Genomic DNA, 71,435 nt, shown 5'->3' with positions numbered 1-71,435 from the left:
CTGTCGATGGTGGGTGTTTGTTGACCATACTTCACCTCGATGGTGAGTGCAGGTTGGTGAAGAAGTGAGGAATTGGGTGGCGGGGAGTGTGTGAACGAGGACTGGTTCTGTGATATCAAAACGCCACTCGTGTTAGCTGTGGTCCATATCGCCCCCCTCCCCCCATCACTTCGCCACCGCTCCACTGCACATTGTCTTTACTCAACACTATTATCATGCGATGAGGGATTTCCCCCTTTGTTTTCTGGCAACAAAACTGACACCTTTTGCAAGGCATCATGTTTACATTAGCCACAATACTTGCAGTCAAATGCAAACAAAACAAAAATACTCTGATAGTTCTTTCGGTAAAGTCACGTAGAATGAGAATAAAATAAGACGATAAAATTCTCACGACGTTTCGGCCACAACACAAGTAGCCTTCTTCAGGTGAAAGAACAGAACTTCAAGCTCTGTCGTCCCGACAGTTCTGTTCTTTCACCTGAAGAAGGCTACTTGTGTTGTGGCCGAAACGTCGTGAGAATTTTATTGTCTCATTTTATTATTATATTCTCATTCTACGTGACTTTACCGAAAGAACCAAAGAAGATGAATCCTTGCAGTCACGAAAGCTTTAAATCGAAATACTCTGATAATATATGCATTGTCCTTGACACTGATTGGTCCACACCAGAGACAGCTTTCTTTAGAGCCTAGTCTCAATTTGTGCTAGACCAGATGACGCCCAAAGGCGTACACAGCTCAAAGACAATGCACTATCAAAGTAATGAGGGCTCGGGGTGAGCATCTACATAATTGGACCTCCTTTGCCAGTACCAAAATATAACAATAGGGTGTTTCCCCTTTTTTTCTGAAAATACTCTGATAATTCATGCGTTGTCCTTGATGCTGATTGGTCCACACCAGAGACAGCTTTTCTTCGAGCCTAGTCTAATGCGGTGTTCGACCAGATGACGCCAAAAGGCGCACAGTTCAAAGACATCTCACTCTCAATAGTCCAAATTATCAGAGTATTGTTTTATTGTTTGCATTTGACTGCAAGTATTGTGGTTAATGATTACTTGCAAAAGGTGTCAGTTTTGTTGCCAGAAAAAAACAGATGGGAAATCCCTATGAGTATATTTTGGTAGTGGCAAAGGAGGCCTCGTGATATTATCATACGATTGCAGTCGTGTCATTATTATTTGTGCGGGTTTCCACACAGTGGCATTACACTCCTGTTATAGTACAGTCGCCATATTAGTAACGGCGAATTTAAATACGTTAATAGGGTACAGTACCATTGTTTTACAAATCACCATATTGATGGGAGAACTGTAAACGCCACATCAATAATAAACGGCATTCGTCAATCCACTGAGGGATGAAGGTCTCCCTTTAATTCGCCATTGTTAACGTAACCTAATTTAACGATTGTCATGATCGTCGAACAATATTAAAATCGCTTATTAATGGCGTGCCTACACGTTAAGCGCAGCGCACACATTAACACGCCCAAAGCTAATGCAGCTATTGTTGAAAACACTTTATAACCATCGGTTAACCCTGTTAGCATCAACGCTTTTGTTATGCATTTATTTTCTTTAAAAGTTGTAATCCAGAAACCCCGTAGACCCGGGAACCTTTAGGGGTGGTGGGTGGTTGGTGGTGGTGGGGGGGGGGTCCCTCGCACCGAGGCTTTCGCGGGAATCCGAGCTCCGGCGCCCGTAGAAGAATCCAGGCAAGGCGGCAGGCTTCACCCCGCGCCTCCGGTCCGATGGTGATGAGGTTGGCGCGCCACGGCGGCACGGAGAGGACGTGAGACCAGCACCACCTTCTCTTCGCCCGCGATCGACGCACTTGAAACGCGGTCGACGAGGAGGACTCAGAGGGACATCGTTTTTACGTCGAAGGGGACCTACGCGCGACACGGCCTGACCCGCGCCGGCCAGGACCCCTAGGGCTGCCCTGCGCAGCAGCCCGAGTGCCCGATTAATATAATTTTATATTATATATTTTAAATGTCTCATATAAAAAAATGTGAATAATGTAGGAGAGGATGTTTAACACAGGGGATGGAGCAATTAAATCAGCTTCGCGTCCATTTGCTGCTGAGTGGATGGTTAACATTGCGAGCGGAAGCAGCCTCATCCAGCAGTGGATTGAACATTCTAGATTTGAAGTTTTCGTGACTGCAAGTATCCATACTCTTTGGTTCCTTCGATAAAGTCACGTAGGTGGGAAAAAATTATAGTAAATAAAATAAATTAAATCACGACGTTTCAATTGCAACACAAGCAATCATCATCAGGTGTGAACACCAAAGCAATACAATTTGAAAAAAGTGGTTTTCACACCTGATAATGATTGCTTGTGTTGCAATCGAAACGTCGTGATTTAATTTATTTTATTTATTATTATTTTTTCCCACCTACGTGACATTACCGAAAGAACCAAAGAATATGGATTGAGCATGGCTGAGGATGTTAATATTTTTTATTGCCGCTTGCAACTGCTGCAATTTTGATTTAGAACGGGTAATTTGTCACTGTGGCGTCTCGTGAAACTGAGCCAGGTTATTTATTACTTAACTAAACTTTTAAAAATAACATTTTTACCACGCAAGGCCCCACTGAGCTAATTGTTTCTCTTTTTCAGAAGCGGCCTGGCCACAAACGGATACCTCTACGAAGGGGTTTGTCATCTTCATGAGGGCATTTATAGCTGCCGAAACTCTGGGATTTTTGCACACAGCGTTGGTGTACGGTGCTTTTTCTGCAATATTTTGCTGTCTTTTCTTGGATTTTCTGTTTTGCACAAAGTCACATAGTTACTTTAAGATGTTTTCTTGTTTATGTTTTTTTTTGTTTGTTGCGGTTGCACCCGATTCAAGAGCCGAGTTGCTCACATGGCTATACCAAATAAATGAAACTTAAAACTGAAACTGAACGCGCGATGTCGATTCTGAATGTGGAGGGAAAAACCGTAGGACCCGGAGAAAAATCCACGCGACCACGGGCAGAGAGACACGCAAACTCCAAATATCCAGCAGGCGTCAGGATTGGGATCGAACCCACGACTTCCTGCATTCCAGGCGAGGTAGTTAACATCTCCTGGCCACCGTGATGATGATGATGAGAGAGAGACACCGCAAATTCCAAATATACAGCAGGCGTCAGGGTCAGGATCGAGCCCACGACCTCCTGTAGACCACACGAGGTATTTAACATCTCCTAGCCACCATGATGATGATGATGAGAGAGAGACAGGCACGCAAATTCCAAATATACATCGGGCGTCAGGGTCAGGATCGAACCCACGACCTCCTGTAGACCAGGCGAGATAGTTAACATCTCCTAGCTACCGTGATGATGATGAGAGAGACGCAAACTCCAATTATCCAGCAGGCGTCAGGGTCAGGATCGAACCCACGACCTCCTGTAGAGCAGGCGAGGTAGTTAACATCTCCTAGCCACCGTGATGATGATGAGAGAGACGCAAACTCCAAATATCCAGCAGGCGTCAGGGTTAGGATCGAACCCACGACCTCCTGTATACCAGGCGAGATAGTTAACATCTCCTCGCCACCGTGATGATGATGAGAGAGAAACACGCAAACTCAAAATATACAGCAGCAGGCGTCAGGATCGAACCCACGACCTCCTGTATACCAGGCGAGGTAGTTAACATCTCCTCGCCACCGTGGCGCTATACTTTGGAGATCTTTTTTGTGATCCCCGCAATGTAGGGTAAAGTGATGGTTTTGAAAGACTCCTCAAGAGGGCCCTTCTTCATGGTTTGAGTGATAGCTTTGCGGATTGTATAGTCGGAGTAACCATTAGCCTTAAGAGCTTGGTGTACGTGCTTGAGTTCACTGCCTATGTGTTCCTGGTCGAATATGCATTGGGCTCTATGATACAGAGTCTTGATGAGAGAATTCTTCAAAATCTTGAATAAACACAAGATCCAGGTCCGTTTCAACACATTACATAAAATACGTGATCTGGTTCCGTCTGTAAAAGATGTGATTCCGGACATACAGTACCCTGGTGTCTACAAACTAAGTTGCCTCTTTGGTAGTAGTTACATTGGAGAAAACAAACGCTATGTCTCGGACCGCATTCGTGAACACAAAGCAGACCTTAAACACGGTAGGACCAACACCTCTGCCGTGGCAGATCATTGTTATAATTCAGTAGGCTCACATGACATTGACTTTTCCAAGACAGAGGTTCTTTGTAAGCCATCTGGCTACCATGAGAGATTCGTTCATGAGGCTATCCTCAATATACAAGCAAAGAGACAATTTCAACCGAGAAGATGGATTCTGGCTTAGCAATCATTGGAAAGATTTGATAAACCATTTCAGGTCTTATTTGATTGTTCACGCTTACAGTGGCTTTCAGACAGCATACATGAATTTTTCGTCTCCCCCTCCTCTTTTCAGAACATAGATGGACTCGTCCTTCTAAATAAACTGCCAAATCGCTGCGCGTGGCGCTGACTTTTTTTATAAATAAATACACCGTTTAAAAATAAATAAATTTATGCAAACCGACACACCTGATGACGACCGTTTGTGTTATGGTCGAAACGTCGTGAGAATTTTTATTGTTTTATATATATTTTATTATTTTATTGTTTCCCTTCAATGTGACTTTACCGAAAGAGCTAAGAATATGAATTACTGCAGTCACGAAAGCTTTAAATCAAAATTTGTATTTTTGTTTTAAACAAAGTATTTTAACGACTTGATTCAGCTTCTTATACTTAAAACACGTACCCATCAGAAACCGCACAATTTAAAGATTGCATTATTTTTATAAGAAAGAAAAAATTATGAACTTGATACGTTATGATTGGAAACTTCTATCTTTTACCGTTTTCAAATTATTTAGATTTGAACATAAAATGCTTATTTTTTTCGTTCAAAACCGATTTCATCCGAAATATCTAAAAAAATAAACAATGGTTCTCACTTTAATTGTATTTTCTTTTTAACGCTCTATCAAAGTAAAAAACACAATTATATTTTGAGCGGTTTCTTAATGACACGCACAAACATGTTTATGGGACACTTAATATCGAGATTTGGGGGCCTTAAATGAAAAATCTCGTATTTTCTAATTGTTCTTGTTGTTTGTGTTCTAAAAGCTACATATGTACCAAATGTCAGCTTTTCACATTGCCGGGAAGAACTTTCGAGGGTTTTGAGACATGCATACGGTATCTACATACCGATTAAGGTATTGATGTAGATTCCACGGTTCACAGAGTATACAAAACAACGGTATTGATATTTGTACGTAAAGGGCCGTCCATAAATGACATCACGCGATTTTTGACGATTTTTGACCCCCCCCCCCTACCTCGTCACACGGCGTTACAAAAAGTCAGACCCCCCCCTCAAATATGACGTCACAAAGCTCTGCCCCCCCCCCCAAAAAAAACCATGCTTCAAATCGCTTTAAACTATTGTCATTGTAGTGCGTATTTAATGTGGCGCTGCACTCTGATGTAGGAGAAAACATTTATTAAAAAGTCTAATTAAGTAGAACGTGTTGTCTATATTTATTTAAAGTTGCGCATTTTGATGTGACGTCACATTTCTCAACCCCTTCCTCCCTCGTCACGCATCGTCACAAATGTCTGACCCCTCCCCCCCTCACTAGGTGCGTGACGTCATTTATGGACGGCCCGTAACATTTTATAGTAGTTTGTTGATATAGTAGATAAGAGTGCTGTGTTAAATCGCTACGTCAAAACGTCCTTTTTATACGTATGTACCACACTTAGAAACCAATGTTATGCTAATGTACGATTTTATCACAGCCGCGATTCAGTGCATTCCGTTGTTGCTACTTCATCTTTAAATTGACTCTGCGAGTGTCAGATTTCGTATTAAATTTCATTTAGTGCATGCAAGCGGTCCGCATGAAGAACCATGTGGACATTCGAGGCTAACCTAATTCCTGGAAGCATATCAATTAAGAAACGAAAAAAAGTCGTCACACTTTTTTAAATATTTTGTCGACAGAGCATGGCACGCCACTGTAAATTCAAACAACGACAACCACAAAAAGTTAAATGTGAGCAGCACATCAAATGGTGCAACGCCCCCTCCCCCACTACCCCAGATAAATATAACAACAGCCATATGCAGGTGTAAAGTGAGAACGTCACTCACGCCTGTGGCTCTACGCAGTCGTGACACACAAACACACACACACAGAGGCCAAGTCTGCACAGCACATCATCTGCTTCACTGAACTTCAGCCGTGAGGCCAGCACAGAAGCTTTAGCTGGCCCACAGTCTTGGTGAGGGTAGAGATCGGCCTGGGCTGGATCCCTCACCTGTATTATGATGCACTCTGTAGCATTTGGGATTCCTAAAAGACAAATTTGCATAGCTACGGGTAGCCAGGTGCATTATTAGTATTTAAGATCAGGCAAATGGTGATCATATATATTAAAGGCAAAGTTGTGAATATGTGTGTCTGTTCAAAATGTTTAGCGTACTTCCCGACATGCAACAAACTTGAAATTTGCCATGTGGGTACTTTCCAGACTGTACACCATGCAGAAATTATAAAAATACACTTTTGTGGGTTTTTTTTGGGGGGGGGGGCTCAATAATGCATTTATTTTTTGCACGGCAAGTGAGCTGTGACGTCAAATCTGTCACGTGATCCGCGCACGTGGAAGCGTAACGCATTGTAGTGTAGCGGTTAGCCGCTCACGACCACCACCGGTGACGATTATTTTTACCGGTCCTGGGCCTCCCCAAGGTCGACTCAGCATAAAACGAGTAACTGGTGAGGTGTGTGAACATCGCCACTGGGGAGACAAAGGCGGCGGGAGTGGTGAATCCAAGTCCCGGGCGAAGCCGGCTAGTACAGCTAGCCTGTAATAAGTAGGGCACTGATAAGGGGTTTACAGTTACGGTAGTAGATGTCGTAGTAGTAGTACTGTAGTAGTAGTACTGTAGTAGATGTAGTAGTACTAATGTAGATGTAGTATTACTATAGTAGTAGTAGATTTCGTAGTACTGTAGTAAATTTAGTAGTACTGTAGTAGATGTAGTAGTACTGAATTGGTTTGTAATAAGTAAGGCGCTGATAAGGGGTTGACAGGTTTGGTAGTAGATGTAGTAGTTAGTAGTAGTACTGTAGTAGTATTGTAGTAGTAGTAGTAGATGTAGTAGATGTAGTAGTACTATAGTACATGTAGTAGTAGATTTCGTAGTACTGTAGTAAATGTAGTAGTACTGAATTGGTTTGTAATAAGGAAGGCACTGATAAGGGCTTGACAGGTATGGTAGTAGATGTCGTAGTAGTAGTTCTGTAGTAGTAGTAGTAGATGTAGTAGTACTATAGTACATGTAGTAGTGTAGTAGTTGTAGATTTCGTAGTACTGTGGTAGATGTAGTAGTACTGAATTGGTCTGTAAAAAGGAAGGCACTGATAAGGGGTTGACAAGTATGGTAGTAGATGTAGTAGAAGTACTGTAGTAGTTAGTAGTAGTGCTGTAGTAGTTAATAGTAGTAGATGTAGTAGTACTGGAGTAGTCGATGGAGTAGTTAGTGATAGTAGTACTGCAGTAGTTTGTAGTAGTAGATGTAGTAGTACTGAATTGGTCTGTAATAAGGAAGGCACTGATAAGGGGTTGACAGGTATGTGAAGAGCACTTTCAAATTATTTCGGTAAAGTCACGTCGATAGGTTCAAATAAAATAACAAAAATCTACGACGTTTCGATCGCAACACAAGCGGTCGTCATCATCTGATGTGTTGCGATCGAGACGTCGTCGTTTTTTGTTATTTTCTTTGAACCTACCTACGTGACTTTACCGAAAGACACCAAAAAAAAGAATTCCTGCAGTCACGAAAGCTTCAAGTCAAGATTTAGGACTTTTGAAATCAAGTATTTTTTTCCCCATTGTTTTTTTCTCGGTAAAGTAACCTACACACGTGACTTTACCGAAAAAAAACCCAATGAGTAATTTTATGCAGTGACGAAAGCTTTAATTCTTTATTGACACACCTCTACGGGGAAGTTACCTTTGCAATTCTGTCCTAAACGTGGTGTGCCCCTCTGCTCCTCCCCCCGCTTCTGCTGCTGTGCCCCCTTTCTCTCTGGCCCCTCCCCCCACCTTCACTTCTTATTTAAGACTTCTGTTCATCCGACTCTTTTTTTCCTTACTTTCCCTGTCCTTCCTTGCCTCATGGTGTCTCTGTATATGTATTTCTGATTTGTACCTCGTATTTGTTCACTCTGTCTATGCTGGTATGTTCAATCCAGAGGTTGAACACGAAATTTAACACTCTTCTGAAATTCGTGGTCCGCTCGCTTGCTGCTCGTGCCCGCTGTTCTGCTGATGCAATTGCTGCTCGTGCCCGTGACAGACAGACAATGATAAGGGGCCGTCCATAAATGACGTCACGCGATTTTTGACGATTTTTGACCCCCCCCCCCTACCTCGTCACACGGCGTTACAAAAAGTCAGACCCCCCCTCAAATATGACGTCATAAAGCTCTGCCCCCCCCCCCCAAAAAAAAAACCATGCTTCAAATCGTTTTAAACTATTGTCATTGTAGTGCGTATTTAATGTGGCGCTGCACTCTGATGTTGTAGGAGAAAATATTTATTAAAAGGTATATTGAATTAAGTAGAACGTGTTGTCTATATTTATTTAAAGTTGCGCATTTTGATGCGACGTCACATTTCTCAACCCCGCCCCCCCTCGTCACACATCGTCACGAATGTCTGACCCCCCCTCCCCCCCTAGGTGCGTGACGTCATTTATGGACGGCCCCTAAACTGATAATTTCTCTGCCGTGCTCTTTGCGAAAAAAAATCTTCCCATGTCTTCCAGCTAGCCCAGCCTGTTGAATGAAACTCGCGCATAAACAAGAAGCAGGCGCCTACACAGAGGTTTCCAACAATACAACTCGCATCACATTTCTCACTCGACGTAGCTGGAGGCATTCATCCAGCAGTGGAGTGAACGTTGGAGTTAGACAGCACGATGATGGGAGGTGTTTTCGCTATTTGTGTACTGCGAGGGGGGCCCACACTGAAGGCCGCCAAGGGGACCCGCGGGATTTGCAAGGAGGACATCGGTGTAGGGGATAAATGTGGGGGTTACTGCAACGTGACTATTCCCCGCATCTCGAGCGAGTGGTATCCTTGATGTGGGATGCCGGGTTGCGGGATAGATAAAGATCTTCCGAGTTGTCGACGCGGCTGAAGTTCAACTTTGGGTGTTACGACGGTTTGATGAATCGATCAATACCGACAACAATAATAATGATGATGATGAATCATCGTTGCAGCTTGTCACGTGCCTCGTCTCGCAGAGTGTCCCGCTCCTCGCTCTAAGACAGACAGACAGAGTGGGGGACGACGTCTCGGAGGGACGAGAAGGAACCATACACTGCCACGTGACGGTGGTCATGATGACGCTAAGCCATGCGCTTTGGTTCTTTCGGTAAAGTCACGTAGGTAGAAAATAAAATAAATCACTTTTTTTTATAAAATAAAAATAAATAGTTTACTTGTAAATAGTTGTATTGGTTTCCACTTGAGATGAGTACTTGCGCCCCTACCCACCACCCCCGATCGGTGCGTGTTTAAGTGCCCCCCATGGAACTGCTGTCCCTACCCACGTGCCCTCGCCTCTGATTTTGAAACGCGCGTTCTAGATTATTTAGATTGTCAATGTTCTTGCTGCTCTAAGTGTGCACGCGATACGCCGCTTCGTCAAGCTGTCATCTGTGATAGGCAGGTCGCTTCTGAAGAAAGAAGAATGGCTCAGTGTGCCTTAGCTGGTAAAATAAAACATCGTTTCGTCTGATTCTTGGTTCTTTCGGTAAAGTCACGTAGACGGGAAGCAATAAAATAATAAAAATATAAAACAATAACATGTTATTGTTTTTTTTATTGTCACGTAGAAGGGAAACAATAAAATAATAAAAATATAAAACAATAAAATGTTATTGTTTTTTATTGTTTTATATTTTTTTTATTATTTTATTGTTTCCCTTCTACGTGACTTTACCGAAAGAACCAAGAATATGAATCCCTGCAGTCACGAAAGCTTTAAATCAAAATTTATCGTTTCGTCTTATTTGTATTTATGTTTTAATTGATTTGCTTAACTCTCCTATGCTTTGCACCAAGGCCGTAATTATAATATATTGTGGGGGACCCATCCCCCCCAATATTCAAATATGCTCAAAATGCCCCCCCCCCCAAATATATTGCTATAAAATAGATTTCTGTTTATATGATTGTGGTTATGGTTGCACTTTATTCATCCCTAATCTCTGTCATTACATACAATGAAACAAGAAAAGGTAAGGAAAAAAACAGAGCAATGTAATACAATAACACTATTAGACATTATTGTAAAAAAAAAAATCCATCCTGTGTTAGTGAATTTTTAAAATATTTTAGGCAGGAAATTCGTTTCAAATTTAGATTTTTTTCTGGGGGGGGGGGACCCCCACACCCCCTGGAAGATTTGGTCCCCCCCAATGTTGACTTCGTGACTACAGCCTTGCTTTGCACACGTGTCGTGTTTTCGTATTACTGGTTGTTAACAATCTGGCCGTCCCCTACTGAACATCTGTGAAAAAGGCTAATAGGATTACTCCAGTATTAACAAATATTCTGATTTAATTCCCCCCCCCCAAGCTCTGCGGTCCTCTCTCTATATATAGTCAGGTATCGCAATCCGTGCTTGCGAGGGGGCGGAGGGGGGGCAGCGCTGTACCCTACACAGATGGAACAGGTGGAGAGCCAGGGGGTTACGGCTCCTCTTCGACGCCCCACGTGTGCCGTGATCCAGCAACCCATCGCTGCTGATGCTGCTGCTGCTGCCTTCACAGCGTTGGACTATAGACAGCCGCCTGCGGAGTAGCCACCCGCCACGTGCGGCGTAGCCACCTGCCACGTGCGGAGTAGCCACCCGCCACGTGCGGAGTACCCACCCGCCACGTGCGGAGTAGCCACCCGCCACGTGCGGAGTAGCCACCTGCCACGTGCGGCGTAGCCACCCGCCACGTGCGGCGTAGCCACCCGCCACGTGCGGAGTAGCCACCCGCCACGTGCGGAGTAGCCACCTGCCACGTGCGGCGTAGCCACCTGCCACGTGCGGCGTAGCCACCTGCCACGTGCGGAGTAGCCACCGAGGCCCCGGCGATGCACGCATTGTTCATCGCGTGCGTGAGACCCACTCCACCCTCCCTACCGAGCAGACCGTGCCCTTCTTGCACGAGACAAAGATCCCCCGTGTAGCCTTACCAGACTGTTGGGGCAAGTGCTGTTAAGCGAGCAGCACCTATGAAGGCAAGAACGGCATACGAAGGGGGTGGGTTTCCAACACCACGCCCGACCGTCTTTGTCTCCCCAGTGGCGATGTTTACACATCGCACTGTGTACTCATTTGAGGCTGAGTCGACCTAGGGGAGGCCCAGGACCGGTTCAGATCATCGTCACTGGTGTTGGCCGTGAGCGGGAATCAAACCCGGGTCGCCGGGTTCGTAGCGCAGCGCGCTAACCGCTACACCACCGCTCCCCAATCCCAACACAACCGTCATTAACCACGAAGTGATGGTGACATCACCACGGCGACTGTGCCAGGCTAAGTGCACTTTGAGGCTACCACGTGAAGTGTCGAAGGATCGCTGACAGGAGGTCACGGGACAGACCCTGCAGGTGCCATGGGTTGGCTGACTGAGATCACTGTGGCTTATGTACCACCACGTGTGCCCCCTACTGTGCCAGGCTAGGTGCAGGAGGAGGTCACGGGACAGACCCTGCAGGTGCCATGGGTTGGCTGACTGAGATCACTGTGGCTTACGCACCACCACGTGTGCCCCCGACTGTGCCAGGCTAGGTGCAGGAGGAGGTCACGGGACAGACCCTGCAGGTGCCATGGGTTGGCTGACTGAGATCACTGTGGCTTATGCACCACCACCTGTGCCCCCTACTGTGCCAACTTGCTGTGCGTTAGCCCCCCGCCGCTCGTTGTTTGTGAGCGTCGTCCCTCTGCACCAAAACATATAAATATCCCCCGTATAGCCTCAACAGACTGTTGGGGCAAGTGCTGTTAGCGAGCACCTATGAAGGTCAGCACGGCAGACGAGAGGGTGGGTGGCCAGCACAACCCCCGGCCGCCTTTGTCTCCCCAGTGGCGATGTTTACACCCCGCACCAGGTACTCATTTGAGGCTGAGTCAACCTAGAGGAGGCTCAGATAATCGTCACCGGCGTTGGCCGTGAGCGGGAATCGAACCCGGGTGGCTGGGTTCGTAGCGCAGTGCGCTAACCGCTACACCGCCGCTCCCCACACAAAGATAGACAAAGATCCCCCATATTGCCTTAACCAACTGTAGGGGCAAGTGCTGTTAGGCCGGCACGGCACACGAGGGGGTGGGTGGCCAACACAATGCCCGGCCGTCTTTGTCTCCCCAGTGGCGATGTTTGCACACCGCACCAGGTACTAATTTGAGGCCGAGTCGCCCTAGGGGAGGCTCATGACCGGTTTAGACAATCGTCACCGGTTGTTTGCCGTGAGCGGGAATCGAACCCGGTTCGCCAGGTTCGTAGTGCAGCGCGCTAACTGCTACACTACCGCTCCCCACACTCACACACACATACACACATACACACACTCACACACACATCATCGAGAGACGAGCAAGCACGTGAACGACGCAGCACACACCGTTTGCACTGTGTATTTCGGTTTGTTTTTTTATTTAGTTCAACGACTGTTTCAACACAAGTAACACACACGTAAAAGGGGGGCGGTGGGGGGCAAGACTGTATTCTAAACAAAACAACCCTCGGCTTACGAGGCTTGGGAGAGTGTTCAGTTGTAGCCGGGACATGATGGAGAGAGTCGGGGGGGGGGGGGGGGGTGGTGATGGTGAGGTGCATTGGGGCGACACGATTTTAGGTACCGCTTGCAAAAAAAAGTGGGGTTATTATATATAAAAAATTGATGATTGTCCCTAAATTTGAGTAATTTACAGCCAAATACTACTCACTGCAGTGTGTTTTCCTTTTAATCATGTGTCTTGGTTTTTGTTGTTGTTGATGTACCTTTTGAATTTGACAAAGATAAAATTCGATCTGGATCCATCATCCATCTGCCTACATTTTGCATCTTTGGAGGGGCGGGCCACGTGAATCTTGATGGCGGCGGTGGGGGGGTGTGGGGCGATGAGAGGGATTTATACGAATATCTCCACGGGGAGGTTACTCGCAGAAACATCCCACCGTGGTTCGAGAAAAAAAAGTGCCAATAAATGTTTAAAATGCTCTCTTTGTCGACTACCGAAAAAACGTTTGATGATATATAGCACCATGAGGAAAAGCGTCAATATTTTCAGCACCCGGAGTGCCTTTTCACCCCTGCATTGACGTGTTCACGCGTGTGTGTTTGTGTCGGGGGGCCTGAGGTAGCTCCTACCGGAGATCCTTTGGTCTAACAAAAAAAAAACCTACTACCAACTTCTTACGTCGAAACTGACATCAACACAGCGGGCGACATCGCGTTGATACGAGGGCGCCGCGGATAGGCTCCCGCGTGAGAAGGAGCCGAACTCTTTCCCGTCGGGGGCCTTAACCGAACGCACCTCTTTGGGACGTCCCCGCTCGTGACAAATCAAAGACACGACTCCGTTAAGGGATCAGGGTGGAAAGGGTAGCAAACTCTTTGACCGCGTTGTTTCATTGCCTTGCCTTTTCAAAAGATAAGCAGGTGGATGATTTAAGTACACATTTTTTTCAAACTTTTCAGTGCAGCAGTCCAAGAGTTAGGGGGGGAAAAAAAGACTGGAGGTGGTGTCCATTTAGAAGAAGCAGACGGGGCCAATATCAATGCCAAACTCCTGCTCAGGCCCTCCAATGTCCATTGGCGCAATATCCAGTATGGGCAGACGAGAAGTCTTCTGTGACTTGTACTCAATTTCGGCTTTTCCCCATTGACCCGTATGGCTCTGTAAAAGACAAAACAGTAACCATCGTCGTCATCGTCATCATCGTCGTCGCCGTCGTCGCCATCGTCAAGATCCCAGAGAGATCCTTCCACCCCCCCCGGGGATGGCTGGCTGAGAATTTTTATTTTATATTTTATTTTTATTATTATTTTATCCCCATTCTCCGTGACTTTACCGAAAGAACCAAGAAGCTGTATATTTGTCTCTATAATCATCGCGTTGGCGAGATGTTAACTACCTCGCCTGGTATACGGAAGGTCGTGGGTTCAATGCTGACCCTGAAGCCTGCTGCTGTATATTTGGATTTTTCTCCGGCTCCTCCGGTTTTTCCCATCCACATTTAGAATCAACGTGGATTCACAGTATTTGGCTGCTACTATTAATTTCCACGTGACGATAAGCCACCCTTGTTGACCTTTCATTTGCGATAGCCAGGCCGCTTCTGAAAAAGAGTTACGTAGCTGAGTGGGCCTTTCCTGGTCAAATAAACAACATATCTTTTAAAACTAGTTTTGAGATAGTTCAATCTCGCCGGCCACGAGCACCGACGGTCAAGGGCCGCGGCCGAGTCGGTTGGCTGGCGGGAGGGGGGGGGGGGCGGAGCGGGTGGAGGCGGGGGGGGGGGGTGGTAGTGGCACCAGCTCACCTTGCAGCCGTCCTGCAGGACGCTGTAGGTGAAGCGAGAGTTCCCTTGGGCACGGATCTCCACCTCGCTGGAGCCCTGCAGCAGCAGGGCCTTGCCGAAGTCGCCCCGCTCGTCGGACACGGCCACGCTGTTGCGGCAGTGGTAGGTGAGCTTCTGCGACGCCTCGCGGGACAGCAGGCGCAGGAAGGTGATCTGCACGGCCGCCGTGTTGGCTGGGAGGGAGTCGTCGCCGTAGGTGAACTGGACGGGGGGCGCCGGTACGCGGTGGTGGTTAAGGGGGGGGGTGTGGTGGGCAGGGTTGGGGGGGGAGAGAGAGGCTCTGTTAGCGGCGGCGTCGTTCGGCCGGGCGGCGACGGTCCCGGGATCCTTGCGCGACGGAACCACCGGACCGGCAGCACTTTGGCGATTTCAAACACCGACCCTCACCCTCCTCCCGCCCTGCCCCCCCCCCCACCCCCTCCCCACCCCAACGAAGGTTGGCACGTTTTTGCCCAAAAATCTGATAAAAACTTAACATTTTGCCAGCGTGGGAACGGGGCAGCCTTTGTCTTCAATGCCAAACGGCCGAGTGTCCGTTGGCAATAAACGACGGCTGATTAATGGCGACGGAGATAACGACGGACGACGCAAACGATCGCGACGACGCTCAGGCAAATGGCGACGGCGACGGCCAACGTTGTCCCGACGTGAGTGCGCTCGCTCTGTCGTCACCTTGAAGCCGCCCTGGACGTTCTCCCCGAACCAGATGTGCTTCTGCTCCTTGCCCTGGGCGCTGTGCCAGCCCTTGCGGGCGGCCGACTTGGGGTTGGCCGCCACGCAGGTGTGTCCCCTCTCCATGTTGCACCACACCTCCATGGCGTCGATGGGGCTGCCCTTGTTCGGGTCCACCCAGTAGTTGCCTGCGCGCGCAAGCAAGCAGGAAAAGACGAAGATGCACCCCTCGCCCAGCCCCCGTGTAGCCTCAACAGACTGTTGGGGCAAGTGCTGTCGGCGAGCAGCAACCGGTGAAGTGCTACCGGCACTGTGGCACACGAGGGGGTGGGTGGCCAGCACCACGCCCGGCCGCCTTTGTCTCCCGAGCGGCGATGTTTACACGTCGCACCAGCTACACATTTTGAGGCTGAGTCGACCTAGGGGAAGCCCAGGACGGGTTCAGATAATCGTCGCTGGTGTTGGCCATGAGCGGGAATCGAACTCGGGTGGCTGGGAAAGATGTTAATTCCTTCGCCTGCTAGGCAGGAGGTCGTGGGTTCAAACCCGACGCTGACACCTGTATATCCGGTTGTTCCCTCCACGTTGAGAATGAACATCACGCGTTTAGAGATGGTGACGAGCCACTTCGTTGGGCCATCAATTTGTGATAGCCAGGTCGCTTCTGAACAAAGAGCTACACGTCGCTCAGCGAGGCCCTTCCTTACCTTACCTGCTACAAAAAAAAAGAGAGATAATTCTAACAATTCGAGCGTTAAAAAACAGAGACTCAACGGAGATCAACTCACCGCTCTTGAGGTCGGGGTGGGTGAGGTGCAGGTCGCGGCAGGTGCGCGCGGGCCTCTCCCGGCTGCCGTCGGGCGCCTGCAGGAGGTCCACCTTGCCGCTGATCGTCTTGAGCGACGCCTCCATCTCCTGTGCTTGCACGGCCTTCTCCTGCACGGCCTCGTCGCCGCGGTAGAAGCGCAGCGGGTCGGGCCCCTTCTCCACCTCGGCCTGCACCGACTCGTAGAAGTACCCGCCGCCGCCTCCCGAGGGGCCGGGGGGACCGGGTGGGCCTGGAGGTCCGGCGGGCCCCTGCGCAGCGGGACACGAGGGGGGAAATCGGTGACGTCGAAGTTCGAGCGGCGGCCGCGGCGCCGACGCCGCCGCGGCCCTCACAACTGGGCGCGGACGTGCCGGACGCCTCGCTCCGCGTCGCCCCGGGAGCTTGCTTGCCCGTGTGCGTGTACGCGTGCGTTTACGTAGGATGTGAGTTGGTGCACACAGCCTGGCACGAGGGTCGTGGTGACGTCACCGCCACTCAGTGGCGAACGGCGGGTGCTGTGGTTGCTGCGGTGGCGAGTACGCAGCGGCAGCAGTGGGTGTGTGTGAGTGTGCGCGCGTGCCAGTCGACCCATGGCAAGCTGGGTCTGTCCCGTGTTCGACACTTCACGTGGCCTTAAAGTGCACGTAGCCTGGCACAAGCGCCGAATTGCGGGTGTCGCGGTTGTTGGGCCGTGCGTGTGTATGCGTGCGAGTGTGCGCGTGCGTGAGTGTGCGTGCGTGTGCGTGCGTGTGTTGTGCGGTGCGTACAGCAGGGCCGCTGCTTCCAGAGGGGCCACGGGGACCGGTGCCACCGGCGGTGCCGGCGTTTCCGGCGTGTCCGTCACGACCGGCGGGACCCTGGGAACCCGGGATGCCCTGTACACGCGCACACGCACACACGGTTAGACAGCGCGCAGACGCGCACAGGGTACACACAGACAAAGACGTACATCCCCCGGATAGCCTTTGATAGACTGTTTGAGCAAGTGCTGTTACCGGCACAGTCCTGATGTTCAACACACCCCAATTGGTTTTAAAAAGAGGCTAAGTCGACCTAGGGGAGGCCCAGCAACAGTTTTTTAGATATTCGCGTCCAATGAGTGGGTCGACGCGGTCGTAGCGTGTGCTAACCACCAAACTACCACTCTGCTCAGGCAGAGACAAAGATCCCCCGTATAGCCTAATCAGACTGTTGGGACAAGTGCTGTTAGCGAGCACCTATGAAGGCCGGCACGGCACACGAGGGGGTGAGTGGCTAACACCACGCCCGGCCGCCTTTGTCTCCCTAGTAGCTATGTTTTTTTTAAACATAGCACTCGGTACCCAATTCAGGCAGAGTCGACCTAGAGGACGCCCAGGACCGGTTCAGATAATCGTCAATGGGTGTTGGCCGTGAGCGGCAATCGAACTCGGCTCGCCGGATTCGTAGCGCAGCCTAGCGCTAACCGCTGCACCACCGCTCCCCACGGTAACAAGACGCACGCAACTCCACACGAGCACACACACGCCTCTGCACGCGCGCGCACACACACACACGCACGGTCCACACGTGCACAGTCCACGTGCACTCAGAGACCACGAGTGGACTGACGAGGAGGCGGGGGTGGAGCTGCACTCACCCTTGGACCGGTTGGACCAGCAGCTCCAGAACCACCATTCTCTCCAGGGCGACCCTGCAACGGACAACCAGGGCAACTCATCAGCCGACGCTTGGATCAATTGCCTCGGTCTCCTTAACCTCCCCCGCCGTTCCTCTCTCATATCCTCACCTCTCACCCCACTGCCCATTCTCCTCCTCTTCCCTCCACTCCTTTGCGCCCCCCCCCCCCCCCACGCCCTTTAGTACCCCCGGCATTCTCTGCTCACTCGTTCCTCGATCCCACGGCCATCTGAGTCAGCGTCTTCTGTCACCGTTCTGTAGACTGTGTCGAGCTACCCTGAGCGAAGGCGCTGATTTGGACTTTCGCGTCAATGGACATACACGGCAGTCGTTAAGGGACAGTTTGTGCTTCACATGACGGGCGGTGAAGGTGGCGGTGGCGGCTACACGCCGCTGCACGTGGCTGGTGCCTGTAATCCAGCGCTCTGGAGGCAGCAGCGAGGGTTGGTGCGTCGCCGCAAGGAATTGTCGTGAAACTTCGTTCCCGTAGCTGTGGAGGAGGTGCCGTACCCTGGCTCGCCAGGAGAAGGCGGCACAGAAAATTGCAGACGAATCTCCATCTCTTCCAGTTGCATGGGATAGAGTGTTTCCCCCTCGCACACGTGGGTTTTCTCCGGGTGCCTCTGGTATCTTAAATCTATTTGGTTTGTTATCCTTCCCTCGCAACTTCGATTAGCACGGTTGGCTACGTACGGTGCGTAAGAAGTTCAAGGTACATAATTAAAATCGTTTTAAAAGCATCTTCATATATATATAGGACTGCAGAGTTTGGGCAATTGCCAGCTCGGTGTTTGGGTGGGTGCGCGTGCGAATGAGCCGGCCGGGTGGACTTACCATTCCGCCGGGCATCCCCTGGGGACCGGGATCTCCACGGAATCCCTTCTCTCCGCCCGCTCCAGCGCCACCAGCCTCTCCCTTGCCTCCCTTGCCGCCAGAGGGACCCTGGAGGGAGACGGTGACACCCCAACGCCCCCGTCACTCAGCCCCGTCGCCCCACCACCGGCGGGGGCCGCCTGCGTCTCGCGACGCCGAGTCCGCGGGCCTCTACCGGGAGGCACTCCCGTTGCAAGCGCGCCGGCGCGTCCCTCGAAGCGGACGTCAGGGCGGCAGCCGTCTCTGGCTGCCGGCGGCGGCGGCGGTGAATGTCACCGCGCTCCTACGGCAGCCGCGGGGAGTCCCTCCTTTCGGATGACCGCCGCGAAATCAGCGACTACAAAACCGCGTCTCGTTTTAATCGACCGCGGAGAGGCGGGGGTGGGGTGGGGAAGATCGGCCCCCGACCGGGACGTGGGATTGCGCTTGCGAGTCGTCGCTCTCTTTGGCGCAGCGACTGCTGGGAGACAATCGCGGCGATGAACTTCGTTGATGAAATGAAGCGACGACGACGATGGTGGACGACCACGATAATTACAACGACGATGAAAATCTACCACGTCCTGCAAAACCGGATAGAGGGTGAAATCCGTCTCCCATTTTACCCTCGAGCCACCCCCCCCACCACCACCGCCCCCCCACCGCCCCCCACCGCCCCCATCCCCCGGACCTCAGAGACACAAAAGTGTGGGGCGGGGGTTCACTTACCGCGGGGCCTCGGGGCCCAGCAGGGCCAGCGGGGCCACTTGGTCCTCCGGGACCCTGCACAGAGAGAGAGGGGCACACGGTTTAGAGCGCTTCCGTCACAGAATGTCCAGTTGGAGGCACGGGATAAGAACGTTACAACAAGAAACGATGCAATAAATACGATTGGGAGTGCAAAATAAAAGAAACCATCCTCATCCTAAGCCCACTGAGGTATTAACTTAATGTTCAAGAGCGACCTGGCACACACGTGACAGCTCAACAAAGTGGATTATCATTATTTATAGCTGCAAAATAATCATCATCGTCATCATAAAGGGGCGTTAGTCTGGCTCAGTGGTCCTCAGGCGATGAAATTGATTTGTTAGAATCCCAATGATGCCTCACGCTGGCTGTGCGAGCCTCAGGCAGTACTGCTGAGCTCTTAGAATCCTATGAAGGTGCCTTAGTTGGGCTCGAACGACGCAATGCCCGAGCTGCGTCGTGGCGCCACCGGGCGTCTGCGATAAAAAAAGAGCTTCATAGCTCAACGGATTCCCTCCAGGAGAACTAAAGACTCCGATTCTGACGCGGGGACGCACTCCGCGACACTTGACTTCCTGGCGAGGTGGCAGCGGGCGTCTGCGATAAAAAAAGAGCTTCATAGCTCACGGGATTCCTCCGGCCTCAATAAAAAATCTTCTGAGTCCCGCTACCAACGCCGCTGCGTCTGCCTCCGTCGCGTGCTTCGCGACTTGCTGCGCCGAAGGCCCTCCGCGCCGCGCGTGGCCAACGGCGCGAATCGGAAGGTGCGCTCTCGGATTTTGGCGAGCGCGCTTTGCTGTACGCGGGCGCAGGCCGTTCGTGGGTGTTCTTACGGATTCTCCGCGGTTGCCCGTGCTGCCAGCGGGTCCGCTGGGTCCCGGCGCTCCCATCAGGCCCGACGCTCCTGCGGCACCGGCAAGGCCGACGTCACCGCTCTCTCCCTGAGACGACGGAAAGCAGCGCAGCAGTGAGGTCAGCGGTGGCGGCGGCACCGCGGACAGCAACGACCCGCGCGGAGCGTCGCGGTGACACGCAAGTAACAGTGACACACGTCGTAGTGACACACACGTCGTAGTGACACACACGTCATAGTGACACACACGTCGTAGTGACACACGTCATAGTAACACACACGTCGTAGTGACACACGTCATAGTGACACACGTCATAGTGACACACACGTCGTAGTGACACACGTCATAGTGACACACGTCACAGTGACACACGTCATAGTGACACACGTCGTAGTGACACACGTCGTAGTGACACACACGTCGTAGTGACACACACGTCGTAGTGACACACACGTCGTAGTGACACACAAGTAACAGTGACACACGTCGTAGTGACACACGTCGTAGTGACACACGTCACAGTGACACACGCACAGACATCACAGTACACACATCACCGTACACACAGCACAGCGGCACGCGGAGATCACCGCACATACAGCACAGTAACACACACACGCACGCGCACGTCAAAGTGGCGCACGTGCATCACAGCCGCGCAGAGAATTCGTTACCTTGGCCCCTGCGTATCCATCACGGCCTGGGGCTCCATCAGAACCGGCGTTGCCCTGACAATGCAACAGCACGCACGCTACAGGTCAAAGGCTGCTTCTCGCAATCGACAACGAGCAATGTGCCGCGGGCAGCACGGGGGCAGCACGGGGGCAGCACGGGGGCAGCACGGGGGCAGCACGCGGGCAGCACGCGGGCAGCACGCGGGCAGCACGGGGGCAGCACGGGGGCAGCACACGGGCAGCACGGGGGCAGCACGTGGACCACAGGCTGGGCACCCGCGACATTCAGCCAACGTCAAGGCGAGGCACAGAACTGACGATCGGTTGTCATGGCAAACGGGTGTCGTTTTGATAAGGGGATATGCTCGATTCCAGGACGACGTTTTGGTCTCCTAAAATAAATGCCCCGCATTAGAAAGTATAATCAGAGGGTGTTTTTACCGAACTTTCCGTAACTTCGCAGAGTCTTGGTAAAAAAAAAAAATTCATCCTCAGTGCTTTGGGATTCGCGAGCACAAATTCCGGGCGACGTTTCACCCCTGGGGCTGCAAACTCGGCTGAAATGTGGCGACAGAGACGACGTGGCCACGTGGCCTCTTTGCGCAGCCATCGATGGCCGACTGAGCACATCGACTCACCGTGCTTTTGAAGCCGGCATTTACCGGTTTAACCGGGGATCAACCGAAACCCCAGGGATTCAGCTGTGCCGGCTCAGCGTCCCTGACACGGCCATTATTTAAGTACTAAATCATTTTTTTATTTTACCAGGCTAGGCCCACTGAGCTATGTAGCTATTTTTCAGAAGCGACCTGGCCACAAATGGAAGCTCAACGAAGTGGCTTATCGCGTGTAAATCTACAGCAGCAGCCAAATACTGTGAACGTGTGACGTTCATTCTAAATGCGGAGGGGAAAAAAATAAACGGAGGACCCGGAGAAAAATCCACGCGACCACGGGGAGACAGACACGCAAACTCCAAATGTACAGCAGGCGTCAGGGTCGGGGATCGAACCCACGACCTCCTGTACACCGGGCGAGGTAGCTAACATCTCGCCGCCCGGCCCCGAGTGGAGAGTGTGCATCTCGATTCTCACTTCACGGCCGGCGTCACCGGCGGGTCCGGGGGCACCAGCGGGGCCTGAGGGCCCGTCGGGTCCCCTCTCGCCAGCGGGGCCAGCAGCACCATCCCTGCCAATGGCTCCCTGGGGACGGGGGGTGGAGTGGGGGGGTGGGGAGAAGAGAGCGGGGGATGATGAGGATGAAGTTGGGAGAAGTCTCCAAGTCGTCTCGCGTCGGCCGAAATGGATCGCCGGCACGTCGTTTGCGTGCCTAGAGCGTGAGCAATTTGCTTGAGCACGTCGGGAATCGATTCTCGTCGGTCGATCGATGTGTTCGCGTCACTTGCCCAAGGATCACAGGAGCAGTCCCGGCAGAAGAGGAAAAGGGAATCGACCGAGAGATGACGTGAGACAGAAAGGCGAGAGAAGTGTGCAGCACGGCATCGTCAGTGAGGGCAACAACTATTCAGTCAAGTGCCCTTCACAATGAAATTGTAACAGGGGGCTCACAGATGGACACATCAAAAACGTATGTAGCTTTACGTCAACACAGCAGGCAAGGAGCATTGTGTCACGGAGGAGTGAACATGACGGAGCAGGCAAGGAGCTTTGTGTAACGGGAGGACGTAAGGTCGTTTCCTTACAGATGGGCCAGGTCCTCCAGGTCCTCCCCTCTCTCCGCGAGTCCCGGGCACTCCCAGCATTCCGCCACCGCCAGACAATCCGGCGGGTCCAGGGGGGCCGACGGGGCCCTGGGAGCAAGCGGAGAAAACAAAGGCAAAGGTCACCCGTGCGTGCGTAGGCCTCGACGGAACGCTGGGGCAAGTGCCGCCATTCGGCGAGCGGCACACGGGACCGGAGCGCGCCATCACGGGGGCAAAGCGTTTCGGGTGGCTTTGCCCCGTGAGTTAAAGCGCCATCGTGTGCGGAAATATTTATTTCCACGTTATTCCGATTGAAAATAAAGCGTGGACTCAATTAGGTTTTGTTTAACACGTAGTAGTAGTAGTGGGACTTTCGCAAACAATATTATCCATAAGAGTTTTTTTTTTAGGGTTACATCGCGTAAATGTGAATGTGTCATTAAACCCGCCACCACCCGACACACAACTCTGGCTGTCCCGCCTGATGATGCTGGTTCTAATTACTGGTTAAACGTCGCGGAGTGCATCACTGTGCCAATTGTAAATGTCGTAGTGGGTTTACGCTCCAACACACAACCGGTGGTGCTGTACTAGTGACGACTCAGCACGTTCTGTTTACGTGACAAACCTTCACTAATTGGCTGTGTCGGGTGGTGGCGGGTTTAACGACACATTAATAGCTGCGCGATCTAACTCAAAAACACCTCTGCTACGGATCAATTAGAGTTTCATACTCTTAGGTTTTCGCCAAATATGAAGGGGGTCCCAGCCCCCTTTTTTCAAACGTTTGCGCTGGGATTCACGTCTGTCGCTCGCTCGCTCGCTCGCTCGCTCGCGGCTGGTTCTCCACGTGCCAGACGTCGCCACGTGCTGTCGCGCACAGCAACGCGTTGCGGCACGTCACATTGAACTCCGTCGCATTGTCTGCACACCTGCGATACACGTCGCTGTTTTGTCGCCTCATTGCTTTGCTTTGCACCGTTGTTCTATTGCCCGAGCACTACGTTGCAACATGCCGTGTTGGCATTCCTGCATGTTGTGTAATTCCCACACTGCCAGGTGGCCTTTCGGTCTGGGAAGCTAAGCCTAGATTGAGCCTCGATAGCGCCTGGATGGGCGACCACCATGGATTACAGGTGTTACGGGTGGCGGGACTATGCTGTTGGCAGCAGACATTCAGCTGTTGTGCTGTACCTCCATGCCCCCATATATATGTGCTCCCCGCCCCCACTAACGCGCCCCGGCCAGGGCGGTGAAGTATGGTGAAATGACCTCGACTGCGTGGGAGTGGGTGGTGGGGGGCCCTCATCCAGCAGCGGATTGACAAAAGGGCGCCTCGCTGCGCACATTCACGCCGCTATAATCGTTTGCGTCGAGATGGCGCCGCGTTGCAAGCGCCGTCTTATCGCCGCCGGCTGCCTGCTTGCAGTGCCGCGTTCGGTGCTTGTGCCACACCGCCTCCACCACTCACGCTGGAGCCGGTTGCTCCGGCGGGTCCACGCTCGCCCGGTGGGCCCGGGGGCCCGCCGGGTCCGGTGGAGCCGTCACGTCCGGTGGGGCCGCTGTCTCCGCGTGGGCCGCGGGGTCCGGACTTGCCGGCTGGGCCAGGCCCGCCGGGGGGTCCGGTGAGGCCCTGAAGGCGTTATGGGAGGGAAGGGGGAGAGAGAGAGGGGGGGGGGGAGGGGGGGTGGCGGTCAGAGGTGCTGTCGAGCGTTTGTGTGTACGTTGAACTTCTTTCGCACCGTAAGTAGCCAGCCATGCTAATCGGAGGTGCGGTGTGTGTGTGTGTATGTTGCTGGTGGATTAGTTTAGAAACTGGAATGCGATGGCAGTGGCTGCACCATCAGCGCTTTCTCTAGCGGTCGGGCACTCGCAGCTTCCCACGGGGGACCGGTGTGGTGCAGCAGCAGCAGCGGCAGCAGCGGCAGCGTCATTATCACCGTCACCATCGCCTGACGTGACACTGCACTAGCAGTGGTGTAAAAGCGTGGGACCTTTTTTTTGCCAGTAAGTATGAAAAATGAGAATAGGTTTTAATTACCCTTTCCGGCAATGCGTATATAGAACGCAGACAGACAAAGTGAACACAGCAACAACAGAGAGCGCGTGCGTGGAGACACTCACAGCGGGTCCTGATCCACCAGGGGCTCCAGAAGCACCGGGGAATCCAACGGGGCCCTGCAGAAACGGGAAGAAGTTTTAGTCAAACGCCGGCGTCAGGCGCGACAGTCGCGGACGCCGCAGCCGACACCACCACGGCAACCCTCCCGCCCGGCCGCCCGCGGCATCGGGCACACGGCCGGAGAGTAACAAAAACCTCCCAACCATCCCGATTGTAGGGGGGGCCCATCGCCATCGCTCCGCGCCGTTCCCCCGCCATCATCAGGTCGGGCGACGAGTCACTCGTCAAACGGCGCTCTTTTCTACGTCAACTCCAGCCTGGCTCTTTAGGCCTTTCCCCCTGGCTGGGCGACGTCCGTGCGTCACCCCCCGACGTCCGTTCAACAACCGCGGCTGGCTCTCCCACCCTCACCCCCGATCGAGCCCACGGCACCGTGGGGTGCCCCGACATTTGTTCTTGTGGCCCTCTGTGTGCCGCGGGCACGGACGCGTAGCGCGACGAAGAAAAAAAGACACGGCGACAACGACCTCGAACTTACGGCTGGGCCGGCGGGTCCAAGCCCTCCCTTTCCACCGACCAGACCAGCAGGGCCCTGGCGAAGAGAAAAAAAAATACACACGGACGCATGAGCGCAAATTCTGACCTCGCGCCACGTTCGGACACGCTAGGACACGTGCAACGCACGGGAACGGAACGAGCGTGTGTGCGCGTGCGTGCGTGCGTGTGTGTGTGCGCTCGCTCATGGAGGAGGCTATGGAGGAGGCTCGTTAAGGACGCTACTGGGCGGTCTCCCTCCAACAACAACGGAGTGCAGAGGAACGACGCTTACCACAACGAGCAGAGCGCCGGACGGCTAAAATGCAGCAATTGGGTACAGTAGGGAGCGCAGGCGGCGCATCTACCAGTCGCCTTAGTCAACCCATGGCACCTGCTGGGTCAGTCCCGTGACCTCCTGTCAGCGAGCCTTCGACACTTCACGTGGTAGCCTCAAAGTGCACCTAGCCTGGCACAAGCGCCGTGGTGACGTCACCGCCACTTAGTGGCGAATGGCGGCTGTTCTTCTTGTTGTTGTGCTCGCGCATAGCACTTGCCCAAACAGTCTGCCGAGGCTGTACTGAAAGGGGGCGGGGGTGGGGATCTTTGTGTTTATCTGTAGGTGCGCGGGAATGACGAAGGGCAGCGACGACTCACCGGGGGTCCAGCAGGGCCATAGGGGCCGGGAGGACCTGCAGAGCCACCCTCACCCTTGCCGCCAGCCTCACCACGCTCGCCACGGGCGCCGGGCTGCCCATCGCTACCCTGGGAAGCGACACGGAGCAACAGCAGCATCAGCGTCAACGTCAGAGGGCAGCACCACAGGGCAGCACCACAGGGGCAAGGGCCTTGTCGATGGGGCATAGCGAGTCGCCCGGTGCCGGACGGTACCGGGTGTACTCGCACTAGCTGGCTTTGTTTTTTTCTCCACGCTGGGACGGTGGTGACGGTGCGTTCCATTTATTGTGCGTGTCAAACTAATGAAGTATTCCGTAAAAAAAAAATAAAAGCCATGGTTTGTAAAAACTATAGACAGTTACCTTCAAAACAACATTAAATGTTGTTGTGGCATGTTGACCGTGAAGGTTGCCTAACCTGTGGAGCTCGGGCCATGTTGACGTGGCAGCGAAGCTTTAATTAGTATTTGCGAAATACTCCAGCAAATGAGTCTCGTTGCCTCGGTTGACTCTCGAATAGCCAAGGATCATTCACCGCACTGACGTGAATTATTCATCACGCATCGAAGAAAGCAAAGGAAAAATCAAGTCATCTTTTCGGTGGGACTCTTATTTTGTAGGAGTGGCTCAAACAAAGAGGTACTCACAGGGGGTCCGGGGAAGCCAGGAGCACCAGAAGCACCGTTCGATCCACGCTCACCCTGCCAGGTAAGACACCAGTCAGCCAGACATAGAGTCACCCACGACCGTCATCCACTAATCCACAGGGTCACTCACCTATCCACAAAGTCGCCCACCCACCCAAAGAGTCACTCAATTAATCCAGAGATTTACCCACTCATCTACAGTCAGCCCCGCACCTGGGGTTACCCTCTTAATGCAAATATTCGCTCACTCATTCACAGAGTCATCCACAGATTCCCCACCTCACCCACAGATTCACCCACTCATTCACAGTCACTCACAGATTCACCCACTCATTCACAGGCACCCACAGATTCACCCGCTCACCCACAGATTCACCCACTCATTCGCAGTCACCCACAGATTCACCCGCTCACCCACAGATTCACCCACTCATTCACAGAGTTATCCACAGATTCACCCGCTCACCCACAGATTAATCCGCTCATCCGTATAGTCCGCCACTCATCATAATTTGTCTATCGGTGGTGTGTATTTGACTATGTAGTTGTGTATTTGTCAATCAGACGCAGCGCGACGCCGCATCGCGCTGCCACCGTTGTGGCGCGCGTGGTGGGGTGTGCCGGTGGGGCGTGCCGGTGCAGCGCCGTCTACTCACAGGGGGTCCCTGGAGACCTGCGGGCCCAGATGGGCCGGCGGGACCAGCTTCACCCTGCCGGGGAGGGGAGAGAGAGAGGGGGAGAGAGACAACAACAACAACATCGACATCAACAACAGGGGCGCGGCGTCAATAACCCGACGAGAGCCGCGCGTCGTCGCGCGTCTCTCCGACGTCACCCGAGCTGGGTAGGGGGCGGGGGGGGGGCTCAGCGCTCCGATGTTTATTTGGGGCTTGCGCCGGGCAGTCGTCGTGGCCTGCCCTCAAGAAGGTCCGGCGCGCGCAGCGCGACCGTCGGACGTCGTTGCCGAACGACGCGTGGCGGCGCGCGTCGGAGAGGGATTTCCCCGTTCCCTTTCGATTGTCGCGCACGATGGCCAGCGGTCATCTGTTCAGGGGGCCCGATGCCAATGTGGACGTCTGCTACTGCTGCTGCTGGCCAGGACGAGAGGGCTTCAGCAGAGGAGAGAGGGTTCGTGTCGTGTCGCCGTTCCTTCTCCTCCTCCGTTGAAGGAGCACAGGCCACAGTGGTTTTACTTTGCGGTCCGTAGTTTGGGTTGCATGGCCACAGTTGCACTGTCGTGGCTTGTCTTTAATGTTTCGCTATGGATCTATATTGGTCCCTATATGTCTCTGTGGGTATCTGCGTATGTCCATGGGTATCTATGTATCTCTATGTGGCTCTACAGGTTTACTATATGGTCCATAGTTTGGGCTGCATCGTCACGCATTGCACGGCTACACCAAAGACAGCCTTTTTCACGGCCTCGTCTCACCCCCAGCGTTAGACGACCAGAGAACGCCAAGAGGCGAACAGTACAAAGGCAATGCAAGTATCAAAGTATTAATAGCTTGAGATTAACGAAAATTGGGACAATTTTTGCCAGTATCGCGTGTGTTGAAATGCGGAGTGGGTGCGTGTGTTTGGAACAGAATAGGATAATTCTTACTCTCTCTCCACCGGGACCCAGGGGACCTGGAGGACCAACGGGACCATCTGGACCCTGTTGATGAACAAACACCGACACAACATCAGGACAGTGACAGCGGTGTTGTTTAGCGAGCATCTCACTCGCTACACGGTGCAAATGTCAATTCAGCTCAGCGGTGACTTAAGGGCCATCACTTCAAGGTTGGTACAAGACCTTACGCGATATTTACACCTTACAATCTAAATTTCTTGAAATATATATATGTGTGTGCATATATATGTGTGTGTGTGTGTATATATTTAAACTAAAGCAATAAATTAAACTTTTTATTTTACCAGGTTAGGCCCACTGACCTATGTAGCTCTTTTTCAGAAGCGACCTTGCTACGAATGATAGCTCATCGAAGTGGCTCGTCATCAGCATGTGGAAATTTATAGCAGCCAAATACTCTAAATGCCGTGTTGATTCTAAACAACGGGGCGAACATGCAAACTCCAAAAATACAGGCATCAGAGTCGGGATCGAATCCACGACCTGCTGTATACCAGGCGAGGCAGTTAACATCTCGCCACCAAGATATGTTGATTGTGTTTTAACATGCGAGAGAATCGACTCGTGTAACTATCTGTTGTCACGAGTCCACGTTTGAGAAACACACTTAAAAAGTAAAGAATGTGTATATTAATATGTATCTATTTGTATATTACACGAGGTATTGGGATATTCAAGTGTGCCACGGAGCCACCTGATTTGCTAATAATCCGGTGAAGGCGTGTGACCTGTACGGACAAATCACAAGGCTGCGATCAGTCACGTGATGGTGTTTGGGCGATGACTCACACGAGGGCCATCCCTCCCAGGGTTGCCTGAACTTCCTGCTGGGCCACCATCACCCTGCCAACGAAACACAAAAACAAATCGTTGCAAAAACCACTCCTTTCAATGCAACCAAAGCACTCAACGTCAATTCCATTAACATTGCATTCACAACAATTGTTTCAACGAGTCTCAAGCAACAAAAACAACATGCAATAAATTATGAACACGTTCAGGAATTAAGCAAAGCATGAAGTGATGTGTTGGCCAACAAGCCTTGATTAGGCCGAAACTAGCAACACTGCCAAATTGACGAGTAACGACAACTTCGTTGCCAGGGTACCAATACACTCGTGGCGGACGGAGAGAATAGAAACACAACTAACCGGTTTTGCTTTCACCCCAACAAATGATTTCCAATAAATACGGGAACTGCTTCACATATTGGCAAACCCTCCACCACCCCCACCATATTGTCACAAAATCCTTTCACCCTCAGGTAAGCTTTGATTGGATTGAAGGAAATTATTCAATAGTTTTGATGTTGCCCTGGCTGTTCCCCGGTTGTCTCCTGTGGAGTTCTCTGCCGTTCCTATTTTTGCGGTGGTTGTTGTCGTGGTTGTGGTGGTTGTTGTTGTGGTGGCGGTTGTTGTGGTGGTTGTTGTTAGCGCTGGGCCCCGGTTACTTCTTCCTGGGCCGTGCCACGGAGTCTCCCTCACTCATCCCTCCCACGTTTCCTCGGCCTAACCCTCCACACTAACCCTGTTCTACCCAAACCTATATTTCGTTTCAATTGCCACATTAACCGCTGTTGATCTGTCCAGTTAGTTTTCTGTGTTCACACCGACCTTTTCTCCTTTCTCTCCGGGAGTTCCACCCGACCCTCGGTCTCCAGGGAGTCCCATCATGCCCGGGCTGCCAGCTCCTCCGGCTGGGCCTGCAGGGCCAACCTCACCCTGCCGGCACAAGGAAGCTGTCGGTCACAAGCTGCCAACACCACTGGCCCGGACCATAGCCGGGAGCCGTTCACCGGATATGGAAGACGCGATTGACACTTGCCATCCCGTCCACGTTTAGCGGAACGTGACAACCCCCATGCACGCAAAACACAAACAGAGCATGGGACTCAGAGCCTGATGATCATAAACTCGAGCATCACTTGGGATGTCTTTGGGTCTCTTAAAGCGTTCTTGCAGGGCATGCCTTTTCGACGCACGCAAGCACGGGCTCGCACGCTCACACACCGATGCAAGCGTCCTTATTATCGACGATGCAGTCGGCAGACACCGCGTTCGGCAGGCCAACCTTTCCAAATTAAACAATGCCATTGACGATGAGATTACGACACTGACGGACGAGCGTGCGTACTCGACACGATCATACTTTCGATATACTATTATCATCCGGGTAGCTGTGGATAGATTCATTTAAACTACGCCAAGGCCGTCCCTTTAGTTTCCTGCTGCATGGGTGAGTGAACAGTGGGGAAAGATAAAATGGCCTCTTAATTCCATGCCACATGGGTGAGTGAATGGTGGGCATGACTCCTTTAGCAAACGGCGCATGGGTGAGTGGACACGGCACGTCTGTCCCATGGCACCCCGGTGCCGTGTGGGGCGAGTGACTGAGAGTGGACACCGGTGGCGTCTGTCTGTACCTTTGCTCCGTCCGTCCCCGCAGGTCCAGCCTCTCCTCTGGGGCCTGCGGCGCCAGCGGGGCCTGGGGCTCCACGCTCTCCGGGGATTCCAGCCTCTCCCTGTCCCACACAAACACAACACCGGCCATGAGCACAACAAGAAAATATACACGTCTGTAAGTGATCATTTCTGCACTCCGGGCCGTTCGTGTATTCCACGGTGGAGAGAGAGTACCGGACGTATGTATTTATGTTGAACTTCTTTTGCACTTTCACGTATTCAACCGTGCTAATCGGAAGTTCAGGAGAAGTACAACAAACTGAACACAAAACGCACTTCTAAATAAATGAGTTTTAAATCCAGATGATTTAAAAGTGCATCGCTCCAGTGGCTTCCAAATATCGGATGAGCGTTCCAGACGGCCACAGAAGTGCATCTGAAATCGCGCGATGCGGTGACCACCGTCCTTGTTCAATGGTTAGCCAAAAGCTGCTGTGAGGATGACCGGAGTTCGCGTGATGATGGTTCATGCTCCTCGAGGACATCAGCAAGGTAATCGTGGTTCATTTGTGGCTGGCACTTTGTGTGCAATGAGCGCGACCTTATCATGTATTCGTTCGGCAACCGGAAGCCAATGCCGCTCGGCGAGCACCGGACGGACATGGTCGAGTTTCGTTTGTCACGAACAAGATAATTGTCACGTGAATCCTGGAACCACGCGGACGACAACCCCCCTGATGCCGGCGAGACGTGACGATCCGCGACGGCAAAATCCCGCGTGAATTTCTACTGTGGCGCTTACCCGGGCACCAGCAGGTCCAGGACCACCCCTGTCACCAGGACTTCCCTGTGGAGGATAAAATCAAGGTAAACGTTCACGACCGCCAGCGTAAAAATCCAGCAACGTTCACCCCCATCGACATCATTGTCGTCGTCATACGTTCACAGCCTTCGGCAGCCTGGCTCAAGCTGCGCTCGATCTCAATAACAGCCCGCGAACTACGCAACGTTTATACGTTACTTGCGTGGGCCCGATTCTAATCGTAGCAATTTCAGGATTTGTTTCACAACTGCATTTCAGCGAGCAGCCTAGCATTTACACGTAGTGTGTATGTTGAACTTCTTTCGCACCGCACGTGGCCAACCGTGCCCGTCGGAGGTGTGGGAAAGGCGGTGTTGTGCACACGCGGATGGGCCGGGATGTGCACCTCGTCAAACCAGCGCGATTCGACTCGCGCTGGGTGCCGGTAAATGACGCCGTTATCAAAGACTTGCGGGGGCGTCCATCAATAAATAACAATATAAAAAGTTTTGGGCAGTGCCCCTGCATTGTTTTCCTTTGGCTGCACTGCGCGGATCCCTCTCTTTGTCGTCAACTGCGATACGACTCGCTCTCGCTCCCGACAGCGGCCACGTGCGCACGCACACACGAGGCGCACGGCTACGCCAAAGGACCCTGCGACATCACCGTGCTCGAGGTTACGATCGGCCCTTTCAAAACGGGCCTCCCTCTCGTCAAGATCCCTTCGTGCAGTGGTCACGTGACTCTCTCACTCACTCACCATGCTGCCGGCGCGACCCAGCTCTCCAGCCGCCCCTGAGGGTCCGGGCAGGCCCTGTGGGGGGACGGGGGGGAGGCGGTTGCGCCACTCCGTTAGCTCCCCCGGCCATGGCCAGTGATTGGCGGAGGTGCGACTGGTGGTTGTGGTGGTTTTGCGTTGGTGATCGTGGTGGTGGTGGAGGATGGGCAATGGTGATTATTATGCCGGTATGATCTTTCTGGTGATGGTGTGGTGTGATTGCGAGTAGGTGATGATGGTGGTGGTGATAATATATACGTAACGTCAGTGGTGAGAAGGTAATGGTTCTGATGTTTTGATGACCAAGTGGTGATAATGGTTAAATAATGACGACGACGATGAGAAGGAGGTGATAGCGATGTGGTGGTGGTGGTGGCGGTGGCGATGATTTGTGACTATGATGACCCGTTGACAGTAGAAACAATGAGGTGGCGATGATGACGACGACCCCTCTTACCTGTGCTCCAGGGAGACCAGCAGCGCCACGCTCACCACGGGAACCCACAGCGCCCTGTCGCAGAACACGAGGGGGGGGGGGGGGGGTCACTCACTCGGCAGAGCCTAGGGTCTATAATCGTCAGGAACACCTTTGGCCTCATTGGCCTGGCACAGGGTCAAACCGTGTCAAGCCATCACGGTTTAACCCGTACAGCCGTTTCAGTACGGGCAAAAAATGTCGTGTTTTTTTTGTCTATTTGTTGTTCTCCCTCGTGATGGGACTTTGTAGGATGAACGTTGAGATTTATAAGGGGCACGCGGGTGACCAATAATGCCTGAATTGGTCTGTGATAAGGTAGCCACTGATAAGGGGTTGACAGGTTTGTAGTGGTGAGTGTCCTAGTGGTGAGTGTTCTAGTGGTGAGTGTAGTAGTGGTGATCGTCTATATGTGTTTCTCCCTCGTGATAGGACTATGTAGGATGAACGTTGAGATTTGTCAGGGCACGCGGGTGACCAATAAGGTTTTGAATTGGTCTGCGATAAGGTAGGGCACTGACAAGGAGGTCGACACGGATATGACAGGGTGACTGAGCACCTGGCCCTCGCAAACGGCGACGGAGCGGTTGATTGCTCCGTGCCATCCAAATTGAGCGTTTTTTTGTGTTCGGTTCGGTCACGTGGAAGGCAGAGAACTGCCGGATAATGCCGGACAGCTGCAAGGTGGCTTGAGCGAGAGGAGTGGGACGGCCTCCCGGAGGTTTGAGGGCGCGGTGCGAGGGCGCCAACTCACCACGGGACCTGCCAGGCCAGCAGGGCCGCCTTCACCATCCTTGCCAGGGGCCCCCTACAGACAGACAACACACGGGCGGGTGAGAACCACGCACCTGTACGGCATTGGTTGCTGCGGCAGAGAGCGCGCAGAGGGGAGGAGAGTGAGACGAGAGGGGAGAGGCAGGAGAGTGAGTGGAGGGGGAGGTGAGTGAGACGAGTGGGGAGAGGCAGGAGAGTGAGTGGAGGGTGTAGAGTAAGCTGAGAGGGGAGAGGCTGGAGAGTGAGTGGAGGGTGTAGAGTAAGCTGAGAGGGGAGAGGCTGGAGAGTGAGTGGAGGGCGTAGAGTAAGCTGAGAGGGGAGAGGCAGGAGAGTGAGTGGAGAGGAGGTGAGTGAGACGAGTGGGGAGAGGCAGGAGAGTGAGTGGAGGTGAGTGAGACGAGTGGGGAGAGGCAGGAGAGTGAGTGGAGGGGAGGTGAGTGAGACGAGTGGGGAGAGGTAGGAGAGTGAGTGGAGGGGAGGTGAGACGAGTGGGGAGAGGCAGGAGAGTGAGTGGAGGGTGTAAAGTAAGCTGAGAGGGGCGACGCGGGAGAGTGAGTGGAGGGCGTAGAGTAAGCTGAGAGGGGAGAGGCAGGAGAGTGAGTGGAGGGTGTAGAGTAAGCTGAGAGGGGCGACGCGGGAGAGTGAGTGGAGGGCGTAGAGTAAGCTGAGAGGGGAGAGGCAGGAGAGTGAGTGGAGGGTGTAGTGTATGCTGAGAGGGGAGAGGCAGGAGAGTGAGTGGAGGGTGTAGTGTAAGCTGAGAGTGGAGAGGCAGGAGAGTGAGTGGAGGGTGTAGTGTAAGCTGAGAGGGGAGAGGCAGGAGAGTGAGTGGAGGGTGTAGTGTATGCTGAGAGGGGAGAGGCAGGAGAGTGAGTGGAGGGTGTAGTGTAAGCTGAGAGGGGAGAGGCAGGAGAGTGAATGGAGGGTGTAGTGTATGCTGAGAGGGGAGAGGCAGGAGAGTGAGTGGAGGGTGTAGAGTAAGCTGAGAGGGGAGAGGCAGGAGAGTGAGTGGAGGGTGTAGTGTATGCTGAGAGGAGAGAGGCAGGAGAGTGAGTGGAGGGTGTAGTGTATGCTGAGAGGGGAGAGGCAGGAGAGTGAGTGGAGGGTGTAGTGTATGCTGAGAGGGGAGAGGCAGGAGAGTGAGTGGAGGGTGTAGTGTAAGCTGAGAGGGGAGAGGCAGGAGAGTGAGTGGAGGGTGTAGAGTAAGCTGAGAGGGGAGAGGCAGGAGAGTGAGTGGAGGGTGTAGTGTAAGCTGAGAGTGGAGAGGCAGAAGAATGAGTGGAGGGCGTAGAGTAAGCTGAGAGGGGAGAGGCAGGAGAGTGAGTGGAGGGTGTAGTGTATGCTGAGAGGGGAGAGGCAGGAGAGTGAGTGGAGGGTGTAGTGTAAGCTGAGAGGGGAGAGGCAGAAGAATGAGTGGAGGGCGTAGAGTAAGCTGAGAGGGGAGAGGCAGGAGAGTGAGTGGAGGGTGTAGTGTAAGCTGAGAGGGGAGAGGCAGGAGAGTGAGTGGAGGGTGTAGTGTAAGCTGAGAGGGGAGAGGCAGAAGAGTGAGTGGAGGGCGTAGAGTAAGCTGAGAGTGGAGAGGCAGGAGAGTGAGTGCAGGAGAGTAGAGATTTGGGTGCCGGCGCTGGAGTTATTGCTGGTGCTGGAGGTGAGCGCGAGCGCTGGCGTGAGTGCCGCTGGCTACTTACACGTGGCCCTGCGGAACCGGAAGGGCCTCTGTCACCGGGCTTGCCAGCCTCGCCCTGAGTGCAACAATCGGAGCGAATTCAGCGGTTACCCAACGTCGTGCGATCGCATCGTCTCACCAAACTCTCACGACACACAACTCTCACGACCGCAACTCTCAGAACCAGAGAGAGAGACGTGCAAACTGCAAACATGCAACAGGCGTCGGGATCGAACCCGCGACCTCCTGTATACCAGGCGAGTTAGTTAACATCCCGCCAACGCGGCACCCCTGAATATATATATAAATATACACACACACGTTGCTTGTGAAGGTCTGGCCAACACGCGTGACAGCGCGAGCAACTCGGAACTCGCGAGAGGGATTAAAGCGTGGAGACAACGTTCCAGACGGACTTGGCCCACGGGGGGACTAAGCATGGAGACAATGGTCCAGACGGACTCGGCCCACGGGGGGACTAAGCGTGGAGACAACGTTCCAGACGGACTCGGCCCACGGGGGGACTAAGCATGGAGACAATGGTCCAGACGGACTCGGCCCACGGGGGGACTAAGCGTGGAGACAACGTTCCAGACGGACTCGGCGGTAGCAGCGGTGGCGTTGCGTGGGTACGTACAGCGCCTCCTGCGGGCCCTGGGAATCCGTTGGGGCCGGGGAGACCACGAACTCCAGAGGGGCCTGGGGGGCCAGGACGACCATCTCCTCCCACGGGGCCCTGTCGGGGGGAGGGTGGTGGGGGGGGGGGGGGTTAAGTGACACGCACACGAGGACGAGGGCACCTCGTTACAACGGAGCCCGCGCGGAGAATGAATCTCCATTATGCAGATGGCGAACAATTTGAAGGTAACTTGGCGACGGTGGTAGTAATGCGGTGGGGGGGGGGGGGGGGGGTGGGGGGCGTTTTCAGTTCGGAATTGGGGGCAGACGTTAAGAGCTTTTCGTCAGCTCGCAAGCTATCTGCGCGCAGAGGGTTGCACGCTCGCGATCACGCTGACGGACGGAACGAGGCCATTGAGATTGGGGAGCAAGGTCGAGACGTCGCGTTTGCTTGGGGCGGTAGGCATCACGGGAGGGGATAAGGGTCGGTGGTCGAGGACGTGAATGGTGGTGGGATGATGCGAGTGGTAGTGGGAGGATGTGAGTGGTGGTGGGATGATGTGAGTGGTGGTGGGATGATGTGAGTGGTTGTGGGAGGATGTGAGTGGTGGTGGGATGATGTGAGTGGTGGTGGGATGATGTGAGTGGTAGTGGGAGGATGTGAGTGGTTGTGGGAGGATGAGAGTGGTTGTGGGAGGATGTGAGTGGTTGTGGGAGGATGTGAGTGGCGGTGGGATGATGTGAGTGGTGGTGGGAGGATGTGAGTGGTGGTGGGAAGATGAGAGTGGTTGTGGGAGGATGTGAGTGGTTGTGGGAGGATGTGAGTGGTTGTGGGAGGATGTGAGTGGTTGTGGGAGGATGTGAGTGGTTGTGGGAGGATGAGAGTGCAAGAGAGAGAGAGGTACGAGTCAGGCACCACTCACAGAGACGCCAGGCTTTCCCTCGGACCCAGCTGCTCCGGGACTCCCGGTCGAACCCTGAGCGGACAAAGTCACAACGCGCGGTGTCACGGCCACGCCAAAATTCACCGCGCCACTGCCGCAAGACACGCGGGGTGTCACCGTCAGCGGACCATCGAGACGCAGCGTGTCGTGAACCGTGGCACGTGGTTCCTGCCACGACTCCCCCCCGCACCGAGCGCGCGGAGAGCGTGCGACGCGACCGCGCGTCGGTCGACGAGCCGTGCTTAGCTCGAGGGCTTGGCTGAACGCGCATCGGTTGAGGACAGAGAGCTGACCTGGTTTCTTTAACCCTTTAGTTCTTTCGGTGAAGCCACGTAGGTGGAAAATTAAATCGAATCACGACGTTTCGAACGCAACGCAAGCGTCCGTCATCAGGCGAAATGTTTTCTACCCACGTGGCTTTACCGAAACAACCAAAGGGCATGGATTCATGCGGTCAACGAAAGCCTCAAATCAAGACTGGTTTCTTTTATTTTTTTTCATTTGTCATCTGTCAAACACGGATAGACAGCGACGTGACCGCCACGCCGGCCAAGCCGCTCGATGATAAGTACAAGAAATGAAAAAAATCACACACACAAACAAATACAACACAAAACGACCCCCATCCTACCAGGCAAAGCCCACTGAGATATTAACTTATTTTTCAGAAGTGACCTGACCACAAATGACAGCTCAACAAAGTGGCCCATCCATTGGAACATTTATAACACCAAAATAATCTAAGCAATCTCAATGCACGTTACTGTGGAATCGGAGCAAGTGCCCAATCAATGCCCATCCTTCTAACCCGATCCTTCGCGACGCGGATGGAGGTGGCAGCAGACGGCAACTCACCCTGGCTCCAGGAATTCCGGATTCTCCTGGGCGCCCAGGTCCTCCTTCAGGTCCCTTGGCTCCAGCAGGGCCGGCCGCTCCACGCTCGCCGGGCATTCCCTACACAGACACGTGACACGCGGCACGCTCTCTGGGCATGCCCCTGAATGCCCCACGAGCCGCGTACGGCGCACGGCACGCTTGGCCTGGCACGCGGCCCTGCGCTGGCAACGCGTGAGCGCCCCTCTCTCCCCGCGCCCCTTATCTCCCCGCGCTCCGCTCTGCCCTCTTTCACTTCTCCTCCCCTCTCTCATCGCTCCCAGCGTTCCTCTCGGCGCGCAGTTCCAGAGTGAGAGCGGTGGCAACGTCACGCTTTGGGGGGCGGGGGGGGGTGCCCGCTCTGGCAGTGGCGTAGATGCCCGGGTTGGGACTACTTCCCTGGCGTCGCCGGATTGCGCGCACGAGCGGTCACGATCCTCGTGACCATTCACCCGCCTTCCGGCAAATCCGCTCAATTCTCACGGTCCAAAGTCGCGGTTCGATTGAAGAGCCAATCTTTCTCTCTTTTCGTCCGTAACTGACTCGTTAGTCCTGCTTTGCCCCGTCTCGTTCGGCCCCCATCGTTAGGCTAACCGCCCGCAATAGCAATATCCGCGTGTTTATTTTCACATAATCTGCATACGGCCTCTGTGTAAAATGCGAAGCCGCTGCTGATTTTGTTTGACGCGTCCGCGGCGAGCACAAGAGCCACGACCCCCCCCCCCCCCCCCCGCGCGTCGGGCGCCGGCGGGAGCTTCGTCGTCATCTTTCCCGCGGCGTCACCGGCTACTCACGATTGATCCGGCGTTGCCGCCAGGCCCTGGCATTCCGCGACCCCCTGGAGCTCCCTGTGTGGGGGGGGGGACGACGACACACAAAACAAACCGGCGCCGCGCGTCGTTACAAAAACCGCGTGGGCGCAGCTTCCCCAGCCGCGTTGTTTCCCGAAAACGGACTCGACGGCCGTGGACAAAAAGCAAAAGTGGGAGCGGGCAGGGAGGGATTCCAAAGATCCCCCCCGCCCCCCCCCCCCCCCGCGCCGACAAATCGCCGACGGGCGAGGATAGCGACGGAACGGCAGCAAGGGGAAGGATCGCATGCCCTGGTACGAGATTAGCTCCCGCGCAGGAGTGGAATTTTGGTTTGTGGGTCATCCCGCAAGACCGTGTGGGCATGGGGGGGGGGGGGGGAGACCGGCCTTTATCTAACGATGGATGGAACATGGGATTTTTATCATGATCATGGTGATGATGATGATTTTACACGTGCTATTGGTGTCACGAGTGATGGCGGAGAGGACTCCGCGGCGAGGAGTGCATCACCCCGCGGCAGACAATGATACCCGGGAGACGATGTCACGGAACGTCGTTGTCCACACGAGGGGCACACCTCTGAAATCTCTGCACGGAGTGATCGTTGCGTGCCGAACAAACTGATTTCGAACTTTTTTTGACATTTTAGTTTTACAGCTGGAATGTCGTCAAATTGAAATTAAGATCCAGTCATTGGCGGCTGCCTTGAGACCATCAATTCGTTACACCAGAGGCCCCTGGCCCCCATCACCAATGTCTGGACAAACAAACGTCACGTGAGATTTTGTCCTCCACTTAATTTGGCTAAATTCCAGCTCTGAAAAGGGAAGAAAAAAACCATTTTATTGGTTTCACCCTTGGGCAACAAATATTCCCCCTGCCACAGCACGGCGGGTGTCCCTGAGGTCTCAGAATTTAGTTCTGCGATGTCTGTCTCTGTGGGCCATTCTCCAACGCAAAGGGTCGCAACTGCCCTGGGATGGCTGTGCACGGATTCTTTGCCTTGTTGACGCACGCGGCGGCAATAACAGAATTGGGATAAAATTGTGGGTGGAGGGCATATTATAATTGAAAAATCTAAAAATGAAATCGATTTCATCAAAGCAAGCGGGAGCCCGTCACTCACCCTCTCGCCAGCGGCGCCAGATGGTCCAGAGGCGCCAGGCTCTCCGCGAGCGCCGTTCTTGCCTTCCTCTCCGCTTGGGCCGGCGGGGCCTGCGGGCCCTGATGCTCCCTGGTCACGGGAGACGCGCGCAACGACACGGGGAGAGCGACACACGCGGTGAGGACGCGAGGGGAGGGGGGGCGGGGTGCCCGGGCCACCGTCGGCGGTGTGAGACGCGGCGATAGCCATCGGCGGTGTCGGACGCGGCGGTGATGTCTGTGTGAGCTGGGCGGTAAGGTGGCAGCCCGTGCCTGCGATCCAGGCGAGGGTTGGTGGAGCACGCAGATTCTGCGTAAAACTCTCAAACCTGGTGGCCTGCCAAGGGGATGGTGAGAGGGATTGCTTCATGAACCCATCTGTGTGGACCTCTGAGTCTGAGTGTTTTATCCAATCTCCACAGTTTCCCCCCCCCCACGAGCAAAACGCTCCTGCAAAAAGGTCGCGACCACTCTGCTGACAGGAGAGTCTTGCGGCTTGGGCCCCCCCCCCCCCCCTCGATAGAGAACTGATTTTATTATCGTAATTTATAGTTTCTTCATAAGACGAACAAATCAAACAGGAGCCCACCTCTCCCCGCTCACGTCACGCCGCTCGCCCCCACGCACTCCCTGCTCTTGCAACCGAGGCTCATTGCTGATGCTCGTCCCCTTCCCCCAGCTGTCCGCGATATCGGCTCCCTGCCACCCCCCCACCTGTTCTAGTCCAGGCTCAAGGCTTCCCTCCGTCCCCTCTCCAACCACGACCCCCTCTCTCTCTCTCACGAACGCCTCCGTGCGCGGTCGCACTCAAGGCGTCGCTGAGCACGGCCCGCGGTGCGTGGCGCGCGCCAACTCACCGGCGTTCCCTTGGCACCGTTCTCGCCCTTGAATCCCGGCACTCCGGGCTCTCCCTGTTGGCACAGAGCATGCAGCCAGCGGGGCAGAAGTGAGAACGCGTCGAGAGGGGCGCGGGGAGAGTTGGAGAGGGGGGCGCGGAGAGAGAGGGGAGAGAGGGGAGAGGGGGGCGCGGAGAGAGAGAGGGGAGAGAGGGGAGAGGGGAGAGGGGGGCGCGGAGAGAGAGGGGAGAGAGGGGAGAGAGGAGAGGGGGGCGCGGAGAGAGAGGGGAGAGAGGGGAGAGAGGAGAGGGGGGCGCGGAGAGAGAGGGGAGAGAGGGGAGAGAGGAGAGGGGGGCGCGGAGAGAGAGGGGAGAGAGGGGAGAGAGAGGGGAGAGAGAGAAGAGTGGTGGGCCTAGGAGGAGAGAAAAGTGAGGGGAGAGAGGGGCAGGGGGAGAGCGGAGAGAGAGAGCAGAGGGGGGCACATGGAGAGAGGGGTGCGGGGATAGAGGGGAGAGGGGTGAGAGCAGAGAGGAGAGAGGGGAGAGAGAAGAGGGGAGAGAGAGGAGAGAGGGGTGAGAGAAGAGGGGAGAGAGGGGCAGAGGGCGCACTCACTGCAATGCCTCTGGGTCCAGCAGGGCCGGACGAACCGGGGGGCCCGAGGGGCCCGCGAGGTCCGGGCATTCCGGGGCCACCGGCGGGTCCGGAGTCTCCCTGCGGTGGACAGAGGCGCACGGTGAGATGAGCGCACGGTGAGATGAGCGCACGTATTTTAAGACGCAAAGATACAGGCATAGGTACTAAAGGTACTAGAGACAAAGACCCCCCCCCCCCCGCCACTGTATAGCTTGTAACAGAATGTTGGGGCAAGTGCTGTTAGCGAGCACCTATGAAGGTCGGCACGGCACACGAGGGGGTTGGGCGACCGGCACCACGCCCGGCCGCCTTTGTCTCCCCAGGTAATCGGCAACCACCGCGCGACGGTTTTGAACGTCGCCAAGGCGCAACGACAACAACAACGACGACAACAACGAAGAGAACAACAACGAAGACAACAACAACGACAACAACAACGAAGACAACAACGACAACGCGCTCCGAGCGCTGCGAAGGTGAACCGCGGCTGGCACCACTCACCGATGGTCCCTTGGGTCCCTGAGCTCCGTTGGCGCCTCTAAGACCCTGCAGAGAGAAGGTAAAGGAGAGAGAGAGAGATAAAAACCAAGGAGCATTTACATCACCCATCGTCATGGTTGCGAGCCACGGTTCTATCCACGCGATGCCGTCAGAATCCGCCTCGCCCCCGCACGTGGGCCGGTCCCGTCCTTGCTTCGTCCCCGCGGCGCGGGGTCATCCTCCGTTCCGGGGGGACGAGCCTCCCCTCGTACCGGATGCTGTTCCGTCACCACTGTCTGTCGGCCCGTTGGCCATCGCCAACCCCTGCGAGCGGTGCGTCTCCCCTGCCCGTGGCGCCACTTCTCCTCGCAGGTAATGTGACGCGTCTCTACTGCGCCACCATGCGGCTATGCCACACTGGGTCACCATGCAGCTATGCCACAATGGGTCGCCATGCAGTTATGCCACACTGGGTCACCATGCAGCTATGCCACACTGGGTCACCATGCAGCTATTCCACACTGCGCCACCATGCAGCTACGCCACACTGGGTCACCATGCAGCTATGCCACACTGCGCCACCATGCAGCTACGCCACACTGGGTCACCATGCAGCTATGCCACACTGCGCCACCATGCAGCTATGCCACACTGGGTCACCATGCAGCTATGCCACACTGAGTCACTATGCAGCTATGCCACACTGGGTCACCATGCAGCTATGCCACACTGGGTCACCATGCAGCTATGCCACACTGCGCCACCATGCAGCTATGCCACAATGGGTCACCATGCAGCTATTCCACACTGGGTCACCATGCAGCTATGCCACAATGGGTTACCATGCAGCTATGCCACATTGGGCCACCATGCAGCTATGCCACAATGGGTCACTATGCAGCTATGCCACACTGGGTCACTATGCAGCTATGCCACACTGGGCCACCATGCAGCTATGCCACACTGCGCCACCATGCACACTGGGCCACAAGACATGCACCCACGGAATACAATGGGCCAGCAGGCCAGTACTTTATAGGCCACAGGGGCCGGTGTTGTAGCCGGCACCTATTTAGGGCCAGGACTCTTCACAAGGACCGGGTTTGTCGCGCTTACCGCTTTGCTTTCGCTCCCCACACGCGCACAAACACAGACACGCGGGCACATGCACGCACTCACACGCACGCACTCACGTGAGTCGCGGGTACTCACGGGAGGACCTGCAGGTCCGATGCCTCCACCAATACCGGGCTCTCCCGCTGGGCCCTGCTGTCCACTGGCTCCCATAGCACCAGCGGGGCCGGCCTCACCCTGGTCACGCAACAGAAGAACCACGCTGTCAGATGGAGCGCTGTCTGCGAGCACCCGTTAAAGCGCGCAAGTGCTTGGGAGGGGTTAAGGCTGGCCTGGTTTTTTTCCCGCGGTCGTCCTCACTTTTGAGATCACAAAACTCTCCTGGGAAATCTGTGAGGCCTCCCCCACCCCCCACACCACCCCCCACCCCCCGGGACAACAACGTCCCGGCCAAACGATAACACAACAGCGTACACACGCACGTAGCTTTTCCCTCCGCCGGTACGCTGGGACATTCTCTTCCCCGTGACATTATTTGCAGGATTTGCTGGCACCTCAGCGGTGGCAAACCTCTTCCTGCTCCAGCGTTGGAGTGGGGGAGGGGGGGGGAGGCCAGAACTGCGTCTTCCCACGTCGGCCCGGCGCTGCGATGCGGAAACCCACTGCCACCGCTCCCCCCCACCGTGCATCTCACGCGTGCGTCTCTCCCCACCTACGTCGCTTATCTACCCCCCCACTACCACCCCCCCCCACTCAACCCCCACTACACCCCCACCGCCACAACTCTCTGTCCCGTTCGTCGTTTCTCTCGTCTCGTGCAAGCACGACCGGCGATACTGTGGCGCTTCAAGACCCCGCTCGCTGGGGTTTCAAGAGCGATTCTTAACGGGCGCTTTGTCAATTTAAATGATTACTCTCGCTCCCATCGGCGGCGTTCGCTCGGTAACATGTGGGGACGAGCTACGGGTGGCAGGCCGGCAAAAAAAGGCGGGGGGGGGGGGGGTGCCGAGCGCCTCCGAGCCGTCGCGAGCACGCCACTCGTGACCCCCTTGAGGCCCTCCTGCCGTAAGCGCCGCGCGAACGGTCGAAGGAGCTGGGGCCCATCGCCAAGGCGGCTCGCGCGCCCGGCGCAAGCGAGCGAAGCGCGTTTCAGACATTCGACTGCGACCCATTGACGCGGGCCGCTGACGTCTCTCGCGCGCGGCCACTCACCTTGTTTCCGGGGCCTCCGGGGAAGCCGGGGACACCGACGCCTCCAATGGGGCCCTGTGGCAGGAGCGCACAGTCCATGGTGTTATTACAGCGGGGTAACGGAGCGCACAATCCATGGTGTTACTACAGCAGGGTGACGGAGCTCCACAGTCCATGGTGTTACTACAGAGGGGTGACGGAGCACCACAATCCATGGTGTTACTACAGCGGGGTGACGGAGCACCACAGTCCATGGTGTTACTACAGAGAGGTGATGGAGCACCACAGTCCATGGTGTTACTACAGAGGGGTGACGGAGCACCACAATCCATGGTGTTACTACAGCGGGGTGACGGAGCACCACGGTCCATGGTGTTACTACAGAGGGGTGACGGAGCACCACGGTCCATGGTGTTACTACAGCGGGGTGATGGAGCACCACGGTCCATTGTGTTACTACAGAGGGGTAACGGAGATGCTCACCGCGGGTCCAGCGGGGCCAGGGGCACCATCAGCACCACGAGCTCCCTGCAAAGGTGGCACAACAACAGCAACAACCACAACAACTTCAACAACATCATCGACAACAGCAACGCCATCAGGAACACTTATCACAATCAACAACACCATCACAATCAACATCACAACCAACAACACCATCACAATCAACAACACCACCAACCACAGCATTACCAACAACAATACCATCAACAACACCATTACCATCAACAACACCATCAACAACACCATCAACAACACCATCACAATCAACAACACTATCAACAACACCATCACAATCAACAATACCATCAATAACACCATCAACACCATTACCATCAATAACACCATCAACAACACCATTACCAACAACAACAACACCATTACAATCAAGAATACCATCAACAACACCATCACAATTAACAATACCATCAACACCACCATTACCAACAACAACACCATCAACAACACCATCACAATCAAGAATACCATCAATAACACCATTACCATCAACAGCACCATCAACAACACCATCAACACCATCACAAACAACACCAACACCATCACCATCGCCGTTCCGCTGGCGGCTCGTGCCCACCCACGCCTGGCGACATTCACACCGGCATGGTCTGAGCACCACTCACCATGATTGCATACAAAGTGCTTCCGTGATGATGATGATTATTTTGACAGGTGTGATAAAGTTGTTGGAAATATCAATTCACAATTTTTGTGCACAATGACGGCGATGATCCTGAGATCATGATGATGTCAGGAAGACACGATGTCCATCACGAAGAGCGATCGTGACAGGGTGGCCAGAAGCTAGCCAACGATGATCCTGGTGATGTCAAAGTAAATTTTATTTAAACTTATTATAATTAGTATTAATAATTTGTACGTCGTGATTGTGACCCAGATGATGACGATGGTAGTGGCAAAGTTAATTTTAAGGAGTAACTGTATTCCAGGCCGATAACGACGCTGATGACGACGACGATGATGGCAACGTCGTTAACGATACCGGAAAAGTGATTCATGTTTGATTTCTATTTATTTTTGTATTTTATTTCGTGGTGACACGCGGTGGTGACCGCTGCGGCGACGACAAGCCCTGGCTGCTCCTCCCGTTATGCGAGAGGCCACACGGCGGCGTGGCTTCTTCTCGGGGACTCACAGCAGAACCGGCGCCACCGCTACGTCCCCTCTCGCCGGGCAATCCACGGGGGCCCTGAGAAAAGACACAACAACAAAAAAACACCGCCACCCCGTCACGATCTTCCCCTTTCCCCTGCCGTGCGCGACACGCGAGCGGGCTTAGCGGGCGAGCGTCGCCGCCCCGTGGATGCGTCCGTCCCACCCCCGCGCCCCGCGCCGTGTTCACCAAAGGCCCTCCTTGACCTCGTGACCCCGTGTGGGCCACGGCAAGGCCACGGCGGGGTCACGGCGGGGGCCTTCGTTCGGGAATCAATCAAACTTTATTTCTAGAGCACTATTCGTGCACAACAGATGCAATGGCGTTAGTAGTTTTAATTTTATTTTATTGGGCAGCATCTCCATTTGCGGCTGCATAATGGCGCTGTGGAATGGAAATCGCGGTGTAGTTTGTCAGTACCAAGAGGGAATACTGCCGCTTCTGCTGTTGTGTGTGTTGTGTTTGCTGTGTGTGTTGTGTGTGCTGTGTGTGTTGTGTGTGGTGTGTGTGCTGTGTGTGTGGTGTGTGTGCTATGTGTGTGAGCTCGCAAGGTGTAAAGCGAGGCCTTCGGGGTGCTCACCATGAGACCAGGAGCTCCGTTCGCTCCTGATGGTCCACGCTCACCCTATGGGGACAGAGCAAGGAGACGTTCCGTGTCAGACACACAGCGTGCGGCACGGGAGCCAGTCCAGTCTCCTCCATCGCATGGTTGCTGCTGCTGCTGCCGATGTTACTGCTGCTGATGTTACTGCTGCTGCTGATGTTACTGCTGATGTTACTGCTGCTGCTGATGTTACTGCTGCTGGTGATGTTACTGCTGCTGCTGATGTTACTGCTGCTGCTGCTGATGTTACTGCTGGTGCTGCTGTTACTGCTGCTGCTGATGTTACTGCTGCTGATGTTACTGCTGCTGTTGATGTTACTGCTGCTGGTGATGTTACTGCTGTTGATGTTACTGCTGCTGCTGATGTTACTGCTGCTGCTGATGTTACTGCTGCTGCTGCTGATGTTACTGCTGCTGATGTTACTGCTGCTGCTGATGTTACTGCTGCTGCTGATGTTACTGCTGCTGTTGATGTTACTGCTGCTGCTGATGTTACTGCTGCTGATGTTACTGCTGCTGATGTTACTGCTGCTGCTGATGTTACTGCTGCTGCTGATGTTACTGCTGCTGCTGATGTTACTGCTGCTGATGTTACTGCTGCTGATGTTACTGCTGCTGCTGATGTTACTGCTGCTGTTGATGCTACTGCTGATGTTACTGCTGCTGCTGTTACTGCTGCTGATGATGTTACTGCTGCTGCTGCTGTTACTGCTGCACGGTGTAGGCGCCGGCTATCGGAAAGTGCGGCGGTCGTGTGGCTGCTGTGCTTCTCTGAGCAGCAACGTCTTTAAAAAAAAAAACCGACGGCGCTGCGACATACGCCTCTCTAAATTAAATGAACGCCGCGCCGCTTGCACGTTCCCTGCAACTCGCAATCGCGTCGGAATGGGGCAGGGTTCAGCGACGTTACGTTTGCGGTCATCTCAGGACGTCCTTCTCAAGCGGAGCCTCGCTCGCGAGCCTTCCAGCGGATCTCTCTTCACCGACGCGCTGGAAGACGCGACGCCGCGTCCCGACGCCCGAAGGGGGAATGAAACGGATGAAACGAACGAATGAGATTGACGTCGCTGAAGGATTCACCAACCTTGGGTCCGACGCCGCCAGGTTCGCCCTTGCTTCCATCCAGGCCATCGTAGCCCTGAGAACAGACGCGGCGGCGGGGTTAGAAAACTGCTTTTCTTTTGGGGGCGTGTTCTAGGTTTGTTGTTCCTTCATCTCCTCACCTCCGATTAGCACGGTTGGCTACGTAGGGTACAAAAGAAGTTCAACGTACATACGTGCGAAAGGACGAAGCCTTAGCAGACTGTTGGGGCAAGCGTTGTTAGCGAGCACCTATGAAGGCCGGCACGGTGGCACACGAGGGGGTGGGTGGCCAGCACCACGCCCGGTCGCCTTTGTCTCCCCCAGTGGCGATGTTTACACACCGGTACCAGTTACACATTTGAGGCCGAGTAGACCCAGGGCAGACCCGAGACCTGTTCAGATAAACGTCACCAGGTGTCCGGTGGCCGTGAGCGGGAAATCGAACTCAGGTCGCCGGGTTCGTAGCGCAGCGTAGCGCTGACCGCTACACTACCGCTCCCCACACACACACACAAACACACACAGGCGTAGACACACACACACACACAAACACACACAGGCGTAGACACACACACAAACACACACATGCGTAGACACACACACACAGAGAGAAGAGCATTGAGACACAGAGGGCAGAGAGTGGGAGCTATGAGGATGACTGGGCCACGTTCGATTGACATTGATTGGACCTTTTTTGTTTGTTTGGCAAGTATTAAAAATGATGGGAAAATGAGAGTAGGTTTGCTTGCACACTTTTTTGCCACGAGTAGTTTGTGGTTACTTGATGCCTTGCAAAAAGGTGTCCATTTGGTGTTTGAACATCTTCACATAACTCCAGTTGTATTGCCGGGAAAGGGTCAAACCATATTTTTTACTTTTTCACCATTGACTGCCTTTGTTTTCAGGCCTCCTGACTGCCTAGGGATGTGCCTTGACACTTGCATCAGAGTCAAGTGAGTTAAACTCAGTTTCATTTCGGGATCAGCATTATTAACCGAAACCGGAGGAATCCGATGAGCTATGAAGCTCTTCTTTCACAGCTGTCCAGGGGTAAGAACGTTACAACGACAAACGGTACAAAAAAGATTTGACGCAGAGCCATTCACAAAAGGCCTGACAGCGCTTAGCAACACGATCCAAGTAACACAAAAACCCCGAAACATTTAAAACTTAGAGAAAAACACGCAAACAAACAAACGAAACCCTACGCAGATGGATACGCAAGAGAGAACCAACGCGGGTTTTTTTCCAGACGAGCCTTCAAAACCGCGACTGACGGAGCGTCTCTCGCGAAATGAGTTTTGAATCGAGATGATTTAAAGGTGCACAGCTCCGGTGGGCCACCGGAATGAAGGATACGGTGACAACGACAAAAGCAGCAGCAGCAGCAGCAGCCACAGAAACAACAACAGCAACAACAACAACAACAGCATCAACAACAACAACAACAGCATCAACAACAACAGCAGCAAGGCGTTGGCAACGGCTCACCTTGTGACCCCTCATGCCGCTCAGCCCAGGGTTGCCGGGGAAGCCACGCGCGCCCTGGAACGAGAAAACGACGCCGCGGTAAAAGTTAACTCCAGCCGCTGCCGTCGTCCGTGCGAGAGAACGGCCGTGGGTGACGCTGGGAGCGAGCGAACGCAGCACCACCACCAACTCGCTCGCTGCATCGTTCACCTAGAGGGGGTCGGCCAACTCCAAACCAGCCGGGCGGTCGCGACCTGTGGCACCCACGGTCGGGACCTGCGGCACCCGCGGTCGCGACCTGCGACCCCGCTGCCGCTCCGAGATACCGGACGAAAATTTCGGGAGGTTCAACGAACTGTTGAGTCGCTATTAACGTACGCGCTATTCACTGACTGTCAACTACATTTCCCTTTTTGTTGCTAAACCAGGTAAGGTCCGCTGAGCTACGTCGCGCTTTTTTCCAGAAGCGACCTGGCCGTCGCAAATGATAGCTCAGCGAAGAGGCGGCCCATCGCGTGGAAATCTATGGCGGCAGCCAAATACGGTGCTCTAAACGCGCGATGTTGAGTCTAAATGTTGGAGGGGAAAATCCGGAGGTCCCGGAGAAAAATCCACACGACCACGGGGAGAGAGACAAATATACAGCAGCAGCAGCCGTCAAGGTCGGGATCGAACCCACGACCTCCTGTTTACCAGGCGAGGTAGTTAACATCTCCTAGTCACCGTGGCGCTTTAAAGGGTTAGGTATCGGCGCCGGTTAGCATGCATGGCGACGTGGCTTTGTTTTACGCGCGCGCCAAACTCGATTAGGGACTGTCCTTCAGACGGATGCAATTTATTTTGACGAGGAAAGAAGTGCTCTGAATGTACAGCGGCGGCGCCAAGCGTACGGAGGCAAACGGACTTCGTCATCCACGCTGGGATGGTGGTGACGGTGCGCTTAGTTTCGCGTGTGCGCGCGCGTGTCCACCCACCGGACAACTCTACGCTTTACGGAGCAGGGCAACTCTGCGCTCGAGCGTACGGAGAGCTCCGCGCGCTGTCGCGAGAATGATCGTGACCGTTTGGCGGCGAGGCCTCCCAACTTGCGGCACCGAGCGGAGAGCACGCGCGTGTCACTTGACACGCTCAGGCACTGTCGTCCAATTTTGGGGGCTTTCGTTAGCATTTTGTTGCGTCGCACAAGGAACAATATTGTCCGCATTTTTCTCAATGCAATTTGACCACTTAAATCGGCATTTCCCCGCTGCCGCTGCTGCTGTAACACTACTACTGCTGTTGCTACTGCTGCTACCGCTGTTGCTGCTGCCGCTGCTGCTACTGCTGTTGCTACTGCTGTTAACGATGTTGCTACTGCTGCCGCCGCTGCTATACCACTACGACTGCTGTTGCTACTGCTGTTACCGCTGTTGCTGCTGCTGCCGCTGCTACGCTGCTGCTGCTACTGCTGTTTCCACTGCTGCCACTGCTGTTGCCACCGCTGCTGCTGTTGCCACCGCTGCTGCTGCTGCCACCGCTACTGCTGCTGCTACTGCCACGCTGCTGCTGTTACTGGTGCTGCAGCTACCGTTACACTGCTGTTGCTACTGCTGCTGCTACCGCTTCTGCTACTGCCACGCTGCTGCTGTTACTGCTACAGCTACCGCTACACTGCTGTTACTGCTGCTGCAGCTACCGCTACACTGCTGTTGCTACTGCTGCTGCCGCTACACTGCTACTGGTGCTGCAGCTGGCTCCGCAGGTCGGGCCCGTGAGCCTTCACGAGGAGGGGCGGGGTTGCCGCTCTGGGGTTTTGACGTCGCTGGGGCAGACCCCCCGAGTCTCTCTCCCCCGTGCAGGAACCCCCCCCCCCCCCCCCGTGAGATCGTGATGCTCGTGTACCTGAGAACCGGGAACTCCGCGCTCTCCAGAGATGCCAGACTTGCCGGGGTGACCCTGGGTGGAGGCACAAGACGCGTACGTCGGTGAACGTTCACGCATCGGGAGGGAACGATCGCGCACATTCGGGCCGTTGATTGGGCAGGTGTGAGCTCGAACGCTAATGCTAAAAAAAAACACACGTTAAACTATTTCTTTTTTATTTTACCAGGTAAGGCCCACTTAAGCTGTGTAGCTAATTTTTCAGACGCGACTTGGCCACAAATGATAGCTCAACGAAGTGGCTTATCACGTGGACATTTATAGCAGCCAAATACTCTGGACGTGTGATGTTGATTCTAAATGTGCAGGGGAAAACCGGAGAGAGAGACACGCAAACACCAAATACACAGCAGGCGTCAGGGTCGGGATTGAACCCACGACCTCCTGTATACCAGGCGAGGTAGTTAACATCTCGTCAAAGTGGCGTGGGTACTCACGTCTTCACCAGCACGACCTGGGGGCCCAACGGGTCCAACAGGGCCGGTGGGACCCTGGGGGATTGGGAGAGAGAGAGTGGGGAACGCGTCAACACCACCATCACCAACGTCAACATCATTTTCAACATCAACATCATCAACATCATCACAAACATCGTCACCATCAACACCACCGTCATCATCTTCATCATCAACACCACCACCATCATCAACGTCATCGCCAACATCGTCACCATCAACAACCCCTATCGTCAACATCACTTATCTTCACCGTTAACACGAGTCACTGTCCTGAGACGTATTCGATTAACTAATCTACCCACTGGCCAATCACCGTCGCCAATGCCACGTGTGTGGCTATTTAAAATCGGGCGCGAGCCCTACACGGACCGAATTCAACCGTAAAGGACATTCCACGATTATTTTAATGCCAATGTCACATTCGAGGTTTTCTCTTCTGAAAGGCCCTTTGCAGTTCTGATATCCTCACACGCTTCGAGCACTGCCGCTCACGAGCGAAACCAGTGTGTGGGGGGTGGGGGGGGGGGATCCGGCGGAGCGGGCAAAACTCCCGGTTTTGAGACCGTGGGTTCAATCCTAGGCCGGGGGTCGACGCGGCCCATCGTCCGTTCTGGACGACCGATACGACAAAACGTCGCTTAGGTGAGCACCAAAATAAGCGTCGAACTGTCGCCAAAAAGGGAGGGCTGCCTCCGTGAAAACGCCGCTGGAGCTGCCAGGGGACACCGGCAAGAGGCGAGCGCCACCTCGACCGGCCCGCTGGGACTCGTGAACGCCGCCGGACAAATGGCACCTTGCCGGGGAACGGCCGAAACACACAAGGGCAGCGGTTTGCTCCCGGCGCTTGTTGTCCGACGGCGGGGGCCGTTCAACCGAAGTGGCAAGCGTGGAAATCTCACATGGCTAGCGAAACCTTCACGTCAAAGGGTATTTTTTATTTTTTTATCTGTTTTGCTTTTCGTCGCGTTGTGGCGACCCCAGAGTCACTCGTGCAAATGAGACTTATCCTAATCTCTTGGCTTCTCACCTAGTTGATAATAATAAGCACAGTCATCCATAATAGAGGGGATTTTTTTGGGTTAGATCGCGCAAATATATAAATGTGTCTTTAAAACGCGCCACCACCCGACACAGCCAACTAGTAAGGGGTTGTCACGTAAACAGAATGTGGCCATTTCGTCACTAGTACAGCACTAGTGTGTAGTGTATAGTGTAGTGTATAGTAGTGTATAGTGTAGCATACTAGTACAGCACCACCGGTTGTGTGTTGGAGAGCCAAGCCACAACGTTTACAATCTTGAGTACGACGTTTCGCCAGCAATTACAACGAGCTTCATCAGGCGACAGCCAGATTTGTGTAGAAGCCTACGTGTTAAAGTGAGCACAGTCGTTTGCCCGGTGTCGTCACATTTCAGAGACGATGACGCGAGGCCGAGGCCTGTGGCGATCCACATTACTCGGGTCCCAATGGCTTTGACGCGTGATGGGCATGAGCGTGGCCATGCACGTAGTGAGATGTGGGTTAACGGTCGCTGGCGGTGACTCACAGAGGCCCCTGGCTCTCCAGGCTCCCCTGGGGCTCCCGAAGATCCGGCTGGGCCCTGGCAGCGGCACCGAGAAAAAAAACGCATCGACATCAATGACAACACAAAAAAACCACAACCACCTTCGCAGAGCGCCTAAATAACGCAAGCGAGGGACGCCTGAACTAAAACGAAACTATTTTTTTTATTTTCCAAGGTAAGGCCCACTTACCAGCGGGGCACACCTGGGGGGAAAATACGGCGCATTTTTGCAAAAAACCTCCAATGGGAAAATATGGCGCATGTCAAAATTATCAAAATCTTATTTAAATGATAGCTATGGCCTGTCGTTGACAGGCACAGATGAAACTGACGATTTGTTTTCCATTCAGCTTCTTGTTGTCGAGCGCCACATGGGCATTATTTAGCCACGGATGCGCCGCCAAGTCCCAAGACTCCTCGCGACGAGGATCCTGCACTCGTTACGACCGCCCACAGCGGTTCAACGGCGACCGAGTGAGGTCGGTGCTCGCGGTGCGGAGACTTACCGAAGGGCCAGGCAGGCCAGGGGGTCCTCTGGGTCCCATGGGGCCCTGCAGAGATGGGTGGCGGGGTGGCAGGGGGGGGGGGGGAAGAAGGGGGGCGTGGGGGGCAGACGTGAGCAGTGGAACCCCAGAACCGTTTCACAGCTGATCCCAGCAAGCGGAGTAAAACGTTCGCGATGCATCTCGTTCCTTCACTGCGCCCTGAAGTCGTGCCGGATTAATTCACAACCATGCCAAAGAAACACTTAGATCGTTAAGCGACATGATATACAAATGTACGTTCACGGCGTTGAGTACGCTTCTTGAAAGGATATTTAAATATTTCATTCAAACTTGCCCTATGGATTTTCCAAACCATACGTGAATACGACTAATTATATGATATTTTACTCGTTAACAATAATGTTCACAGCCGTTTTCTCAATCCGCAAAAAATCTCCCCACGTCGTCGCTCGTTACTGACTTGACCCACGGCCGGAGGATCGAACTCGGGTTCCCATCGCTGTCAACCCATCACGGTCTACTCCGTATTCTCGTACAGGGAAATTGAGTGTCCACGTCCACACGGCGTTACAGCCGTTTCAATCGAGCGATCAGAATTCATGGCCGGTGAACCCCCAACAACGCGTCGGAGGCTTTGCTTTGCAGCGATTATTGAAAACGTTATTCGTCTTCAATGATTGGTTCATGGTGGTCGTCTTCATCACTCGCGTCTCTTCAATCACCCACTATCGTCGTCATCATTGTCGTTATCGTCGTGGAAAACTAAAAAAACCCATCGCTGTCAACCCATCACGCTTTAACCCCGTATTCTTTGTGCAGGGAAATTGAGTGTTCAGGTCCATACGGCGTACAGCAGTTGCAAGACGGGAAAACATTTTAATTTTGTCTGTTTGTTTGTGTTTCTCCCTCGTGATGGGACTTTTTAGGATGAACGTTTTGATTTATAAGTGACCAAATAATGTCTGAATTTGTCCGTGATAAGGTAGGGCACTGATGATAAGGGGGTTGACAGGTATGTGGACGAATCGTCTTATATTACACCACGTGGGGGAAGAGGGAAAACCGAAGCACCCCAAAAAAACTCCACGCGGTGGGCGGGGGGGGGGCGCCACGCTCTTAAGGGGACTTGGGGCTGTACGCCGTATGGACCTGAACACTCATCATCATTATCGTCGTCGTCATCATCATCGTCGTCGTCGTCATCGTCGTCGTCATCATCACCGTCGTCATCATCATCATCGTCGTCATCATCATCACCGTCGTCGTCATCATCATCGTCGTCGTCATCATCACCGTCGTCGTCATCATCGTCATCACCGTCGTCATCATCATCGTCGTCATTATCATCATCATCATCGTCGTTGTTGTCATCATCATCGTCGTCATCATCGTCGTCTACAACAGCCGTGAAGCCGACTCGCTGTGGCGCCGAGGCCGGCGGGACTCACGGGCGCGCCCGCCTCCGTCGACTCCGTCTTGAATCCGCCGCCCATCTGAGCTGCGTATGGCTGCGGCGGGACACAGGCGAGGGAACACGCACACACACACGCACACACACACACACGCACACACGCACACACACGCACACACACACACGCACGCGAACGCACGCACGCACACACACGCGCACACACACACAAACGCACACACACTCGTTATACACGGCGAGTGAGCGGCTCCGTCCACACACGCACACGCACCAACAAAGACCCCCCCGTATAGCCTGTAACAGACTGTTGGGGCAAGTGCTGTCAGCGAGTAGCACCTGTGAAGGTCGGCACGGCACACGAAGGGGGTGGGTGGGCAACACCACGCCCGGCCGCCTTTGCCTCCCCAGTGGTGATGTTTTACAGTTCACCACCAGGTACTCATTTGAGGCTAAGTCGACCTAGGGGGAGGCCCAGGACCGGCGACCCGGGGATCAAACTCGGGTCGCCGGATTCGTAGCGGGGCGCGCTAACCGCTACGCTAACACACACGCGAGCATGCACATACACACAAAGATAAAGGCAAAGATGCCCCATATAGCCTTAACAGACTGTAGGGGCAAGTGCTGTTAGTGAGCACCTATGAAGGCCGGAACGGTACACGAGGGGGTGGGTGGCCAGCACCACGCCCGACCGCCTTTGTCTCCCTAGTGGCAATGTTTACACACCGCACCAGGTACTCATTTGAGGCTGAGTCGACCTAGGGGAGGCCCGGTCCGGTTCAGATAATCGTCACTGGTGTTGACCGTGAGCGGGAATCGAACCTGGGTCGCCAGAGCCCGCACGGCAGCCTCAACCACGATAAATCAACTCCACGTTCAACTTCCTACAAGCAGCTGACGAGATGTTTTGTTTTGTGACCGAGTTATATCACGGTAACCGAAGCGCCAATCAAAGGCATCAACTGATTGACGTGATTTCGGTGCGTCGGCCAGGAGGGCCTCACTGAGAGTCTCGAGCCTCTTTTCAGGAGGTGTCCTGCATCAAAATGTTTGGCCAATTCCCTCCATGGATGGTACGGCGTGTGGGAGGACAGCAAACACCTCCACACACGTGGGAGTGGATAGCACAGATGGGTTCAGCACTCACATTTCGTATATCTCGATATGGGGATTCATCCCAAGCAACACTATACGATCTGGCGCAACAATAATTACTCCTATTGCACGGAGAGAGAGAGACAGCGAGGGAGAGACACGGGGAGAGAAAGAGAGCGAGAGACACAGAAAGCTTCACGAATTTGCGTGTCATCCTTGCGTAGGGTCCATGCTAATGTTCTCTGTATTGCCAGAGAGAGAGAGAGACATGGAGGGAGAGACACGGAGAGGGAGAGACCAGGAGAGAGCGAGAGACACGGAGAGTGAGAGGAGACAAGGAGAGGGAGAGACAAGGAGAGAGCGAGAGACAAGGAGAGGAAGAGACGGAGAGGGAGAGCGAGAGACACGGAGAGCGAGGAGACACGGAGAGGGAGAGGAGACACGGAGAGAGTGAGGAGACACGGAGAGGGAGAGACGGAGAGGGAGAGCGAGAGACACGGAGAGCGAGGAGACACGGAGAGGGAGAGGAGACACGGAGAGAGAGAAGAGACACGGAGAGAGCGAGGAGACGAGGAGAGAGCGAGAGACACGGAGAGAGTAAGGAGACACGGAGAGGGAGAGACGGAGAGGGAGAGCGAGAGACATGGAGAGTGAGGAGACACGGAGAGGGAGAGACAAGGAGAGAGCGAGACGGAGAGGGAGAGTGAGGAGACACGGAGAGAGCGAGGAGACAAGGAGAGAGAGAGAGAGTGAGAGACAAGAAGAGAGAGTGAGTAGACAAGGAGAGGGAGAGACACGGAGAGTGAGAGCGAGAGACACGGAGAGTGAGAGAAAAGGAGAGGGAGAGGGAGAGACAAGGAGAGAGAGTGAGTAGACAAGGAGAGAGAGAGTGAGGAGACACGGAGAGAGCGAGAGACACGGAGAGAGTGAGGGGACAAGGAGAGAGAGAGAGAGAGTGAGAGACAAGAAGAGAGAGTGAGTAGACAAGGAGAGGGAGAGACACGGAGAGTGAGAGCGAGAGACACGGAGAGCGAGGAGACAAGGGGAGAGAGACACGGAGAGTGAGAGACAAGGAGAGAGAGTGAGAGACAAGCAGAGAGAGAGAGGGAGAGACAAGGAGTGAGAGAGTGAGACAAGGAGAGAGAGTGAGGAGACAAGGAGAGAGAGTGAGAGACAAGGAGAGAGAGGGAGAGACAAGGAGTGAGAGAGTGAGATAAGGAGAGAGAGAGTGAGGAGACAAGGAGAGAGATACAAGGGGAGAGGGACACTGAGAGTGAGAGACAAGGAGAGAGAGTGAGAGACAAGGAGAGAGAGTGAGAGACAAGGAGAGAGAGAGAGACACGGAGAGTGAGAGACAAGGAGAGAGAGAGTGAGAGACAAGGAGAGACAGAGACAAGGAGAGAGAGTGAGAGACAAGGAGAGAGAGAGACAAGGAGATAGAGAGAGACACGTACCCCAACGGACTCCGGGTACGAAGGAACAGGAATCACCGGCCGCCTTTCATTCTCGGGCTGAGACGACAGCGAGACAAAGAAGTGGCAGCGTGAGTGGCACCACGAAGCTCGCCCGTGCTTCTCGTTCCGCGTTTTCCGCGATTTACCAAATCTCTTGCGACGCTCGCGAGCGCTCAACGTAACCCCAACTGCGGCACTGCGTGCGCCTGATCGAGGCGGGGGTGGTGGTGGTGGTGGGGGTGGTGGTGGTGGTGGGGGTGGTGGTGGGGGTGGTGGTGGTGGTGGTGGGGGTGGTGGTGGTGGTGGTGGGGGTGGTGGTGGTGGTTGTCAAAACGGCGGCTCTCACCGTTCCCCCCTAAAGGAAATTTTGACGCAAGACGGGTAACAATGGCCTATGTAATATGTAATCTGAGTAACAATAGACTATGTAATATGTAATCTGAGTAACAATAGACTATGTAATATGAGTAACAATAGCATATGTAATATGTAATCTGAGTAACAATAGCCTATGTAATATGTAATCTGAGTAACAATAGACTATGTAATATGAGTAACAATAGCATATGTAATATGTAATCTGAGTAACAATAGCCTATGTAATATGAGTAACAATAGCCTATGTAATATGTAATCTGAGTAACAATAGCATATGTAATATGTAATATGAGTAACAATAGCATATGTAATATGTAATATGAGTAACAATAGCCTATGTAATATGTGATATGAGTAACAATAGACTATGTAATATGTAATATGAGTAACAATAGCCTATGTAATATGAGTAACAATAGCCTATGTAATATGTAATATGAGTAACAATAGCCTATGTAATATGTAATATGGGTAACACTAGCCTATGTAATATGTAATCTGAGTAACAATAGCATATGTAATATGTGATATGAGTAACAATAGCCAATGTAATATGTAATATGAGTAACAATAGCCAATGTAATATGAGTAACAATAGCCTATGTAACATGTAATATGAGTAACAATAGCCTGACAATGGGGCACATCGAGAGCTGTGGTCCCTCTTCGGCTCTGAAAAAGGGCCATTGACCGAAACGTTATCCGGCAAAGTGGTACCCACCCCCCCTCCCCCCCAATAACCCGAGCACATCTGCGCACGTGGTGCAGAGGCAGTGTTGTCGCTTTTTAACAACCTGCAGCTTCCACTACTTCCTTCACGCACGCCCCGGCTCAATAACCCTCCCTAGCCTGTCGTCGTCATCATCACCTTGACAATATTAACTATGTTACCCTATTTGTATTTTTTTGTTATTTTTAAATTGTATCTTATAGGTTTTTCATATTCGATATTTATTCAATTTTATATACTTTAGCCCCTTGGTGTTAGTTAGACTTTGAACCCTTATTATAGTAAGACTTGTTTACCACTTATTTAAGATTTTAGATTCCTATATGTTGAATGTATGCACCATCCTGATTCTGATCGTCATCCGGCTACTCCCTGCTCCCAGCTACGACCAGAGCTAACTCAACCCCTACCACTACCCCTACTACTACCCCAAACATCACTACCACTACCCCAACCCCTACCACTATCGCTACCCTTACCACTACCCCTACCACTACCCCTACTACTACCCCAAACATCACTACCCCTAACACTACCCCTACTACTACCCCAAACACCACTACCCCTACCACTACCCCAACCCCTACCACTATCGATACCACTACCCCTATCACTACCCCTACTACTACCCCGAACATCACTACCCCTACCCCAATCCCTACCACTATCGCTACCCTTACCACTACCCCTATCACTACCCCTACTACTACCCCGAACATCACTACCCCTACCCCAATCCCTACCACTATCGCTACCCTTACCACTACCCCTATCACTACCCCTACTACTACCCCAAACATCACTACCCCTACCACTACCCCAACCCCTTTCACTATCGCTACCCCTATCACTACCCCTATCACAACCCCAACCCCTATCCCAACCCCTATCACTACCCCAAGCCCTCCTTAACCTCTCCCGCCTGTCCTGTCACTATAACGACACCACCAACACTTTTAATAACAACCCCACGCTCTACTCTTTAGTATTTCAGCCAAGATCATCTCGTGTGCATTGTAAATCTATATATAGTAAATGTGTATATAGTAAATTTATATGTAATACATCCATATATAGTAATTCTGTATGTAGTAATTATGTTTATAGTACAACTATATGTAGTAAATCTACATATAGTAAATCTATCTGTAGTATATAGTAAATCTATATATAGTAAATCTGTATATAGTAAATCTATAGGTAGTAGATAGTAAATCTATATATCGTAAATATGTATATAGTTAATCTATATATAGTACATATGTATATCGTAAATGTATATAGTAAATGTATATATAATAAATCTATATATTGTAAATATGTATACAGTAAATATATATATAGTAAATCTAGATGAGATAAGGGACGAGCGGGAGAGGCGGTGTTCACCTGCTTGGGGACGGGTGGCCGACCGGGACGGCGAGGATTCGCCTTGCCCCCACGTGCCGGTTTCACCTGCTCACGTGCACGGCACGGACACGCGCCGACACCACGCAGTCAGCCACCGCGCGCCCCGCCGAAGTCGTTAGCCGGCACCACCACGTCACGCCGTTAGCCGCCAATCGCGATGGACTTAGCAAATCGTCACAGATGAGAGGCAATATGGCCAGCGAGGGTGGTGCGTTACGAACGAGTGACTTCAACGGAAAGCGAGCCGATCCCCGCAATATCCCCCGTACGAGTATTACGATCGATCGTTCACGGCCTGTGACCCCCACAGCCGAAGCGGGGACCTGATTCCGCGATCGCAAGAAAGCGCCGCTTTGCGTGCCAAAAGCAAGCGGCGTCGACGCCGTGGAGATCGCTCGCGGGCGTCTTGGTGCGGCCGCGGTGGAGGGGATGCCCAGTCGTAACCCCCCAGGACGCAGGAAGGTTGCTTTCCCAGCCACGGGGCATTTGTTCCGCCGGGTTAGAGCATCCATCCGTGCCGTCGAGGGGACCCACAATCGGGAATATTCCGTAAAGCGTGAGTTTGAAAGAGCCGTGCTTCCGGTGTGAGCTCTCACGCCGCTCGCCGGTCGACCGCGCGGTCCTAACTTGGTCCCGGCCGACGGACCGACCCGGCGTCTAACCCGCTCGCCGCTAACCCTAAGCGGGGGGGGGGGGGGGGGGTGGGGTGTGTGTGTGTGGGGGTTACTAATAGGGGAACAAAATGGTTTGTTCCCCTTGGGGAGAAACCATTCGTGGTGGGGAGGAGAAACTATTCGTTGGGGGGTGGGGGGGGAGAAACTATTTGTAGGGGGGTGGGAGAAGGGAGAAATTATTCGTGGGGGGTGGGGGGGAGAAACTATTCTTTGGGGGGGGGGAACTATTATGGGGGGAGAAGGGAGAAACTATTCTTTGGGGGGGGGGACTATTCGTGGGGGGGAGAAGGGATAAACTATTCGTGGGGGGTGGGGGGGGAGAAACTATTCGTGGGGGGGGAACTATTCGTGGGGGGGAGAAGGGATAAACTATTCGTGGGGGGTGGGGGGGGGGAGAAACTATTCGTGGGGGGGGGAACTATTCGTGGGGGGGAGAAGAGAGAAACTATTCGTGGTGGGGGGGAAGAGAGAAACTTCGTGGGGGGAGGAGTATTCGTGGAGGGGGGGAAGGGAGAAACTATTCGTGGAGGGGGGGAAGAAACTATTCGTGGAGGGGGGGGGGGGGAGGGAGAAACTATTCGTGGTGGTAGTGGTGGGGGGGGGGGGGGTCTGGTATGTGCTGCTCCTGCAGGTCTCGGCCTGGCCGACAGCAGGGCCCGGCCCGGCGTCTCCAGCCAGGATCGCCGCTCTCACCTCCACCTTGGGCTCTTCCGTGAGTTGAAGCTGCGCCCCAAAAAGACACGAGAGACGTCGGCGGAGGTTAGAAGGGAACCGGCCGCGCAAGAATTACGCGGCTTTTTGTTGTTTTTTTTGCACGATATGTGCGCGTGCAATATCTTACGTGTGTCTCTTCGTGTCTCTGTGGGTTCACGATTTTGTCCATAGTTTGAGCTGCGTGGCCGAAATCAAAATACCGTGGGCTTGCCTTTAACGTATCGCTATGGATCTCTATTGGCCTCTGTGTATCTCTATGGCAATCTATGTATCTATAGATGAGTATGTATCTCTATGGGTCTTTGTGTTTAACCCCACGAGTCTCTGTGTGCCTCTTTTACTCGATTGGGTCCAGAGTTTGGGCTGCATGGCCACAATCGCACTCCAGTAACTTGCCTTTAATGTAATATATTTGGGTCTCTATGCGTATTACGACGGGTCTCTATGCATCTCTGCGGGTCTCTGTGGCTGTGTAATCCTTCAACAACGGGCGGCACCCTCAAATCGGCGGCCTTCATTCGAGCGCATCTTTCGGATGCTGCGCATTGCAGAAGGGCGCTGCGTCAGGCAGACGCACATGGGGATCACGTACCTTGGCAGCTCCGTTTTCTGAAACACAAAGAGAAGCAGAGACCTGTGTCAGACTAAAAGGAGACGAATAATTGGCACAGTTGGCTACGTACGGTGCGAAAGATATTCGACACACGCACATACACCGCACCTCCGATTGGCACGGTTGGTTAGGTATGGTGCAAAATAAGTTAAACATTCAAACATACGCCGCACCTCTGGCTAGCACCGTTGGCTACGTACGGTGTGACGAAGGTTCGACAAACGTACATTTATATTGCAGATCCAAGTTTCAAGTTTCATTCATTACGTATAGCCCTGTGAGCCATGCGGCTCTTAAGATCCAGCAGATGTCACGCGCGTTCAGCCTCGATGGCCGTGCATACCGAGTGGCTTGCACACGACTTTGACCGATCGCTTACACCGCAAGTTACCATTGCGTCCGATGTTCCCATTTCCTTTCATTTTGGAATTGCCTGGGCCGCTTTAACCGTTGTCGGCGCGGAGAAACGTCCTCGACCGCTTGAAACTCATCGAGAAGGCGCAGCAAAATGCCGATGCGACGCTCCCAGGAACTGATCTGCAAACCCTGCCAGAAGCGCTACGGGAGTCACATCGTAATTGTCTGCGTGCTAACGCTAGCCCGATCAGCGGGATAAGGAGCGTGTATGCCAACCCGTGGTGTCATTGAGGTTCGCGGCTGGCTGTGATGATAAGTATTTAACGAGCGGTGACTAACGCTGCCTTGGAAGGCATCTCGCTGGGAGACCAAGATCAAGGAACACACGATACAGGAGGGAACACAGGATCGTGGGACGCGCAATACAAAGAGGGGCTCAGGATCAATTTGCGTCGTTCTCCCCCAGGGCTCCCTTGCAAAAAAAAAAGCACCGGAGTCTTGAGACTCAGCGAGGCCTTCCTGGGTCGGACAAAGCGGAATTTTGACATCAAGTAAGTGTCTCTGCTGGCACCATGGCCACACAACGTGTGACGGTGGCCTGTCACCGCCTCATGTCAAATGGCAGAACCCACATCGGTGACGGGAGAGAGCGGGGGTGGGGGGCGGGTTAGGGGTCGGCGGGTGCAGTTACCGTCGCCGCAGATGGGGCAGCACTCCCCCTCGGGGATGACGGGGTTGGCGCAGTCCATCAGGTCCTCGCAGATGAGGTCATCGCACAAGATGTTGCCATTGTCGCAGACGCAGAGGGTGCACGGTTCGGACTTCCACACGTCCTTGTTGTCGTGCAGCTGCCCGATCTCGTCCTCACAGCTCCCGACTGCTCGCGCCGTGACGCACAACGGGAGAGGAGAGCGGAGCGTCACACAACGCCACGGTCACACCACGACCATCACGGGACCCCGGGGGGGGGGGGGTGGGGGGTCACACAACGCCACGGTCACACCACCACCACCACGAGACCCCGGGGGGGGGTCACACAACTCCACGGTCACACCACCACCACCACGAGACCCAGAGACCGCACACGAGAGTGATATGCTGCCGAGGGCCTGCTCCAGTGTTGTAGCTATGAAGGGGGTGGCAGGCGGTGCAAGTGCACAAGAGGAGCCCACAGGCCGGATAGGACTCAGGCCCCTTAGAGTGGGGCACCACTGGGCAGGGTGGTTGGCACTTCAATGCTTGCACCAGGGCCTGTGCCAACCGCACTGCACCACTGTCACGGACTCACACGGAGATCCATAGACTGATGCAGAGATCCTGAGACTCACACGGAGATCCATAGACTGATGCAAAGATCATGAGACTCACACGGAGATCCATAGACTGATGCAGAGATCCTGAAGACTCACACGGAGATCTCTTGGAGCTGCATAGATTATTAAACTGGGTTTGTCAACTAATGTAGCGGGAACGGGTCGATGGTTTCAGATTGGTCACCGGTGACTCGTATACAGATTGCTTCAAAATATGTTTAACTCTTCTGCGAATTTGCAACAACAACAACACCACCACACGAAAAGCGCCTCCCGGCTCTGGAGATCACTCGGAGAAGATTCCAGGCCACGTGTTGACAACGCTGGCGAACAAGTGGGAGACTCTTTGACTTTTTGAAGCTATTAACATTACATTTGTTATCATGTTACAGTGTATCATCCGTTCTTTTCCCATTAGAAACGATAGTCCCATATAAGTGTTAAAACAAATATTTAAGCACCCTGTATTTACGCAGCGGCCCACGGGCTTACGAAGCAACACACGGATAAGTTTGGGCTTGCTACCGAGAATAGTGCAGGCGGTGCAACTACACCGAAGGACCCCCCCCCCCCCCCCCCACGGGCTGGAAGGGCCCAGCTACCGGGCTTTGAAGCGGGCGTGGGGGAGGGATATTCAAAGAGGGGGCGCCAACTCGCGGCTATGCCACCGCTGTTCGAAGGCACGAACAAACCAGCCACCCACCACGGCCACAGCCTGCTCGTGCCCGGCGCCTGCAAGCTGCTAATCTCGGCGGTCGTCGATGCCCAAGAACTGTGACCGTAACGGTGATTGCTCTTGAGGGTCTTGTTGCTCAAGACGCGTCGGGGGTGACCTCACCCCCGTGCGAATGACGGGGGTGAGGTCACGGCATCGAGGGTTAGCGAGCAACGGTTTGGCTGCGTGCGGTGCGCGAGAAGTTGGACCGTGCATACGGAGCGATTGCGTAATTTTGTTTTTAAGAGGCAGAGAGGGCAAGAGGAAGGGGTGGTGGTGGTGGGGGGTGGTCGAAGGTCAAGATGATAACTATGACAGCTGTACCTAATCACGTTGCTGCTGCGGTTGCAGAGATTTGACTCGCAAATCAAAAAAGTGTGTGAGTTGAAATCCTGGTTCGTGGGGGCGGGGCGGGGCGTAGGGGAGGGTGGTGACTCAATCCATCATCCCACTGGAGTTGATGAAAATGAGAAGCCCAAAGTTCGTGAGAAGTTAGCAACCGTCACGATGGCTGACGCTTTACTCTGGCGAGTTGCTACACCGTTTCAGGGGGGGGGGGGGGGGTCCTGGAGGAGTTTGCGGATTCCTCACCGCAGGATGAATAAAGATTCCGATTATGAATTAAGCGGAGAGACTTCGGCCTTTCTGGTGACTTTGCTTCGGAGCAACAACAAAAGTCACTGAGGGCCTCGTGAATCTCTTTTCTACAATGGGGTACACATTTAAAGCTCTTTTATATTTGACGACAGCAATAATACTAGTAACAGTAAAACATTAAATTTAACACGTAGGCTTTCGCGGCCAATATTCATAATACAGATTGGGAGGTTATATCGCGTAAATATTAATGCGTCTTTAAACCCGCCACCAGCCGACACAGCACAACTAGTAAAGGTTTGTCACGTAAACAAAGCGTGCCAATTCGTTACTAGTACAGCACCACCGCTGTGTTGCAGAGGAAACCCACAACATTTACCGTGACGTTTCGCTGGTGATTACAACAGCAACTAGCATCATCAGGTGACGGCCAGAATTGTGAAGAAATCCATGGTGATGTCATCGCTGTGGGTCTATCACGTGCGAAGAACAGAGAGAGGGGTTAACGTAGTCATATAAGTTACAGTGGATCATGCCGATCTAGGAATATGCCGTACCCTATTATTGGTTGAGTTATTCACAGTTAATCAACATACATAATGTATGCTCATCACAATGTATGTGCAGTACCTATTATTGGTTGGGTTATTCACAGTTAATCAACATACATAATGTATGCTCATCACAATGTATGTGCAGTACCTATTATTGGTTGGGTTATTCACAGTTAATCAACATACATAATGTATGCTCATCACAATGTATGTGCAGTACCTATTATTCCCTATACTTTGCACTCCTGTCATGTGTGTTTCCTGTTTGCTGTTGTAACGTTCTGACCTCGTGCCCGGGGCAATTAATTGGATCCTCCACTCACCCACAATACCCCCCCCCCCAAAACAAAGGGATCCTAACGCGCTCTCGGCTGATCGATCGATCGTCGATCCGATCGATCAATCCGGCAGCCCCCCCCCAACGCTCCCGACTCGCCACCTCTCTGCCCCCCCCCCCCCTCCTGGTTCTCTCAAAAGTGTTTTACGCCACCGCTCGACCTGGAGGGCTTCCCGATTCGCCACGTGGCCAGGGAGAGGCGTTGTTCTCTGCCCTCGTGACTACTGCTGTCCGCTTCACCAGTCCGTAACGACGGAGGCCCTGGTCTATCCACCGCTGGACGAAGGGCGTAGGAGGAATCCGATGAGCTGTAAAGCTCTTCCCCCCCCCCCAAGGATGTCCTGTCGGGGCGCGTCAGAACTCTGTCATGTCGCCGTCCCCCCCCCCCCCGACTGGCTGGCGAAGGGCGCAGTACAAGTGTGTTTGATGATACTAACGACATCGATGCTGCTGAGGATGATGATGCTGAGGATAATGGTAGTAGTGACACATTACCATATCTGTCAACCCCTGATCAGTGCCCTACCTTATTACAGACCAATTAAGACCTTATTGGTCGCCCCGTGCCCCTTATAAATCTCAAAGTTCCATCCTACAAAGTCGAATCACAAGGGAGAAACACAAACAAATAGACAAAACACATTTTTGTTGCCCGTCTTGCAACGGCTGTACCCGCCGTATGGACCTGAAAACTCAATTTCCCTGCACAAGAATACGGGGTTAAACCGTGATGGGTTGACAGCGATGGGTTTTTGTTTTCCACGACGATAACGACAATGATGACGACGATAGTGGGTGATTGAAGAGACGCGAGTGATGAAGACGATGACCATGAACCAACAATTGAAGACGAATAACGTTTTCAATTAGTGCTGCGAAGCAAAGCCTCCGGCGCGTTGTTGGGGGCCCACCGACCACGAATTCTCACCGCTCGATTTCTCGAAGCGGAATCCCAGTGGCCGGGGGAGCGTTCTCACGAATATCGCCCCCGTTCATGCACAGCGCACCAATGGTACCGCCAGCAAGGCCACTTTACCTGGCTCTACCCCCCCCCCCCAACCCCTAGCCCTGAGCTGGCACGTATGTACGTTGAACTTCTTTCGCACCCTACGTAGCCAACCGCGCTAATCGAAGTCGATGTGTGTGGCGGGGGGGGGGGGACAACAAAATAAACGCACAAGAGGCAGTTCTGAAGAAATGAGTTTGTCAATCGAGAGGACGATTTTAAATCGCGTAGCTCTCAGCGGCTTCCGAATGTCGGTGGGAAGAACGTTCCAGACGGCCGCGGAAGCGCAACCTGAATGCGCGCGGTGCGGTGACCCGACTTTTTTTCGATGGCCAGCAGCCAACAAGCGGCTGCACTTGATAGCTGCTACAATTAGCACCTCCGATTAGCGCGGTTGGCTACGTACGGTGCGATGGAAAAATACAGAGAGTGCGCAGAGGTCTCCCTGCAAAAAAAACACGAGACTTCTGGATCCCAATTGGGGCTCTCGGCTGGGCTTACATTAACGATGCCGTTCTACATCGGATCAGAGACAATGCTATCCCTGGGGGACCATAGATTAAATGAGCAACATCTGAAAATATAAATAAATCAATAAAAAACATAACTTCCAGCCGTTTGTCAATCCACCGCTGTATGAAGGCCTTACCCAGTGCCGTGTTGGTTATGGTGGCTTAGTTGACCATACTTTACCACGCTGGTCAGTGCAGGCTGGTGAAGCCGTGGGTAAGTGGGTGTGGGCACCTAGGACCAGTTGAGGTATAAAACTATGAAAACATATTGTAGGTTTTTTTTACCCGGTAAGGCCCCACTTAGCTATGTAGCTCTTCTTTCGGAAGCGACCTGGAAATCACAAATGATAGCTCAACGAAGTCGCTTATCATTTGGAAATTAATAGCAGCAGCCAATTACTCTAAACGTGTGACGTTGATTCGAAATGTGGCGGGGAAAACCCGCAGGGCTCAGAAAAAAAAATCCACGCGATCACAACGAGAGAGAGAGACACCGCAAACTCCAAATATACAGCTGGTGTCAGGGTTTGGGATCGAGCCCACGACCTCCTGTACACCATGCGAGGTAGTTAACATCTCCTAGCCACCGTTATGATGACGAGAGAGAGATAGACACCGCAAACTCCAAATATACAGCAGGCGTCAGGGTTTGGGATCGATCCCACGACCTCCTGTATACCAGGCGAGGTAGTTAACATCTCCTAGCCACCGTGATGATGACGCGAGAGAGATACCGCAAACTCCAAATATACAGCAGGCGTCAGGGTTTGGGATCGAGCCCACGACCTTCTGTATACCAGGCGAGGTAGTTAACATCTCCTAGCCCCCGTGATGATGACGAGAGAGAGAGACACGCAAACCCCAAATAGACAGCAGGCAGGCGTTAGGGTTTGGGATCGAGCCCACGACCTCCTGCACACCAGGGTTGACTGACGTCGACCGCGATCTGAAAATTCAACTCGGGTGGGCGGGTTCGAAGCACAGTGCGCTATTCCACTCCGCCACCAACTCCTCGACCCCCGAAGACATCCGCGTCGCCTATCGCGGTGGGATCACCCAGGTGGGACGCGCCGATATTCGTTGTCTGCAAGCGGTCAGCCACAGACGACGATCGGCAGTGAGGCAGGGAAGGGTCGGGGACAACTGCCGGAGGTGAACCAGGGAAGCATCGGCGAGGAACATTCGGCACGACTGCCCCGAACTGCAGTGGTGGGGTACCAGTGAGCAACGCTGCATTGTTGTTCACTTACGGTGGAGAACTTAATTGTGATAGGAGGAGGATGATGGTGATGATGATGATGATGATCATGTCGACGATCCCAATATTAGCTTCGGAAATCTGATGAGAAACGTCGGGCGCGATGGTGAACACGAGGACGGGAGACCACGCGGTTGGACCGTGTGTGAGACAACTCGCTTGCGCAGAGCTGTAAAGGCAACACGAAAATAGGGCCGTTCGACATTTAATAGAGCGGTGAGATTGCGATGGCTGCTTCAGCAAATAATCGCAGGTCAATTGGCACAGCGGTCAACCCCTTATCAGTGCCCTAGCTTATTGCAGACCAATTCAGAACTTATTGGTCACCCCGTGCCCCTTATAAATCTCAACGTTCATCCTACAAAGTCCCACCACAAGGGAGAAACACAAACAAATAGACAATCTCCACCACTACACTCACCACTCGTACACTCACCACTACATACCTGTCAACCCCTTATCAGTGCCCTACATTATTACAGACCAATTCAGAACTTATTGGTCACCCCGTGCCCCATATAAATCTCAACGTTCATCCTACAAAGTCCCATCACAAGCGAGAACAACAAATATACAACAAAAACCTATATTTTGTTGCCCGTACTGAAACGGCTGTACGCCGTAATGACCTGAACACTCAATTTCCCTGTACAAGAATACAGAGTAAACCGTGATGGCTTGGCAGCGATGTCTTCAGAAGGGCAATTGTGCATCTGCAATAGCGATGATCAGAGACACCATCACGTCCCAACAACGCGGCTGAATTCCTGGGTTCAGAAGATAGCCCGAATCTCCACGATGATAACAGCCGCTTATCACATTGAAACAACATTGAACAAACGTTTTACAATTTCCCTGTACAAGAATACGGAGCAAACCGTACGGTTGGACACGGCATGCATTGACTTAAGCGCAACAATTTTAACCCCGCCGCAGACAGCCTACCGATTAGTCGTGTTGCGATTAGTCATGCGCATCGCGATGAATCAAACGATCAAAATATAATTAACTTTGATTTGAAGCTTTCCCGACTGCAGGAATCGATACTCTTTGGTTCTTTCGGTAAAGTCACGTAGGTAGAAAAATAATGAAACAAAATTAATAATAATACGTAATGACATAATAATTTATCATTCTTTTATTTTGTATTATTACGTGACTTTACCGAAAGCACCACAGAGTAATTAACTTTATTGTTGATGCCGCCACGGTGGAAAATTCGAGCGCATTCTATAATTGCGCTCATCCTAATCGTGACCTTGATTGGGAACGGACGAGGAATCCGATGAGCTATGAAGCTCTTTTGATTCACAGGTGTCCAGTAGGGCCACGGGAGTCAGAAAGTTACAGCAACAAATTTAATTGCACCGACGTGAGTGTATGGGAAAGCTAAGAAAGTCACACTAAATGAATTAATATATTGATATAAATACATAAACAACTATACGAAATAGCTAAAAGTGTATAAACTCGTGTGATGTATAATTGGTGTTTGCTTTGGAGGTTATTCGCTCACGTAGAGCGGCGGTTGGCAAACCGAAATAACAACAAGTGTCCAATGTTTATAAATCGGTAACAAATACGCCTCGCGTGACACTCACGAGCCGATATCATGCATTATTATAGGCGTTCTGTCATGCCCAAAGCGTTAAATAATTAATCGCACATTCAATCAAAATATGTTTTTGTTAAGAAGGGACCATTGCTTAAAAATAAATTAAATGTAAACTAGAGTGCTGAATGCCTTGATACGAAGTTTATCAGCGGAGCAAGGTGCACGTCACATATGACCGCGCCATCAAATCCAAATAACTTTTATTTTGAAATCGCGAAAGTTAAAACTATTTATGTCTTGCAGGGAGAACAAAAAAAACGAATAATAATTCGCACCTTTGCCGTTATAACGAAACGAGCGTGACGATTCTTCCAGCGTTCATTCCGAATCGAAACTCAAAACTCCCAGTCTCAATGGACTCGCTTCTCTTACTAGAACCACAATAAAAAATATATATAAACAGGCGATCTGTGCCAAGCCACACCGGTGGGCGCATGCCAACCCAAGCGACATATCCCAACAGAAAACACACACACACGCGCACGACATCTTCCAACAGAAGACCACACACACGCGCACGTGATATCTTCCAACAGAAGAACACACACACACACACGCGCACGACATATCTTTCAACAGAAGAACACACACACACACGCACGACATATCTTCCAACAGAAGAACACACACGACATCTTCCAACAGAAGAACACACGCGCACGACATCTTCCAACAGAAGAACACACACGCGCGCGACATCTCCGAACAGAATAACACACAGACACACACGCGCACGCGACATCTCCCAACAGAAGAACACACAGACACACACGCGCACGACATCTCTCAACAGAAGCACACACACACGCACGCGTGACATCTCCCAACAGAAGAACGCACACAGACACACACGCCCGCACGACATCTCTCAACAGAAGCACACACACACGCACGCGTGACATCTCCCAACAGAAGCACACACACAGACACACAAAGATACGCACACGCACGCGCAAACCCATAAACAATGCAAAGTTCGACTCACGGGGTGCATCGTCTTGACATCTCACAGTGGCGGCCAATAACGCTTGCACCGCCAGCAGCCAAAAGGTCCTCGGGATCATCGTGCTCAGGCGTGAGCGACACAAAGGGGGTCACAGACACGCAGCAGCAGCAGCAGAGACCGTGTTGCACAGACGTCCTCAATATTTCACGCGCGCATTAAAGAGTCCCACTGGGAAGAGGGATTGTTTAACGGGTTCGCTCCTGACGCTGCTGCCGCCACCGGGAGGTGGTGATTGGGGTCGGGACGGGGGGGGACTGCCACGGTAAACTGGCAGCGGTCGACGAGTCCCTCTTCGCAGACGCTGTGGCGCGCTGCTTCAATCGCTTACGACTTTAAGAATGCCGCCCCCTTCGCCTTTATGGCGATGCTGCTCCGCCCCGAGCCTCTGAGTGGTGGAGGAGGCGCGCTCCCCCCACGCCAATTTGTAATCCGAGCGGACGACACCCGCAGAGAGGGTGGTGGTGATGGTAGTGGTGGTGGTGGCACTCACTGCGGTGATGAACCCTCCCCCCTCCAACGCCTATCCCACCAAACACCCCCCCCCCCACCCGCCGTGTAGCCTGTAACAGACTGTTGGGGCAAGTGCTGTTAGCGAGTAGCCACCTA

At 53.3% G+C, this 71,435-nt stretch overlaps 2 protein-coding genes and 1 pseudogene across 6 annotated transcripts in view; all 3 read right to left on the bottom strand.

The window, feature by feature from the left end:
• LOC116954718 (SWI/SNF-related matrix-associated actin-dependent regulator of chromatin subfamily E member 1-like) overlaps window positions 1-1,976 on the bottom strand; it is a 22,683-nt gene extending 20,707 nt beyond the window's left edge. The window contains exon 1 of one of the 5 annotated variants that reach the window (XM_032975456.2): window positions 1,623-1,976. The gene's annotated coding sequence lies outside the window, so the exon portion shown is untranslated. The remainder of the gene's footprint in view (window positions 1-1,622) is intronic. The other 4 variants (XM_032975455.2, XM_032975458.2, XM_032975457.2 and 1 more) reach the window with 4 other exon arrangements.
• Window positions 1,977-12,713: 10,737 nt separating this feature from the next.
• LOC116954710 (uncharacterized) lies at window positions 12,714-71,171 on the bottom strand. The gene is made up of 53 exons (XM_032975417.2): window positions 70,809-71,171; window positions 62,608-62,793; window positions 61,539-61,555; window positions 60,926-60,955; window positions 59,538-59,603; window positions 57,041-57,097; window positions 54,511-54,570; window positions 53,063-53,107; window positions 52,539-52,592; window positions 50,971-51,024; window positions 50,495-50,548; window positions 48,635-48,688; window positions 47,145-47,198; window positions 46,037-46,081; window positions 45,439-45,492; window positions 44,247-44,291; window positions 43,785-43,838; window positions 42,711-42,809; window positions 41,520-41,564; window positions 40,998-41,096; window positions 40,407-40,460; window positions 39,533-39,640; window positions 38,389-38,442; window positions 37,577-37,675; window positions 36,701-36,754; window positions 35,797-35,895; window positions 35,182-35,235; window positions 33,477-33,530; window positions 32,705-32,758; window positions 32,230-32,283; window positions 31,470-31,514; window positions 30,688-30,786; window positions 29,879-29,986; window positions 29,055-29,108; window positions 28,233-28,286; window positions 27,283-27,336; window positions 26,627-26,680; window positions 25,960-26,067; window positions 25,307-25,360; window positions 24,771-24,824; window positions 24,118-24,279; window positions 22,647-22,754; window positions 22,039-22,146; window positions 20,945-20,998; window positions 20,250-20,357; window positions 19,396-19,449; window positions 18,649-18,756; window positions 17,774-17,827; window positions 16,923-17,030; window positions 16,136-16,424; window positions 15,348-15,535; window positions 14,637-14,876; window positions 12,714-13,990 (listed from the first exon to the last, which is right to left on the bottom strand). Exons 1-53 carry the CDS (start codon window positions 70,885-70,887, stop codon window positions 13,844-13,846), a joined length of 4,347 nt encoding a protein of 1,448 aa, XP_032831308.1. The 5' UTR covers window positions 70,888-71,171; the 3' UTR covers window positions 12,714-13,843.
• LOC116954827 (U6 spliceosomal RNA) lies at window positions 55,766-55,837 on the bottom strand (annotated as a pseudogene).
• Window positions 71,172-71,435: the final 264 nt, after the last annotated feature.

The sequence above is a fragment of the Petromyzon marinus genome, chromosome 56 (assembly GCF_048934315.1).
Source record: "Petromyzon marinus isolate PM22_M1 ecotype Great Lakes invasive population chromosome 56, UKy_Petmar_22M1.pri1.0, whole genome shotgun sequence".
Taxonomy (NCBI): Eukaryota; Metazoa; Chordata; class Hyperoartia; order Petromyzontiformes; family Petromyzontidae; genus Petromyzon; species Petromyzon marinus.
This window is presented reverse-complemented; position numbering and strand designations above follow the sequence as displayed.

Coding starts and splice junctions, on each gene's coding strand:
- LOC116954710 (XM_032975417.2), bottom strand. CDS start 70,887: ATGATCCCGAGGACCTTTTGGCTGCTGGCGGTGCAAGCGTTATTGGCC. Junction 52,593..53,062: donor CTGGCCTGCCTGGCCCTTCG/GTAAGTCTCCGC, acceptor TGCCGCTGCCAG/GGCCCAGCCGGATCTTCGGG. Junction 47,199..48,634: donor GCGGCATGAGGGGTCACAAG/GTGAGCCGTTGC, acceptor GTCTGTTCTCAG/GGCTACGATGGCCTGGATGG.